Raw genomic sequence first — 72,089 nt, forward strand, 5'->3', positions numbered from 1 at the left:
TTGCGCGAATACCTCCAACAGCCAATTCATTTAATTAGTGTTTAATTTGCCAAATCGAATATTTTGTTAAGCATACAAATGCACAGCGGGTGCCTTTATTGTTATTTGCAACCATCAGTCGTATTGTTTATGTAAACTGAAACGTGAAATGCAGCAGTTAAAACAAATGTAAAGAACACTGTTACATCAATAATATTTTTAAGTATTGTATATATGATTTCTTGGTAATGGTTAAAAATACTGTCAAAATATGTTCGTTTATTAGGGTTTTAATTCATATCATAATAAGAGGCATTTAGAATCAATAATTACAATACATGTTTATGTGTTAATTTAAGAATAGTGAATGCCATTGAATGCAAAATAAAAGGTATAACTAAACTGTAAACACATAAAGTTTTTTACTGTGTATAAACTTTTAATATTTTTTTATCTTTATTCAGCGTAATAGCTGAAAGAATGTCTTCTCTTCTACTTTTTTTCAAAAATCAAAGATGAACAAGCATTTATACACATTTGCAAAAACGGTTCAAAGGATGATCGTAGAGTTGGTGCGACCGTCCTTAGAAATAATTAACAACTACAACGAGATTCCCTGGTGATGCATCATTTTCCTAATTCTTTCATACAATTCACATTATATAGTTGTGTTTGTGGGGTTTAAATTCACTTTCCGTTTTATAATCCATTAAAAATCAGAATTATATAAAATCAAGAAACCCTTGTTGCTTTTCATGATGTTTAAAAATTCTAAGCCAGTCAAATTAATTATTTTGGATGTGAAGCCATGTACCGGTGTTACGGTATCTGTACGGCATCTGTTCGGATTATATACTTGTTTAAGTATTTGCAGAGTTACTTCCCCTTTACTGTTTCCGCCATGATTTGATATTTTCTTGGGCGAATTTGTCGTAATTTTTAATTTTAAATAAATTACTGCGATCGACAAATATTGGGAAATGGAGAGGGAAGGAGGTAAATAAATAACGGATTGCTGTTTTCTGCTATTTTAATTACGATGGAAATGCCAAATAATCCGGATGTAAACAGATGTATTTTATTGCATTTTTCGATTGTTCTCAAAAGCCGCCATTTTACGGCATGATTTATAAGGCAATCGTATGTTGCAATAATATGTCTTGACTTTAAACTTATACATTGTAATAAATTGTTTTGATTTATTTCAGTTTTCATGGAGACTGTTGGACACAATTAAATATTATTCATAATCAAGAAGTCTTCTGTTTGTTGCCTCCACCACCACCAATTTCTGCGAAAACTACAACACAGATGTTGTAATAACCGGTATGAAAATTAGATAATGGAAATTATGTACTTAGCTTAAATATCTTTAATACTTAAATACTAGACTTATTGATTAAAACCTACAATTATTAAACTGTTAACATCTTAATAGAAATTAAATTAGGACAATGCCGTATCGATCTAACATATATTAATACATTTACCCCGTTTATAATGAAACACCACCTCTGCTCGACAGACGATGATGCTCCATTTTGTATATATTGCAAAAATGTGTCAGCGTCAAACATTTCCTTCTTGAATGTCATGGTCATGCATAGGTATGCTTAAAATCATTAACCAACATTTAACATCGGTTTCGTCCAAAATTGTGATCGATTTATTACAGGAAATAAATTAATGTCATTAGTATTAGCTCAGCTCATTTAATTTCTTAGTTTATGATCATCGTAGAGAAAAATATTTTAATCACATAAATTTATTTAAATCTAGATTTTAGAAACATTTAAATGGTGTAAATAAGTATACATAGTGTGTTTCTAAAAATCTTAAAACAAAATTTGCTTTCAAATCACAAATGGATCATTTCCCTGAAGTTTCGAAAGTTATATCCTTTTTGAGCATCGTTCAGTTAATTTTAGATCACATATAAAATGTCTTGTCAAAGCATTTAGTTAAATACAAATAGGTATGTGAAATGACGTCATTGGGGATAATTGATATGGTCAATCTATATATTACATTTTCGTGATACGCTCGTGGTGGGTAGTTAAAACATTTGAGAATTGAATCTATGTAAATATATTGTCACACAATTTTTTTTATAAAATAATTGTGTTTCATATGTAGTTTAAAAAGAAACAAAAATGCAGGTGACCCAATGTTTATTTTGTTGATTATATTTCCTAGAACTTGACCATGTTTATAATTATTTTCAGGATAATTATACTGTATTTTCTGACCTTAAATACAGTGGTGCTTTCTTGTAGAAGTGTATGTCAATTTACAGTGTTCGTTTATTCCGATTCGTAGATATTCACTGTTTAGATAAACTCTATATGCCGTGGTAAAATATCAAATCATAAGTTGAAACAGATTATGGTATTGATGAAGTCTACAGAAGTGTACAGGGATACATGCCGGGAGTGTGTATGACAGAGAATGTTTAGATTGACAATTGATTTATTTAAGGAAATATTTCATTTTTGAACTGGTACTACTTTATTGATTGGAATTATTTTGTATTTTTTCTTTTTAAAGGTGCAATTGAAATTGCTGAAGAAATAATTAGTCTCGTATACTTGAACAAATTGTCATTGAGTTTTAATGTTTAAGTATTTATGGATATTAGTGCTCTGTCCAAGTATGTGCTTGTACCCATGTAACAAAATGCATATAAAAATAAATTTTAACCACAATCATGACGCTAACATTTGACACACGGTATCAATTTGTACAAATCAAACAAAAAAATGAATGGTGACCGATGAATCAATCTTAAACAAAATATCAAAGCTAACGAAACTTAGAAGTCATATAAGTTTTTACACATATATTAAAATCTCATTGACATAATGAATGTAATACTTGTCACGTATTTTAAGCCTTAGCCAATAGGACTAGGTATTTGACCTGATCCAGGACTAATGTAGACGTATTAAATTTATGAAAAAATCTGTAGAAGCCCAAGGGTGCTTTAAAAGCCCGAGCACACACGGCGAGAGATTTAATAAGTCCCCGTGCTTCTGCAGATGTTAATGCACTGAAAAAGGCCATGAACCCTCTATTACTAGATACGGTACAACAAAGTTGAATGCAATGAATATATGATAATATATACAGAAGATTTTACATAAGTTTGGTTATTTCGTACATTAGGGTAACTATGCTTAAATCCATTCAACTCTTACAATATTATAAAATTATTAATGCAACAATATTTTTCGTGTGTATAACGTGTGTGAATGTGAAATATAATGGATATAGATTCGTTGATGTGTTATTAAAAAAAGAATAGGAAAACGGTCGTTGCGTTCTTTGTTACCTTATGATGTGCAAAATGTCGAAAGTTAGAGAAACGCGTTTGTTTTTATTAAAATTGATTTTGAAGATCGTTCAGCACGACATTATTGTTGTGCTTGTGGTATTTTTAGTTTCAACTTTTCGGCATTTTCTAGTTGGGTGGTTCCAATATTCCTACTTGAATAATGTTGAATCACCCTTAGGATATGTTGCCTGCCTTTTAAATTTGTCTTTTGACGTCTTGTCTGTGATACGCAGACTTCATAACCTCTGATCCCCTTTCAAAATTCCATTTTATTTAGTTCCGCCCATTGTTTTCTCGTTTAGGGCACACGCTTTTTATTACTTGGGGACCATACGCCGCTTTTCATGGAATGGCACGAAAGTGTCACATTGAAGGTTGCATGATAACCGCCGTATGAATACATCTGCGGATGTTTCTAAATTCAAAATTTTACTATTTCACGTCTAAATGTTGAATTCTGCTTAAGCCGGTGCTAGGGGGCGTGGACGGTAACTTGCACTTTCCAGTACCGTCCATGAACAGGCTCAATCAAACCGAGCCTGCAACATTTTCAATTTTGCCGTGTTGGGCTTTCTTTAGGGATTCTGTATTTATTTATTTTTTTGTTATAGCTGCAAAGTAAGACAATGCTTATACGATATAGAAAAAATACTGCGACATCATACAAATTATTTGCAAGGTCTTAGTAAAGATACAATTATGAAAACTGTTATCCGGGCTGAATCCATATCCCTTATTATATGTCAAAGTGATCAACTATTTCTGTTCACATGTACTATAATGATGTATGTGTGCATTTATTTAAGTGACTTTAAGGTAATAATAAATAAAGTTTAATTCTTGAGTACCTAAATGCGTTTGACATCTTCAAACGATAACTAAACGTTATAATATTTAATGCAGTATATATGCTATATATATATATATATATATATATATATATATATATATATATATATATATATATATATATAATATATATATATATACAAATTTGTAAAAGTTAATCCTATACATGGCAAACATTAAACGATATTTTGTTCTGTATAATTCTGTATTTGTTGAATCTGAGGGTAGGAGATGTGATATCTCATTTGTAATTATGATGCATTACCTAGTTGACTTAAAAAATAATTCAGATAGTGTCAGTCGTTAATTGCTAGAAAGTTACAGTTTTTTTTTGTAGCGAGAAAATAACAAATTTGATTATTTTGAAATTGTGTTGCTACAAAAACAAAACATATATTTGTGATTTTTAAAAGTAGTCGCATTTAGTTGAATGACCTAAAAATGTAAAAATGTTGGTGTTTAATATTGTGCACCACTCTGATGATAATATTTACAGACTTAGGAATTATTGTTGTCTTTATACCATTTTTATATTTTATGAGGTAACTATTATTGATCCTTATCTAACGTTAGATACATGATCTGATTGAGACTGTTAGTTTTCCTGCATGATTCTTTTTTATACTTTAAGATGACACAAAAGAAATGCAATGTTTTCAAAATGGCTATTTAGGAATAATGTAATCAGTAATTACTTTGGACAGGATCATTTTTTAAAAACAAATCAGCGTTTGAATGTTAGACAACAAAAAAAAAACATGTATTCATGTTAAAATAGATAAATACAGAATCCCTAAAGAAAGCCCAACACGGCTTTCAATATTAAAGCAGACATTGAAATTATTCAAGAACAATCAAATGATCATTATAATGCTGCATTGAAATTACCATGAACTAGAAACATGATTGTTTGTTTGTTTGTTTTGATTTTTACGGCACGTCAACACATAACTGGCCATATCGTGCCGAATGCTATAATGGGCTTAAAATGTTATGATAAACTTTGTAAATGACAATAAAAATCAGATCCTAGAATACAAGTTTATCTCTTTCAAATAATCAATGATGTTTTTTTGATGGAATTGTATTAAAGAGTTCTTTGAGTGAATTTACACAATAAAATCTATTACGGGCCTGTGAAAAATCATGACATTCAAGAAGAAAATGCTTAACAGTAAAATTTTCATTACAAGTTACCCAGAAAGGGGCATTGTAATTCGTGAGGAGATATGAGTGCGTAATTTTAGTGTGTCAAATTCGGCATCGAAGAAGAACTGTTTGATCATGGCGGTTTGACAGAGATAGAGATGGTGACACATCAAGAGATTTGTTTATATCGAGAAGGTCTGTTTAAAGTGTCTGCAAAAACGTATATGTTGATCTCATTAACACGGTATGACTATCTTATTATGTATACATGTTTGTACACTATTTCTCCCCATACACTACAATAAATTGTGCCACAGTAGGCGAAAAGGCGCATGAATGCTACACAACTTTAATTAAATTTATATATATATCTTAACAGAACTCATTACTGTGCATAGAAATTGTGATTTTATTACTGAATGTTATGTTATGTGTGTACGTATGTTAAATCATAATGTTGTATTTTCTTTCTCTTTGTTTAATAATGGTGTCCGGTAACAGGTCGTAAAAATGCGGTATATAGAGGTTATTGACTTCCAATTAATATTGCCTTGGTAAACAGAAGTTACACTTTGCTAGCAGTTTCTTAGAGAAGTGCTTTCTGATTTTATTCCAAATTGCAAAGTCATTGACACTTTAATTAAACAGCGCCTGCAGTTACAGTTATAAGACGAAATGCATCATCATTGGTCTTTATTCATTGTGGATAAAATGATGGAATATTTGCAATAAAGATAAAAGTATTGCAAAATTGATCTACCGAAAACACTTTTAAACACTGGAAAAGGGGTGATCGCTTGGAAGCAACAAAAGAACCAATTGATATAAAAATTGCAAATTCGGTTCGATTGAGTCTGTTTTTGAGAGATAGCATACAAGTGCAAAATCCCTCACACCCCCTGGCACCGACTTAAATGGTATTCAAGCAATCTTCTACACTGCACATGATTCTTAAGATCAGAAAAATATGATAACACTAAAGGTTTGTTTGAGTTTGAATACATGCTATTTTTACTTGAATATATATCGAGAATATCAGTTAGTCTTGTTGTAAGATAACATAATTACACTTCAAAGTTTATCTCTCTTTTATAAAGCATGTTTCGAAATTGGACACTAAGAGTCCATGCACATAACCAGAGAGAGGTTAAAATATGCATAAATACCACTTACAACGTCAGAGACATGGTGCAACAGTCCTAAATCGCGTGTAACATTTAAACTATAACTTGAATGTTGATAATTATTACCTTTCTTGAAGTCGTAGCACATTTACCTCAAGTTTTATTTTTCTTAGAAATAATTTGACTCATCTGGAGCCATGCAGTGATGGGTCTGAGATTTTTATGAATAATAACCGATATGGTCTGGTTGAAATAAACTAATGTTTCTATACTGACAGACTAATTCACAAATCATTGCTCACAAAGTAAAGACAAAGATGCAGTTGGACATTAAGTCTTTTGGCAACAGCATATTCAAAATAAAATGTAATTTTAATCATACAAATGTCACTCAAATGAACATGTCTGGTATCAATAACATGTAAATTTGTTAAATAAGAAAGCGCTTAACCATAACTCATGGCTAGATACCAGATAAAAGGCTTGAACAAGTTGATTGTGGGTTTAGTCGTGGCTGCGAGCTTCAAACGTTCGTTTGTCTTGTTTATCTTTGTTCTCATTTTGATTCTTGGTTGTGATTTAATTGATTTAAAAGAGCTTTAATTTAGATATATATCAACATTTAAAATGGTATATATTCTGTTTGCACGTTTTTAATTGCATTTATTTAATTGGTCGAACTTTATCAATGCGTAAGCTTGTGCTTGAAAATTGACAATTGCATACTAGGTAAATAATGTTATAAAGAAAAATACTATGTTCTGCATCAGATTTCATCTCTCTTTTTATTTATAGGTTAATGGTTAATGGTCTCACATTTAGAAAAAGCAAGCGATTAAAATGAACAAGAGGTAAGAGACAATCGAGTACAATTTAACAACTATGCCTATCTTGCTCATTGTTCAATGCAAAGAACACAATGTATTAAAAAGCAATCACAGAACCGTTAGATAATTCTTACTAGTGAGATATTGATGTAGTTTTAACATCGGCCTTTCTTTTCATTATCATTACCATTATAACATTATTTGTATATTACTAGATATTAAAAAGATTAGACTTCGTAAAGTATTTTCTATTTCTAGCTATATTAAAGAAAAAAATCATTGAAATTATATACAGTATATAAGCATAAATTAGACACATGACATTACAAACAAATGCATTTCCCTTCCAACTCCCTTCTAAACTTGAAGAGAAATTCGTTAGAAAAGTGTATTGTTATTGTAAATGCTTGCATCAAACTATTTAGCTGTGACTCGGAGTGAAACATAAACACTTCTGCAGTCAGTCCAGTCAATTTCTGTTAATATGTTTACAGGTTGCAAATATATCGGTAAATATGTATAGAAAGGAACAATAATTTTCGTTGGTTGGAACGTCCGGTATATCTCTATATTTTCAAACACATATTTTCATGCTAAGTCCCAATTTCGACCGTAGTTATATGTGTCGTCAGTTTATATTTAGGAAGCAGTCACATGTTTAGCAGTTTAACAAGGCAATTTGCTTATGGAGCAATTATAATCTTGATCATTGTTATGTGGAAACAACCTTTTCATTTCGACGAACAAAGATAAAGTATACGAATCATCAGATTTATTTAGTAAAAGCAGCTTTAGAATTGCATTCAGAAACAAATTTTACAAACTGTTTGTGTTTGAAATTATTTTGTGTCCAATAGGACTGCAATATTTCAAATGAATTGTTACACATTTACTTTGGTAAATTGGCCAACAATCAGTCTAGTAAATTGACTGTTTTTAAACATATTTAAACACTTAGCTGGTTAAAATTTTATAAGTACGTTTTTGCAAAATTAAATTCGTCGGGCGGCTATGCCGCGCTTGGCCAATTTCATTATGGAAATACGTACTTAAAAACGTTTACATATACAAAGTGCGTACGTTTGAAACAGTTTGAATACAAGACCATGCTATCTTAAGCTAAAGGCAAAATATAAAAGCCCTGAACATTGTTCCTCACACTTGTTGAACATGCCCTCTGACAATATCCTTTATTAGTCTGGAAGCGTGGTTGAACGTTCCGCATAGTTACAACTAGATAAATTCGCTTGGATAATACGACTTACGAAGCATCGTTAAACTCTGTCTTTTTTAACGATATATAACACAGAAATAAGATTTTTGTCAATTGCGGAACAAAGGGAAATAATGTGAGTTGTTTTTTCTATATACTTTTTTGTGCCCTTATCATTGAAACATATGCATATTAAGTTTTGTACAGTGCTGCAGTAGTAGTATTACCTGCAATAGTTCTTAAATCATCTAGTGGAATAATTTCTATAACAATCATTGCCACACCTGTACTATATTACCTCAAAGTAATGATCATTGCTTAGGATAACCGCACTTAATCACATCTCTTTGCTAGGCAATCCCATAGATAATTTGCAGTTTCTTAACCAAGGCAATCTTATAGTCTTGTAGATTATCACTGCCGATTGTCTAATGTAGAATCATGATATAGGCAGCAATTATAGCTTATTCTTTGTACCATCGTTTTTTTTCCAAGAGAAAAATGAAACAGCACTTATATTTCCCCACGCTTTAATCTTTAATTTTTTCAGTTTGCGCTTTATGTCAAAAATTGCAAACTATGGTGTTTCGAAAGTTTGTCACAATATTACAATTACCCATTATCTTCATCTTCTTACCGTTTTGTCTATAACATCTAACCTGTCTGTCATTTTGTTGCGACTGCAGTGATAAAAATATTTCGTTCTATTCAGAAGTTCAAGTGGTTTTATTTCATGCTGATACCGAAATTTAGAATTATATCAAAATGAAATTTATCTTTTTAATCTTTTCATTTGTGCTCTGATATTACTCTGTAATGACGAACTAGTTGACGAGTATCTTGCCTGAAACAAAAGATATGCATAAAACTTGATGTGCTGTATTTGGTCTGAAAAGATATTTTATGTTTAAAAGACCAGGAATAAAATGCCAAATTTATATTATCCTGTAAGCATAAAAGCTTGTTAAGTGCACATAATAATATTACTGTGTAACTTCAAGCTGCATATCCGTTCATTGTCCATACTATTATCATATTAAGCTTTTAATGTTTAATGACAGATCTTCTCATCCATGAATGCATTTAAAATTCTTTTATCGTTGAGTTACATCTATTTCTATCTCACCTATTTAAGTTTTATCACCCTTATAAAACCCATTTTTATATACATACGAAATTAGATAATGTCATAATTTATATTGCCGTAGAGTTTGAATTTATTATACTTTAAAAAGAAGATGAAACATATTTCTATTGGAGAAAAGGCATAAAATATAGTATACAGAGACAGTTTAAAGAGAAACATAATGTGAAAAGGTATGATTAAGTTTGTTAAATGTTAGACCACTTTAAATCAAAACAAGGTAGTATGTAAGAAGCGTCGCACATGCTTAGTTTATAGACTTATTTATCTCAGAACATTTCCAAAACAATATATAACCTTACTCCTAGAGAGAACTTTCTCTGCCTACACTATAAATGACCAGATATGAGATTGTTCGAGCGTAAAAAATGTGTATTATGGCGTAAACCTGTATGTGTGGATATTGATATTGACACATGTAAAAGGAATAGAGTAACTAAATTTGTTTGACTACAGTGAATATTTGCATTGACATTTAGTATAAAAACAGTTGTCAATACTGCCTAATATCCCAAATTAAATAGCCGTGTACATTGTAAGTTTGCAATGAAGCTTCAGGTTTAGTGATTGATAATTCTCAAAGAAACAATTTGTGATTCATGACTCAAAAAAGCCAATTTAGCTAATGGATTATATTTACTATAGAAAATCAATATGGTATTAATTTTTAATGAAAAAAGGATAGTTCAAATTTTGTTTATCGATATATAAAGGGAATAAATATTGTTACGCTCTAGTAGTTGAGAGTCTCTTTGCACCTGGTCTTCTTTGTTTATCAGTCTGTCTGCATATGGTAATTCTAGGCTAGAAGTTGTCAACTGGAGTTCAGAAGTTTGCTGCCCTCTTGTTGAAACCAGTATATCAAGACAGTATAGTTTTGGTAGCTTCCTAAGGCCTGTTATTTATGGACCAGGTATTACTTATCAGAACTTTGCTAGAGTTCTGGGCTTCACCAAATGTTTGAATTATAATAAGAAAACAAATAAGTCTGTTTAAATTTTGATGTTTCACTTGAATTTATTTATCAAGTATATAGAAATTTAGTAGATTCTATATTTCAACAGTTAATAACTAGACTTGAATAACATTAAATAAATAAATGAGATCAAAACATGTATGCATCAATGTTTGCATTAGCAATAACAGTAAATCAATTCTTACAATCGCTATTATTTCTTTAAAAATGCACGAGATGATACGGTATCCAGAAAGTACACGAGTCTTTAATTTAAGACTGACAGATTCGCTGAATTGAGATACCAGTTGAACAAATATCAAGTACTAGATCTAATTCTTTGTTATATAATAAATAAGAATAAAAACTCTATATAATGTGTAAATTTAACTTTTCTGAACAATTTAGAATGACTGTTGTAAAGTTATTACTTATGAAAAATATTTATCTTCAAAAATCTAGAGCGCACCTTAAGTTTAAAATTCTGACGAAAACGTCCGTAAGTTCGGAGCAAGAAAAAAATGCGTGAAGCCAAGATTATTTGTGAGCAGGGTTTAAATAGTAGCAGAGCTCAAAGCTCACAATGTGTGATGTGGGGCTCACAGTTCACATGTCTGTGATGTGAGACTCACTGCCCACCAGTGTGAGATATGCGGCTCACAGCTCACAACTGTGTATTGTGTGCAAAGTGCAAGGTGCTCTTAAAAATAAAACACATCAATATCTTACTTAAAAATATACGGAAAAATACATAATTCATATATAATTCACTCATTTACCTCAAAGGTTCTCTTTCTTGAATTAAACATCATTCTTCGTAAAAATACGCTAGTTCAAACAATAATAAACAAGATTTCAAATAGCCCGCCTCAGACTGTTGCTAGTAGCAACTGCTCACAGTCAATTCCAAGATGGCGGATCTGCACAATACAGAACGAGGTCAAATATAAAATATTAAAATGTGAAGGATTTTACAAGTTTCTAGAAAAGTTATCTTGCAGAAACATTCATAAACATGGATTAATTTGATATGCAACATAAATAGTGACTTATAAGAGGGATTATTCAAATTACATGGAAAGATAAACAAGTCGTCAAAACACATGGCACAACAGATTCTGGCATGGAAAACATATAGGGATTTAAACTTAACTCACAGACTAGAATAAAATCTGGCATGATACGTGACATTGATCTGATGTCTTGTGAAAATTTACTAAGACACCAGTCAACTAATGTGCTATTGCCAGTAAACGCTTCAAAAACGAAAGTAGGATCAATGAATGACAGAAAGTAAAAATGAACAAATGAAGTAAACAGGTAAACTTTTCTAGGTCATAACATTACCCCCCGTTAACAATTCAGTGATGTGATGCAACACCTTAAGAATTTATTTTTTTTTTACATAAATATTACTATGTGAACATTAACATCATCATAGTCATAAATTTCAAACAAGAGACTAGTAATTACCAAGATAACAATATGAAGTCCTTTTATACATAAAATATTTCAAAAATCTCCTCAGTTTTAACATTACATTGAATACACTTAAAGATAGAGAGTAATGAACCGTAATAATTCTTACTAATGAAATACTTTTGCATCACAAATTGATTCAAATCTTAATATATCTGCATGTCTAAATTCAAAAACATTAAACCTTAAATTTGAAAATTCATCTTAGCGTTTACATTAATTATAAGTACACGTTTAACAAATTAATTTCTGTTGTTCTTTTTCTTGTTGACTACCGACTTCAGAGTGGGAGAGTTCTCTTTGTCCTCTGTGCGGGGCCTTTTCTCCGATCTTGTTGCGCTCTCATCACGTCTGTACCTTCTTGTACTCAACGTACCTTTCTATTGACCTCGAAAGGGTTCTAAGGGATTCGGCCATGGATTCTAAGGTCTGTCCTAAGTGGCGAGTTGCTCTGGTGTTTGAATCCATGGCAAATGTAACCTTTCCCAACGATACCTGGAGCGTATTTTCCAGGTGACCAATAGTTGCAGTTAGGAGGCTGGTACCTCTGGGCTAGTTCTTCCTGATGGGGTTTTGTCTGGGTCGCCTGCTCACGGGTGGTCTGTATCATGGGGTTCTCTGCCTCTGTGACAGATGCCGCTCCTACAGGAGAGAACGTCATGGGAGTGCTGGTACCCAGTATTTGATCAAGGACGTTCTCCTCCCTGTTGGACTTGGTGTTGCGCCTGTGTGTTGAGGTCATACTCGTCATTACGCAGCACTGGTGTGTGAAGAGGTGTCCGCTTTGGCTACAGAAAGGGTACTGCTCTGCGGCGTAGGGACATACATACACACTACTGGATAACTGGGTGTGAGACTGTCGAGATGTTGGCATGCTGAGAAGGTCGTCAAAATCATTGGAGTCCTGGTCTCAAAGGATCATACCTTGGGGAGCTCTGAGGTGGGCGCTGGCACTCCTACCTTAGTGACAGTGGATGGGGCCTTAGGCGTCATGGGAGAGGTCAGTGTGGCCAGGACGTCTGGTGTCACTCTAACTGTAATCAGATCCTGGGATTTGGGCACACTGAGCGACTGGGTTGGAGTCTCCTCAAATTGGTCAACGTGTTCAAACTGCTGACCCACTTGATCTTCTAGGTTAGCCAGTCTGTAATCTACGCCCTCTGTTATCTTACGGGGACTTGGATTCGCCACCAAGTATCTTCTTTGGTCACCAATGCCAGGTGTATTGGCCATCATCACATGACGCTTGTAGCCTGTCAGATGTTTCTCTAATTGGTCTCTGGTGAGGCATCTGAACATGCAGAGGTTACAATAAAAGGCCGCCTGGTCTAATGCAAGGTGATGCTTCTGGATATGATCTATAACACTGTTAACTCTCGGGGGCGGGACCCCCCACCACTTAACCCCCCCCACTTTTTAATGCGTACCCCCCTCTCGGCTACCCTCCCCCCCAGATATGGGGGGGGGGGGGGGGGGGGGGGGGGGCGGGGGGGCGGGGGGGGGGGGCGGGGGGGGGGGGGGGCCCCCCCCCCCCCCCCCCCCCCCCCCCCCCCCGCCCCCCACTCCACCTTAAAAAAAACAAAAAAAAAATTTTTTTTTTGCCCCCAGGGGCAAAAAATACAATGCAGAAAGGGTGGTGCGGGCCCGCCAGTACAATCTACCTCTCCTTTGTTGAGCCTCCATCATCTGAAAATATACAAAAGGGGTATCCCTTTTTACTTTACAGCTACTTGTATCATATAGTTCACTTGGTATCTCGCCAGCGCAGAACTACGATGTTCTTGCACAAAACGTTCGACCGCTGTTACTGCGTTTCTTCGGTTTCTTTGTGTTCGAAAACGTTCCGCCAATGAAGGAGAAAAGCACATAAAACTGAGTAAAGTTTTAATAATAAAAATAGACATCAGATACAAAAAATATGCGATCAATATACATAATGCTATTGAGATGCTTATAATAACAGATTAATTATTGCTGGATTTAATATCTTTCAGCAACAACTTTTGAGCTCTTTTTAACCAGTCTGGTATTTCGCAACCTAGATATTTCTTCAATTTGTCATGATGAGCGACTCTCTTGGTTCCTTGTCGATCAAGCTGCAATACATAGGTAACTGGTGACATCTTTTTCTGAATCATAAATGGTCCATCAAATTTATGTTCCAGCTTCGGTGTAACACCAACTTTTCTGCTTTCATGCAAAGCCCATACAAAATCACCTACATTATACACTGAAAATTCTAGGTTTGAATCATATCGCTCTTTACTTCTTTTTGCGGAAGTTTTAAGATAGCGTCGAGCAACATCATGCGCATTCATCATCCTTTGTCTTATGACTTCTACATGTTCTGAAGGAGAGACAACTTGCTCTTCACAAACATAGCCGAAAACTAGATCTGCTGGCATTCGAATCTCTCTACCAAGGCACATCATATTTGGTGTAAGCTTCGTCGCTTCATGCGGAGAAGACCGATACGCTGCAGCAATACAGCCTAAATGGAGGTCCCATTCATCTTGTTCGACAATGTATGCCTTGATCATACGCAACAAGGTTCTGATATATTGCTCAGTCTGTCCGTTACCCTTTGAGTTCTTTGGGCTTGCACGCGTTTTCCTAACTTCAAAAATATTGCAGAGCTCTCTAAAGAGCTTGCTTTCAAAAGCAGCTCCTTGGTCGCTGTGTATTGAAAGGGGTGCGCCCCACCGACATAATAAAAAAAAAATAAAAAAATAAAAAAATTACATCTTAATTGCGATATTGCGTTGCGCAGCTCTTCTGCTAACGCTTTTTACAGGTATAACCTCAACATTATTTAGTTAAAGTGCGTTCAGTGAGAACTAGGAATGTTGTTATTACCCATTTTCGGTTTTAGGAAGCGGACCAAGATAGTCGATAGCAAGAGTGTCCCATGGCGCACCACTGGCGAGGTGACCTAGGGGTGTTTTAGGTGTTTTCTTGGGTATCTTGTCCTCAGCACAAGTATGACATGACTGTACATACAGACGGACACTGTCTTTTAATTCAAACCAGTAATAATGCTGTAACACTTTCCTTATAGTCTTCTTGGTACATAAATGTCCTGACAATCGAACATTATGTGACTGATAAAGTATATCATTTTTTAAACATTCAGGAACAATCATTTGAAGCCTAGCATCTCATTCATTTTATTTATTGCAAATAAATAATCCAGAATAACAAAAAAAATATAAAAACACCAAGTTCCAATTTTACCACATTGATTGTTTTCTTACCGTACTTAAAATGCAATAAAACAGTTTACACATCATTTCGTATCTCTTTATTACAAAATTCTTGTCACGTACCATAAAACATAGTTTTAAACAAATGTACGGAAATGAGAAAATTATCAACAGGAAATAAATTCTCAAAATTGTCTTGGCGCAACAATATAAAAATGGTAAGACATAGCCAGAAGAAATATACTCTACATCTACAGTGAATTATTAGAAACACACGCAGTCATTTGTTATAGTGTATATATAATATATAATATCAAGCTTACTAAACTTGATGTTGTTGTTTCGATGTTCTTAACATTTCGAGGTTTATAAATGCTCAGATTATTTTATTCTTTATTACAAAGATCGATGGAGTAAATTTAAAATTAAAAATTACAATAATACCTCCCCCTATAGTCAACTGCTATTCAAAGGCATTTTTGTGTGTGGGTTTGTTTGTTTGTTTGTTTGAATTTTTGTTTTTGTTGTTCTGTGACAGAAAAAAACGATTAAACATCTGAAAACAAAGTGACCTCTCGCAACAAAATAACATGAAAATTGTGGACTCGGTTTATTTGAGTCTGACCATAAGGGATAATGAAAAAGTGCCACATCCCTCACGCCCCGAAGCATCGGCTTGAGTGGTACTCAATTCTCGAAACTTAATAGTGCTGCTAACAATGATCCCGAAGGACGAGCAAAATATAACAGCACTGAAGAGAAGTACGACAAAATAACATGCAAATTGCCGACTCGGTTTTATTTAGGCTATTCATGATGGATCATGAATGAGTGCAATATACTTCACGCCCCTAGCATCTTGATTAAAGTGCATTTATATTAACATCCATTTGTACAAAATTTTGCAATTAATAATATGATGTATTATGAACATTTTTCTTACCGCCATATGAACCCATCTGCGGATGTTGCTTAATTCATAATTTTGCCATTTCATGTGTAAATGTTGAATTCTAGGTGCTATGGGCGTGGGCGGTTGTTTGCAATGGACAGTTCCGTCCATGAACATGCTCAATTAAACCGAGCCTGCAACATTTTCAATTTTGCCGTTTTGGACTTTCTTTAGAGATTCTTATTTTCTCTATTTTAATATTCATTTGTTATTATTATTATTATTATTATTATGACTTGTTATCCATTTTAGTTTTTAAGATAATAAAATAGCGTCTTTAGACGTCTAGACGTTTTCCAGGAATCAAACTGTCCATATGTGGAACAGAAACTCATTGAAATAAATTTATTACCAACACACATCCATTTTTCATCTGATAAGTGTTCTCTGCTCTCTTGATTGAATACTACGCGAAAACCTTTGTTATTTGTTTATTCTCTCAGACACAATGAACTTTGTCTTTTAGTTCTGAAACTCCTATTATTTTATCGGGCGACGGTGAACTAAAGTTTCATATTTTGATCTTTCTTTTGTTTCTCTTTAATTTATAAAAGACAGGAAATATTTCTGAATTTCTGAATATATTTTTAACATTTTCTTTTTTTAAATGTGTAACCGTTTTAAGATACAAATCGAAACTATTTTACGTGCGGTTAAATATGTTATCTGCGTAAATAACATTGATTTGAACTAGAAAATGCAGCATTTGGTTCCTTATGTCACAATTTATATGCAGACATGCAAAAGTTAATCTATCATACATAAATGGGGAGACAAATTCAATGTCATTTCTACATGATTTAACGTACTTATGCATTATATTTGCATTAATAATGTAACACTCATTATTTACAATGCTATTGTTAAATGAAGAATTTATTGACTGATACTTTATATGCAGCTAATACCACAGAGATAGAGGACATTGTTAAAATCGAAGGGTTGATCAATTATGTATATTCCGTTCATATAGCAATGAGAATTTTTTAACTTTATTTAAACAATAACTATTTTGCCTCGTACACATCCTAGACATGTGAGCATTTACAATCAAACATTCAAACTTTTTTTTTTTTTTTGAGGCCCTTAAATGGTAACCCCGTTTATTTTGAACACAGATAAATACATACATACAAACATACATACATACAAAGACATACATATATATAAACAAACAAAACAAACACACAATGTACATTAAAAAAATAGAAGCCTGTGATTAATTTATAATCTCACTTAACTTTTCAATATATAGTTTTGTAGCCTGTAGTCTAATGAATAAAACTGTTTCTAGTCATATTGTGTTTAAAATAATAATAACACATAATCAATAACACAATGTCCACACTCACATACTAATCATGGTATGAAGAAATGAAAATATATTTCAAACTGTCCCACTTTTTGTCAAAAAAATCTACTTTGTTAATATTTTTTTGTGTTTCTCTCTCAATTTGGTATTGGTACTTAATATAATGCTTAGCAGCCTCTATAGTCGGTCTTTTAAAATTCATTTTACAAAAATATATATACTTCTTGACAAATAAAAGCAAAAGATTAGTTTCATTATCAACATTTTGTATTCCTAAAAGAAATTCTATTCTTGTCAAATGTAAATGAGTATTTTCAAAAAGACCATGAATCATATCAAAAACAACTTCACAGTCCCAAAAAAGGTGTTCCAAGCTTTCAGAAAATTTGTTGCAAAAACTGCAGTTTGGATTATCTTTGTATTGTATCTTATACAAAAGTTCGTTTGTGCCAAGTATTCTGTGTACAATTCTGTATTAAAACCATTGTAAATTCGTGTTTTTAGTGGTTTCAAAAATAAGTGAAAAAAAATGTATTCCATTCTTTATCTTCAAAATTAGTATTAAGTTTTTGTTCCCATTTAAGTTTACAAACAGCTGTACTGTTATGTGATTTTAAAGGTACTCCACTGAGGTTTGGCCAAAAGTGCGAAAAAAAAGTAAATTTTCACAAAGCGATATTTTTTAATTACCTACGTGTAAGAGGCATTGAAACAAAATCAGTGATGCATGAATATGTGTTTTATCCCTTGACAATATGTTTGAAACCTAAATTTTCTTCAATATTATGGGAAAAGCGTTTAAACGCCTTTCATTAGCAAATCTCAATGTTCCGTCTTAAAATAACGATCACGTGATATAGCACGCGGCATGTGCGCATGCGCAACGGATATCAGTTGAATTAAAGACGTAAACAAGCAGCCATGCCTCGACGAAGAAAAACGGCAAGTGAGAAGAAACGCACTGCACAGGCTCGCCAGCAACGTTTTTGGTCTAAACAAATTAGCCTAGATGAGCAAATCGATCGGTGGAAAGAAATGAAAACCATAATTGGAGTTCCAACAGACGATGAACTGGCAAAACACCTGATTGATTGGTGAGTTAGGGGAAATCTCAAAACACTTTTTATCTATTCATGTAATAAGTACTTGTACGGAAAATTAGTTATTTCATCAAGAACAAGTATTATAGCGATTGTTTTTTGTTTGATAATAAAACATAGTGTGTACAGATCTGTACATAGCAATTAAAAAAAAATGTACAGGTCAAGTTTAGGCGTTTTATCTAGAATATTCGTAAACAGGTAACGATTTTGAAGCAGTATACAAGATGGGCAATCCCGGGGTATAATCCAGGATATAGCCACAAGATGTAGATATTCATCATCCATGAATATACGCTACCAAATATTATAAACAGATAAATTTACTGGCAATATAAATTATATATCAATATAATTGGACATACACACTTGAAATTTTGAAAATGAAAATTATGCCTTTATAAGAAATGTATGCACATTGTTGTATACAATATTCTAAAATTCAATTGTACCAAAGTTCTACTGTCACAGCATCTAAGCCTCCTGGGTTTAACATAATGCACATGTGTTGTTGGTTTGAACATGGTTTGACATAAATGTAAGATAGTCTTTAAACAGGGTTCTCGGGGACGCTTATTTCGGCGTCCCGGTACGCATGTTTATTACAGCTGGACGCAAATATTTCAGAGCAAGGATTCCACGTACGCTTAATTTTGCCTGAGGACGCATAAACATTACCGATTGTTTACAACCACAAATACACAAATGCGTCAGCGCGTGTCAGTCTATAGGTTGGCGGTCCTATGCACATCGACCCGTGAAGGGATAAGCCAATCAGCGATAACCCTTACGATCATTATCACGCAATAGTGATCAGACTAATGTATACACGCACTGAACAGTACATAATTGTAACAGAGGTGATAATTTTATATCTTTGATCAACATTTGATTGGAAATTAGCAAGTTTTACCGACAAAAGGATAAAATTATTGACTATTTACACAGCAAATTTTTCCTATGAATGAATATTTAATTTTGTTTCAGTTATTTGGAGAAGCGTGCAGGCCCAACACTTGCAGGGGTCGGAATACTGCCCAGTCAACAGCCAACACCTACACGTTCCATGTCGACTCCAAAGGGGAGCAGCCTGCATGTGGCAATTGCAATGGAGTCTGAGCTGTCCTCAGTAACAGAGGGTAGTGAATCAGGTGGAGAGCTGATGTAATTATGTTTTATGAATAATTTACCTCGTGTACCTTTAACTTATAGCCACATCTGTCTATGATTAATGAATAATACTTAAACAACAATTTTCTAGAAATACTGGAAATTATCTTCTTTTTCTACATTCTGTAGTTGTATCAATGCAATGGCATAGTCATTTGAGCCATTTTTAACAAATGCAATGTTGTTGCATTTCTCTTATCTTATCTTTATTTTATGAATATGTAAATTCATGTCAAATAAGTTATGAAAATTAAAATGTTTCAGGTCAAAGAAGCTTGGCTTGAACCTAAGGTCATCTGGTCAAGGGAAAAGGGCGCAACCAGGGTCGTCGGTACCAAAAGGGAAACAAGGAATAAAAGTTGCAGATTCTAAAGGAGCCGAGGGAGGTGTGCCAACACCAAAACATAGGAAAATCAGGTATAAAGATTTTGTGTGGCTTCTTTTTTTTTAACCTGGAATTTTTCATAGAAAATGTGTTAGCTTTTGCTGCAGTCAGTGTGTTTGATCTGGTTTAGGTCCACAAACTTGACCTTGATCATAATGATTTCATTCTGAATGAGATGAGATACCTTCATACTTAGGCACCATCTGTTTGAAGAAGATTTCATAATTGAGCAGTTGCAAAAATTTCATGATATGTAACTTAGTTTGATCTTGACATCAAACCATGGTCAAGTTGTTATATGTTGCTAAATTGCCTTTTTTTGTTATGAATTATAATGGACAGTAATGATAAATGCTGGGGCAAAGCAACACTTATGATATCACATATGTGTTAATTATCAAATGATAACACATTTGTGTTTAATTATCAAAGGACAACCCTGATCTGTTAATTAATTGGTCTGTCGCGTTCAGATGTGAATTTTTAGAGAAACACTTTAATTATCTTCTGTATTTTAGTCAGAAATAAGAAAAATAAGTGATCCTTACTTGGACTCCTTGGAGTGGCTTTTGTTTAAAGCTCCTTTCACACACGTTGTATTTTGGACGTTTTTGAAATAAAATGTCATTAAAAGATAAAATTTCACTGCAGCTCGTACATTTGTATGAAACTAGATGATACATACATGTCCTTTTTTCAAATAAAAAAAAAAATAAAAGTTAGGTTTTGCTGTGTTTGTTATGCGTGTAATTTTAAAAAGTTGCAACGTTTTACTTTGTAAATATCGACATAAATTCTACACACACATTTTTAACTGGTCGCAAGTAGATCCATTCTATGGCTGCAGGTAGAACATTTGTGCTATTGGAAATGTTTTTATCATGCAATCGATGCTGCACAATATGTCATTGAAAATTTACTCCATAAAAAGGAATAAAAGAAGGAATTGTTGGTAATCAGATTATTTGGTAAAAACTAACCTTTGAGCCACGTCGCGACAAAACCAACAAAGTGGGTTTGCGACCAGCATGGATTCAGACCAGCCTGCGCATCCGCACAGTCTGATCAGGATCCATGCTGTTCGCTATCAGATCTTCTACTTGTTATAGGGTTGGTAAGCGAACAGCATGGATCCTGATCAGACTGCGCGGATGCACAGGCTGGTCTGGATCCATGCTGGTCGCAAACGCATTACATTGGTTTTGTCATGACGCGGCTCATTTATATAGTAAGTTCTACCTGCATCAATTTGTCCTACTCACAACATGTTCATGGGGTGATAAAAGAGTTGTTTATATCTGACACATGACAACAGTTAGGTCAGGGTTATTCGTAAAAGTGCAAATTTTACTTCTTAGGTTCTTTGTATATTTATAGCTGTAAACATACATGTTCATGTTTTTAGACCCATTTTGTGTGGGGGTCTGGGAGAGTAGCATTAAATGATTTTACTAGTGCCATTTGGAAAATGCCTTAAAATGAATAATAATCCGTTTAGAAATTAAAAAACAATTCTTTGTATGACTCCCATACATTTTCTGCATATTTTATGTCAAGGGATTATCTTTATTTAAAGTTATTTTTCTTTTAAAGGATTGAATGTTCCCTGTCAGAAAGTGAGCTGGAGAGTTTAATGGATCCAGACTTTGACCCTGATGATCCAACATACGAACCAGAAAAATGGAACATTTCAATTATGTAAGTAATATAAAGAATTCTTATATTTTAATAGATTTTTGTCAAGCAAACTTCTAGAGAGCTCAACATAGATGTGATGAGGACGATTTAGTGAATGTATGTGTGTCCATCCGGGCTATTTAAGAGAAGTAGGGGGCCATCTAACTGTAAACAGAACAAAAGAGAACAATAGAATTCATTCCGTAACAATAGAATAAGGGGTCATGGCCCTCTATTAAACAAAGAAATTGCCCCTTAGTCAATTTAAGTGTTACGTCCGTCCAAATTATGCTTGTCCGGGCCGTAACTGTGCACAAATATCCCAACAGTTCACAATGAGACAGTGTCATGTGGAAGATTTATGTGGCTGGGTCAAAGGTCAAGATCATATTCAAGATTCCTTGGCTTGTTTTTGTCTTGTATAAAACAGACAAAAAGTAAGTAGCATTTCTGTAGTAAACTACTGCATTTATATATCTGGAAACAAAGTCCCAAAAAGGTCAGTTCAACAGCTACTGCAAAAACAAAATTATGTGTCAAGTATTGACTAGAGCTTTCATTAAGTTTCAATATTTGGAAGTCAGAACAGGGCTTTTTTTCTTTCTATAACAGGGGCTGATATAAGGCTCCTTCACAATTCAAAATTGCACAATTTTTTTAACAAAGCGGCAGAAAAAATTCACAATTTCAAGAGAGACTTCACAAAATATTGGCACTTTAACTTTGAAATGCATTGTTTACCTTCCAATAAAACTTGATTTACGCCGATTGCAATAATACAGAACTAGTTTTAATCAAGTTTAATGGTTTTTGCGCATGTTAACAGGGTTAATGTACTGATTTGAAGCAGATTTTACCCAGGTCAGAAATTATAATCAACTGTTTCCAATTTCAAAATGTAGGGAAATGCCAAGTAACATGTCTTTTGTTTTTCTTTACAATTTTATGACATATCGCGCTTTTTTCGCAAAATGAACAGGCCCAGGAACACAATTTTGACAAAAAATGCCCTGCAGAAACTGCAAATATCTCTGAAATTGAAGTCACATTATAAAGGTTATAAAGGAAAAGCATTATAAACTGAAAGTCACAAGCCAGAATCAAGGAGTAAATGACTCCAAAACTTCAGTTGTCTTCCCTGATTGACTATAAATTATTTTAATGAAATGCATGCACGAAAGATCAAATTTGTAAGACAGATTACATAGCCTAGATATGTTCACTTTGTATTATCATTGTAATATTTCAGTGAGTCTGACTCAGAGAGTGATGTAAAGATGGATGATTTAGAAGAGGAAGGTGTTGAAGACAATGTATTTGACATCCAGACTGAGATTGATGAAGATGAACCAACAGTGTTTGATGTGAAGACAGAGGTAGAGGAAATAAGCGCTACACCAACTTCAACATACATGGCAACCAAAATGAAGCATGTGACTAAAGACCATGTTTTAGAAGAAAAATACATAACCACACAGCCAATGATTGAGAAGCTTTTAGACATGGTTCCAGTGCTACCTTGTTCCTCATGCCAAAACCCAGTAAAGAAGATTGTGAAAACAATTGGATGCACTATTGAATGTAAATGGGTATGTTTGAAAATTTCTGTAGAATCAAAGAATCATTTTGAAGATTCCCTATGTTCCAAAATAATAAAGTTAATTAACATCAAACATTTAAAGCAGCACACATCCAGATTCGTGCAAATTTTCATGAAAATTTAAAATGTTTTTAACAGTATAATATTGTAAAGTTACCAAAAGAATGCAATTTATACATTATTAATGGCACTTACAACCAATGTAAATTGCTATAAAGAGGTCAAAATCTGTCAAAATAGGCCTTACTGTGTAAGTAACACAGTAGAATTAGAAAATACGTGGTTGATGTCGGGATAGAGGTTTATCCAGTGAGCGAGAAAGTGTATCTTGGTGAGCTTTAGTGAGCCAAGATTCACATTCGCAGCGAACCGGATAAACCCTCTCCATCAAAACATCAACCATGTACATGTATTTGATTTATTCTGCTTTTTATCATGTCTTTCGCATAATTAAATGGTTTCATTCTTCTTTTTCCGCGATAAAATAGCATCTATATGCAGTTTTGTTTTGCTTCTAAACATGTGACGTCATCATGTGACGTAATGACTGGAGATAGTGAGTTTATCCAGCAAGCCTATATCCAGCTGATAATTAAGACAGTAGCAGGATAAATAAAGATATAAATACTGAAAAATTCAGTCATTAATCGCACATAACATTATATTTATTACTTGAATTTTGAATCTTTATAACCTTCCTAAAGTCTTAGTACATTTTTCTCAGGTTGGATATTATCGATAATTTTGCTTATCTGAAGGAGTGCAGCTTTAAAGTAGGCATGGTGTCTATTTCCTTTGCACAAAATCAAGAATAGGTTAAACAAATGTTACTCAATTAATTGTCTACACAGGAACATTAGCACTTTTTGTATTTCAGGTTATTGAAATTTGCCCTTGTTATTGTGATAATCACATAATTTACTTTTGCTAAACCGTTTTTTAACAAACACATAAATATATATATATTATACAGGGTGTATGTTTGACCCTTGAAATGACTTTTTGACCCTTCAAATTTCCAAAAGGCCTGATGTGACCCTCAGGGTTTTAACTGGAGGGTAAAATTTTCTTCAAATCATAGGGATTTATCCTTGTAGTTGTGTAAACTTAGTCCATACTGGTCAAAATGACCCTCAGGATTTCATGGCTAGTGAACACCATGTATATATATATATAATATAATATATACCTTGCATTTTGTATATATATATAGGTTACTTTATTTTCAGTTATGCTCTAACAGCCATGTTCAGAGGACTTGGAGCAGCTCTGCTCTACTACAGACAGGGATGTACAGTACAAACTTCCAAGCAATGTCTACTATTATCCTGTCAGGCAACAGCTACCAGAAAATTGCTCTTTGGGCAAAGTTTCTTGGGTTAAAATTTCCGGGCAGAACATCATTTTACACTATCCAAACAAAATGTGTTGTTCCTGAGGTGGAGAGTTTCTGGATCTGCATGCGAGATTCTTACCTAGAAGAACTAAGAGGGACAAAAATTGTTTTAGCGGGTAAGAAAGATATCAACATCAATTATTTACTGTGACCTTTTCTGCACATCTTTTTCTTTTTCATAATAGTCACTCATAAGGGTCATTGTTAAAGAAAGGTTTATATGTTGATTATTCATATGATGTATATTTTGAAAGAAAAAATACACAACGACATTCTCTTAAACCCCCCACCCCCCTTGCCCCAATGAATCTGCACATAATATAGTATAAAGTGCATTTTGATGTTGATGTTGATTTGTAATATGTTTTCAGGAGATGCGCGAATGGATTCACCTGGCTTTTGTGCAAATAGTTGCACATATACTCAAATAAACCAAGCTGACAAGACCATTCTAACCTTGGAAACTGTTGACAAAAGAGAGACTATGTTAAAGTCAACCTTGATGGAAGCCAAAGGGTTCCAGAAGGCAATGGGCACTCTCATTGCATCAGGGATTGTCATTGAGGAGGTGGTTACAGATGCACATCCCCAGATTGGAAAGATAATGAGTAAGTTTTGGCATGAACAATATGTGATTATTTATATTTATAAAAGAAACCCTTACTATAAGACAAGTTTTTTAAAGAATGGAGTTTCCTGTTCTTTATTTCAATTGTTACTAATGTTGAATTAAGACCAATCTCTTATCGACTATTAGACCATCAATTTTAGTCCCAATTCTTTGTTTAATTCTTTATTTGACCCCACTATGAAGACCATTGACACATAAACCGCGGCGCAGGAGTGTAATAAAGCAATTTAATAAAAACGATATTACACTGGTGTAATGTTTGATGTGACATCATTTGTGCTATATAGAAACAAAGTGTTAAAGAGCGCTAATGATAGGGTTACATTATGGGCACATCATTGAAAAATTACTCATGTTAACAGTTCACTGTTCTACGAAATTCCAACTGAGTTTGTCTAATTTGAATAAATGAATAAGCCTATTACAGGAAAAGAAAAGCTTGTCTTTTCTAGAAAAAAAGACTGCCAGATTTTGATGTGTCAAAAATGTTATGATTGGTTTATTATAATATACAATATGCTTTTCACAATCCTCAATTCTGTTTTAGAGAACCAGTACCCACACATAAGGCATAGCTTAGACATGTGGCTTGGTGGTAAAAGTCTTGGAAAAAGGGTTGCTAAGGTAATTAAAAAGGATTTAACTCATTACAGGATTAGATGCTTGCACAATTCATAATCACAAAATAGACAAATGTCGTATTTTTTCATCGATTATTATATTTTTCATTCATTACTATACATAAATTGGTGTAAAAAGATGAATTAGACCCTTTAAAGTTCATTCTGTTGCATAAAAGACAAGATTTTAGCATTTTATCATTCAGGCGCATTGTCCTGTATATACGGGAATAGGGTATTTAGTGTGGTGCTCTGGTCCTTTTTTTAGTCTCAATTTAAATTGATATGGCATATTCTATCTTGTTTTTGTGGTAAATATGGTAAGTCAAGCATTGTCACACCAGCAATTCACTGAACACTTCAACAGCATGTGTTAGGATTATTGCACTTTTTTGGACAATATAGCACCTAAGAAGAAAAAATTTGCAATTTTGGTAGATATAGTTATTATCTTTATAACTTAGTCTTATAGTTGAATGCATTGAAACTGTAAGAAAATACTATGATTAGCCTCTTCAGGTTGCAAGCATCAAAGGAAATGAAGCACTTATCCCTTGGGCAAAGGACATTGTCAACCATTTCTACCATAGTGCAGAAAATAGCAGATGCAATGTAACGGACATGAAGGTATAATATCTGATTATTTTTTAGAGTTTTTAATAACAGGTGATTACCTTTACTGTAAGTTCTACATGATAACACAAATTCTGCTGTATATAAATTGCCATGTGATGTTCATACAATTTCATATTGATAATATTTCTATAATTTGGTTGCTTTATAGACTAAATGGGTGTCTATACTCCAACATACAGTCAACAACTACTCCTGGAGGCTTGGAGAATGTGATCATGGCCCAATTGAAGACAGAGAAAATAAGCCTTGGCTCATTTCAGGATCCAAAATTCATACTGAGCTGCGCAAGCTCGTCTTTGACAAGAGATTCCTGAGGAAGTTTGATAAATTTGTCACATGCCAGTAAGTTACCATACTTTATCTTTTTTTTTCAAAAAATGGTTATTTCCTTTAAAGCAAAGACAATAAGAAAATGAGGATGCTTTTTCTTGTTATTCACTTTACACTTTGTTGACTTTGATAATTTTGATTTAAGCATGCTAAAGATCTAAAGCATGTGTATTTCATTTATCCAAATAATACTATGATGAACATAAATTTCTATAATGAATACATTTAACTGGATTGATTTATAAAGTTAATATAAATGTTTTGCTTTCTTTTTATAGAACAACATCTGAGTTGGAGTCTTTCAACAATCACATCCTTATGTATGCACCAAAAAGAAATGCATTCAGGTATTTACCATTTTCATATGTCTATCATTTAATTCATTAGGCCTCCTTCAGTTAGTGATAATTGTAGAAAATTTTGTTATTTTTTTGTTCTTCTGTCCTTTTGGGGATCAATTTTACACATTTAGAGTTTTGTAAAATCCATGCTGTTTCATTTATATTTTCAAAATGGTAACTGATGCAAGAAGTTCCTGGCTTAAATAACTTATTTTTAAGACCCTGAGTAACCTCTGGAGCAGGAAACTGTCCGCATGAACAAAAAGTGTTCTTTTTGTTCATTCATAGCTCATAAAGGTTTTTTTCCACTATTTTATGATTTACATATAACATTTTATATTATTTCCAGCTACCTTGTGTACCGGTGCCGCTGCCAACTGGCAGCAATTGATTACAACAAACACTTACATCGCCAACAGAAAACAGACAAGGAAGGAAAACCTAGGTTTGTTTGTAGTTTAGTTTAACATTTGAAAATGTGTAAAATTTCACTGAGATAGGATAGTGGCATGTGATGTTATGTCACACGAGTCATTAAGATATAATAATTCCTTTCTGCTATGCAATTGAATGCTTTAGTAAATACCATATTTGTGAAAATATATTTTCATAATTAGTCAGTTATCATAAATAGGTGATTTTCTGGTCATTGAGTACAATGTTCCCATAAAACATGCAAATCTAATGTAATGTAGTGTAGTCATGATTCAGTTTGCTACATTGTTGGCTCAACATATTTATATATTATATTTATAGTATTTACATAACAATGACAGTTAAAAGAACTTAAAATCATGTTTTTCGTATTTTTACAGATGGAAACGAGTGTATTCCAAAGCATCAAAGAACTGGTCTGTGCAACCAATCAAAGAGTCGAAGGACTATTTATATATTTCTGAACTACAGGTTGCCATTATGGAGCGTTACCTCCGCAGGGAATACCCATTATCTTCTAAGGTTAGGTTATCTGTAGATCACCCGAAAAGAATATCTATTCATAGCGCGCCAGTTGAGCCATTACCTACAGCAGAGCTTGCAGAACGACAGATCAAAAGAATTAAAACAAAATGAAGAAAAAAAACATGGACAAAGAAAATGAGTAGATATGCTAAAGATAATGAATGAAAGGATATGTGTCTCACTTAAAAGCTAAGTTGCCATATGTGACACTGTTATTTGGTAATTTCATTGTGTTTATATGATAAGCAAGATAAATTTTCTTGTGAAAATGTAAAATAATTATCATCATTGGTGTGGAATTAACTAAATATTTTGGTTTGGTAAAATGAACAGCATTACACTTTTTGATGGACAATGGTGTATTTGTGGGGTGTGATTCCAGATGGACAAAATGTGTATATAAGTAATGTAAACATTCATAAACTATGCAAAGGCACTCATGAGATGGTAATGGAATGTTGCATGTTATTAAAAGTATTTTGAATTTGTTGACCAAAATCCATTGAGATACAAAATTGTTTACTTCTTTCAGACCACACTAAATTTGGTTCTACTATTTTGCAAAATCCCTTTTGTCTTAACCAGTCCTGAGCCACTGTTAAATGATGTTATTTGAATAAAAAGAACATGTTCAATTGAAATAACTTTAATTGATTAAAAACAGAGAAAAATACATGGTTGTTATCATACACAAGAGAGCATTTTCAATTTGACATTTATTTTTGACATTAAACCAAAACTTTGAATTTGATAATCAATTAAAGTAAATAGACAAATTCTCTCATTTTACTCTAGTTACCCACTTTTTTAATGATTGTAATGAATCATTTTTGAAATAATAAAAGATAATGCTGAAAATATGGTATTCTAAGCAAAAACAAGAGTGTCATATATTACTATGTGGCTGAATGTTAGCTGGCCACCCTTTATTAAACACCAAAATATCCATAAAAAATATTGCTAATAATAGAATGAGGTCAATTTTTAGGATCAAACCTAATGACCTGGTGTTTATTTTGGCCATACGAAACCTTTATTTTATTTTTTTGTATGTCAATAAAATGACAATTTGGCAGTAAGTTACTTACAATATCTTCAACAAAGTTATAACTATAAAATAAAACATAACTACATTAACAATTTAGGAAACTGGTTCAGTCATTATTGACAGAAGTATATAAATAATGAAATTGTGAAACAAATATCAATATTGACATTTACAGTATAAAAGCTTGTAATTCTTTTTAATGGCACAAGATACCTCAGAAATCCACATGGTTTTAATTTTTTTAGAATTGCCAAACATGTGCTTAATAAAGTTTCAACAATAATTTAGAGTATGTTACATGTTTAGGTACTCAAGCAAGTAGCATTGAACGAGCAGTAATGTGTTGTAAAGGTAGCAAAATGTGAACAAAGTAGTATTTTGACATCCATACATTATTCTTATTCTCTATGATTCTACCAATTGCTGACACAGCAAAAGCAAAAGACAGTTCATGAATATTGAAAATTGGTATAATTTTGAAAACTGTATTATATACAGAAAGTAAAGAGTTTTTGAGAAATAAAATGATTAGCATATCTGAGGCATAATGGGCCTTTAAATGATGAAACATGTTACATTTAGGTCATATTGGCTATATACATGTAATTGAGGTTTACATGCCAATACCACCTTGTCAAAACCCTTTGTATTCACCACTTGGGCTTGGGTATTTGTCTCTAATCATTCGAACACAACAGGCAGGTATTTTCCTTCTATCTTCTTGCGCCAACTGCCCATGTACCCACAAAACATATTGCCTGTAAGCGGCATGACGAAAGGATTTATTGGCATCGGACTCATTAGCTGCATTTAATGCAAGCATGTCGTCACGAAAATACTGTTGAAGTCTCAGTGTCAATTCATCCAAGACGATCAATCCCATTTCCTGAAATACAAAATTTATTATTTATGATTTAATATTTTTCATTATTTAAATAATTATATGTAAATAAAGTGAACTGGATGTGAGACCAATATTTCCCAATCAATATTAGTTTATAAAAATTTATTTCAGCTTGATTGCGTCGAAAGCCATAAACTTATGATATTGAAACTCTCTCTTATCAATGTTCAGTTAAGTGAAGGTCCACATGGCTATGTTACATGCATTTTTGGTCTATAGTATCCTAGTTTCGCACACACTAATATTTATTTCTATATATACGTATTGCTGATATTTAACACCTTTCAGTCGCAAGTTGTGAAAACATTTCAAACCCAAGAAAGCCCTTAAAATATTATCATCATTTAGACAATAAAATGATATGACTGGTCAGTACTCACAGGTTAAGATGGCCATTAGATTACTCATTATCACAAGAATTCATTTATTGCTATATGCAGGTATGAATGTTACATGTATACCTATTGAATGTATTAATGTTTACTTACTGGCCTCAGACTATTGCAGTGTGTGGGAGCCATCATGCAACATGACCTGTCTTCCTCTCTGGGTATATCAGGACAGTGGCTGCAAACACACCAGCTTGGCCCAACCCCTGGCTGGTCTGGTTCTGGCTCTGGTGGTTGTCCCTCAAGTGATAAAATTCTGTGAGCATCCAGGATTAGACCTGGATCTCGCACAACAACAGATAGGAGCAACTCCTTCCTCTGCTCATCAGTGAGCTCTTCCACTATTTCCTGCATAAAGGATATAGATTTTGAGACAGTTTTATTATGTATCTATGCAGGTGTTAAATATATAAAAATTAGCTTGCCCAGGGTCATGTATTATCCTTACATGTGTATACATGTAGCAAAAACTTTTTAAAAAAAATCTCGTAATTGATTTAGACTAAAGCTTCTAGATGTTTATTATGAATTATTTTCTAGTGGACCTGTACCAAGTTTGTCCAGATTAGCCCTGGTGTCTATATTGACCCCACATAGATGGGTCATCAATTTCTTATTTTTGTAAATAGTTAAACTCTAACCAAATTAAAGAACTATTTTTTAATGCTACAAATATGAACTTTGGACATTTATAGATGTAAAATTAAACTTGGTTGACTTTGACATTACTTGACCAAGACAATAACCCAATGACCTCTTTTGTTTTGGAAAAGTAGCTATAAGGTTTTTTTTTTACTGTAAACATGAAATCTTGTGTTAATCTGAACTTTGATATTAGTTGACCTGGATTTTGTCACAATGCTGGGCTTTCATCCATAGCAATCACTATTAGTCCTTGTTACTTTGAGTCTTTATACTCTGGGTGAGCCATATAGGGCTATCATGGACCTCTTGTTTTTGAAATCTTAGCTTATTCCTTTTGAGCAGACATTGTAGACTAATGGACACATGGACAAATGCCATACCAAAATACCATATAAGTTACCTTTAGGATCATAGACAAATAGGAATGTTGTTCTTTCTCATGCAGTAAACAGTGAGCAAATTCATTATTGATATTCTAAAAAAGGACTCATGAATATCATTGATACACTTACATTGGCTTTTTCTGTCCTTTCCTGATGCAATCTTTGTAGCCTTTCTACCTCTCCTTCATCAAACACTGTCCCATGAAACTTGTGTTTTCCCCGCTTTGTACTCTTCTTCCCCACAGACTGCTTTGTTGCCTTTCCTTTCCCTTTCTGCTTTCCCCTAGGTTCTGGCTCCCAGTCTTCTTCTATTTGTTCTTCCTCAGAAGATTCCTGGAAATGATGACATTTTTTTCAAAAGTGGAAGAAAAAACTTGGAGAATTTTTCTTTTGGGAAACAGCCCTATATTTACAGCCCCTGCTATATAGAAGGAAACTATTTAAAAGTAAATTAATGTGAAGTTACCAAAAGGAAGCAATATTTAAATATCAATGGCATATACAACCCACATTTATTTCCAAAGAGAGGTCAAAATAATGCAAGAATATCTATGTTAGAAATGCAGTAGCCATATAGTTATTCATACTGAAAAAAGTGATTCATTGCATATTGCATGTATGTTATTACTTGAATTTTGAATCTAAACACTTTTCCTAAAATCTTATTAAATGTTCTCAATTTTGATTTTATTGAAATATTTTTGCTCATCTTAAGGCATGCTGCTTTCAATGTCTCAAGTGATTATCTTGGATGTTTTTTGAGAAATTTAATATAGCATCTGCACAAGTGATGTAACACATACATTCATAACAAGTTTGAAGTGCATAGCTTTTATAGCTTTAGAGAAAATGGACCATAGCATATTACATATTACAGGTCTCAGTGACCTTGCCTTTTTACCTGAAAAGGGGAGTGGGAGGTAAAACTTATCAATATGCACCCACATACATAATGTATGAAGTTTTAATGTAAAAATTTCTTAGTATTGAAGTAAATGACCATAAAAAGTTAGCCAGCACCAATGACTGGGTTATGGCAATATAAACTTGAAAAAACTTGTCAAAGGACGAATAATGAAAAATCCATTACACATATTCAGCACATAAGAGAAAAAAAACAATCTTTAAAAAAAGCTATGAAAGAAAACGAGAAACACTGACTTGATAATTATGTAAACGCAATTATGAAATTAAATCAAATATAAACATCTTAATATACCCATATTTATATAAAAATTGTGACTTCTGATAGGTACATGTACTTAACAAAAATGTACTATAGATACATGAACTCAACACTGCCATATCATGTATGACAAATTTGAAAAAAAAATGTATACAATGAATACAAATTATGTCCACTTGGATCATTTAAGGTTGTTGATTTTACTCATTATCATGACTATTTATACAAAAAAAATTTTAGCCCTTCCTTTATTTCTGTTCATTTGAGAATAATATGCTGAAAGTCTGTCTGGGCTAACCTAAAGAAAGGTCATGAAAACCGCTCTGCTGTTTATAATTATTGGAAAGAAACAGCAAAATATTATGCTCACCGAATCGGGGTCTTTGCTAGCCAAAAACTCTAAAGATTGTCTGGCACGACTCTGGAGACGTGATGACCTCCGTTGTCTTTTGGAAGGTGATGATCTCTGCAATTATTGAAGAAAATAAATAAACCCTTCGACCATCAATAATGTTTTGAGACTTTGGGCAAATTTGCTCACAGCTTACACAAACATATTTCATGACAATACTTATGATGTGCAATTATAACATTTCCCTAACATTATAACAAGTCTCATGCTTAAACCAGGTACATGTTAGTAAAATTATGAAAAAACTATATAACTTAAATGTGTATTTTTCACATTTATATAAGAATTGAGGACCAAGATTATGATAGTCAATCCATATTTTCAACACTTTCTATCTGATTAACAATTTCAGAAACTGTTGTTCTGGGTGGTGTTTCGAGTTGCATGGAAGGCTTAGCAGTCTAAATGAAACAGTCTTGCTAATTTTATAGAGCCCCATTGGCCATGTAACCAGGGTCAGCTCGACCCTAAAACTAAATCAGCTCTCAAGTTATCTCGGCCATATACAAACTCAGCACAGGTCAACACAGCCACCATTATATTACCAGTTATATGCACTTTGTGTTATAGTTTTCCTTAATTTTCTACAAGGCTTATTTGCTACTGCAAAAATGGTATTAGAAGTTTTGTCAAGTAACACAATGAGTACAGATTAATCAGGTGATAGGTATGGTTGAATCACAAGCTAAAATTACTGACCATCCTTCAAGAAACTTATCAGGTACAATAAATTTTAACACCTTATATATAGATCTATCATCAATTTACACCATAACATGAATAATCAATTTTGTTGAAAAAAATGACTGGTTATTTATTTCATCACATTTAAGTATGCATAGTCAAGCATCTTTGTCTTGATAATACTTTATTCATGGGTCAAGTTGACCCAAGCTGAGACCCAATGGCAATTATTATCAAGGGAAGTCATGTATTTAGACAAAATCTATTATTTATAAATATAAACAATAAATAAAAACAACGCCATCTTTAAATAAATAAACATGTATACACAACAACAGCATGATATTTCATGCAAACTATGCATTTGGAAACAAATTGCAAACATTTATATAATTTTTGGCAGAAATCAAAATTTTGAGACGGCCCCTACATTACCTAATTATTCGGTAATCGTGATTATCGTCATTTACTAACAAAATGGCATACTTTTATAACAAACCAGACTTATAAACAAGTAGATGTAAATTTTCATGATATATCTGAGGTAAATATTTAAATGTAAAATACTAAATACAGGTTTAAATTGTTAAAAAGTAACTCACTTCCTCATCTGATGATGTTTGCGTCGCCATGTTGGATTTGGTTTATGAAGCATTGTGGGTAATAATGTACACACTGCGGGGAAAACCAATTTCTATTTTTATAACTGCCCTCCTTGACGAGACCGAAAATTGCTCGGGTAAAAATACATTTTCTAGCGTTATGGCTGTTATATGGTTGGTGATATGATGTATTATTGATATTTTGGCTGAGAGAAAGTTATTTTTGGTGAAAATTTGATAAAAGTGTTTTGGGTTCCATTTTACCGTATGGACCTCAGTGGCGTCCCTTTAAAGAAATGGAGACTGAAGCATCTTCATTATTCAAATCGCGCAAAAATCACTAGCTCTAATTTTTTACAATTATAGTTGTTGTTGTTGTTGTTTTTTCAATACAGAACAGATGTAGTATCAATATTTGAAGCAAAACTATAATATTTTTTTTGTTATAAATGGTCAAAGAAACCGGATATCTTAAAACTTACCTTTGCGCAAAAAATGATAAAAAGCACTAGTTTTGTTTGTTCGCCATATTTTGTTTTTCTTTAATTTTAAACTATTTTTTTCTATAATTTTATTGTTTTACTAATCTTCATATGTTCATCTGAAATGTTATTGTTTCAAAAAAGTAAAATTACCATTGACTAAATGTAAAACAACTTATGACTTTGTTAGTTTTTTTTTAAAACGACTTATCCTCGCTTAAGTGTATGAGAAACATTTTGGTTTGATATTCTTAAGTAAAGGAATTCATCAACCGACATGTGTTTGATTATTTACAAGTAGTGGTCAATGACCTCAATTTTACACAAAAGCTCAAAGAATAGTAATGAACAAATTCTTTATTAAACTATGTAAGAATACTACAGAAACTGTAAAAATTATTCTCAAATATACATAATAAAGCTCTAAAGTTACAAGGTCTTGTACAAGTTCAATGTTTGAAAATGACAGTTTCCTCGCTATGAGCCTAATTGATGTAAGAATATGAAACAGTAATAAAATTTGTATTTATGTTCTGGCCCTTTATATTAAATATACTGAGTAAAGCTTTCAAACTATATTCTTTCTAAATGGCATTATTTGAGGGAAAAATATCATTTCATATACGATTAATAAATGAAAATATCAGAAATATGAAAAAGAATTATTATAACATATTGATATCTGCAAAATACCACGAACACATATGTTGTTAAATTGATTTGGAAAAAATGGCAAAATTTCTTCTCTGATGTTCAATTAGGCGAGGCTTCATTTCAATCAAAGTAATCCGGTGCAATTCTTTGGAGGATCCCTGGCTTGCAGCAGCATGTTACATTCTCACTTACTTTGTGAAACTCACAACCTGAAGAAAGTATCTTAGACAAGGTTATGTCAGGTTCTTTATTCTTCCTCCAATTGAAGAGCGCTTATTGGAGGCTCTGCAAATATTAGGAAAATTATAATGTGTTTTCTTTCCATATATTCTAAACTAAATGTTATAAGAAAGAATATGAAAATAAATAAATTATAGCAATAAAAGTGAAAAAGTCTACATGAAAAAACGGCACAACATCAAAACTTAATTAATATAATGCATATCAGGAATTTGGAACAGCATACATGATAAAAACAATATTTTATCAATATAAATGGTTAAATAAAAGGACAATAGTTTTCGTTTGAAAGCCATTTTAAATAGATTCTTATTGCAATGATATGAAAACAAGTTTACAGGAAAACTATCAAAAATGTTGATTGATATATGATTTTGCGACAACAAATTCCTCGCATTGTCCAAAAACAGGCTTGTAGTTAGTTATTACACGCTTGCAACACTTTCAATTTTGTCTACTGGTTGCATTTGGAACAGTTAAAATGCTACATACAGTTCAATGTCTTTTAAGTAAGTTATCGGTTTTCAATTTTATCTGATTCATAAGTTCAAACAGTCAAGTAAACTGGATGAATCTTATTCCAATGATATCATTAATCAGTTGTTAATTTTCGCTTGTGTTTATCCCGAATTAAACACATTTGGTCATTATCGCACGTTTACCATACCGGCTTTCGGCAGTAATTTATCAGTAATTACCAGTTAAGTTTTGCCGGTAGGTACTAAAACACTTTGCTAAAACAAGCTGTTATATGTGCTGTATATCATACAATTGAAACAAGACATAACCATTCTTAATGATGTGGAAAATTCCGTAGTTATCATACTTTCATAAAATGTTTTTGTTGTTGTTATTTTGTTTGTTGTTTGTTTTTAATAAACAATAGCGGAACATTATTTTGCTAAAATAAATGTGTATAACATTAAAATGTTTAGTAATATTTATTTGAATTCAGAATTGTTTAACCTACGTATAAAATAACTGTCAGTCATAAGGAAATACTTTCATTACAAATATATCACTTGTCAGCGACTCTCTCTTATTCTTTTTTCTGATTAAAATTCATTAAGACATTCGCTCATATCACAATATGTTAATTACAATTTCATATGGTTAAAAGTTCTCAAACAGGTACACACAACGTTCAAATAATTGTGCACATAGCTGATTGATTCGTTACCCTGTTTTCTTTTTTATTATGACATATGCATTTAGAAAGAAAACCTAGCTTCTTGCATGCTACAATGCATTTTTTGCCTTTTTCTTCCTCTGATAAACAAAATCAGGGTTTAAAAACATATATCGTGATATGACTGGAAGTACAACAGTAATATGTAGTTTTATTATAGTTTGGGAACCTTCATGTCGAAAATGTACCAAGATAAATCGTATACATGCACAGTACATTAACTGGAGTGCAGGTTTTAGTTATCCGCACTCCAGAGCATGCCCATTGATTGGCTCAGTTTTGCTGGGGTTAACTCGTTGTGACGGCAGAGAAAGGGAAAGCGACAGAAATATCATATTCGGGTTAATTTTTTCTAGGGTTTCATATTGTGACAACAGCGAACGTACTTGTAATGTGCTTGACTATGACACAAAAGAGAAAGAACACTCGGCAATCTGATAAATACTCGGGGTCTAACCCCCCCCCCCCCTCGATCGTACAAATCCGATAGCCTCGTGTTTCGATGCTCTTTTATTACTAAATGAGTACTAGTATTATATTTCGGTCAATTTTGTTTCAGATTAACACAGTCACAATCAGAATATATCATTTTGTTATGAACGTTAAGTTCTCCCCTAAACAACGGCATACATAAGAACTTGTAGGGACACCCATCAACAATGTTATGAATATTTTTTAAACAAGACCTGTAAAAAAAATTAATAACCGTCAAATGTTAAGCCCTGCTAATTTAAAGAGTACAAGCTATCTTTGATGTTTGATAAGAAAAGTAACACAATCGTTAACATTGTTATCAAAATGATTTTAGAGAGGGAATTTTTTGTCAATGTGGAACGTTAGAGATTAAACATGTTTTTGTTTTGCTTCTTCGTGCGAAGTCCGTCTGAGATTGGTTTGAATTCATGTTAAATTTACTGGGGAGTACTGAATATTAGAAGGATTTTAATTGGTCAATTTCAAATTAGAAAATGTAACACCGGGAATCTCATAGGTCATTCTAAAACTAATATAATAATGTACAGGACCTTTTTGAAACTTATACACGTCCAATTATAAAATAATCTTAAGGAAACAAACTTTTCAAATATATTTCTCGGATTTTTGAAATATGTGATCTTCCTCCCAATAAACATTTTACACTGCTTTAAAAAAAATCCTTATTTCTCTCAGGAATATTACTTATTCAACTTATTCAATTTACCGAGTTAGAAATGATATTCTAAAATGACAAGATGGCAAGTAACGTCCACGATCCCGAAAAAAGCAGGTGCATACCGAAATCATTATGCAAGTAAAATCAGTTTTACCTCGTCCGAGTATCTTTTTATAGATACTTCTTGTTTAATTATCACAACAATAATCTAAATGTCATTCACATTTCCAACAATCTTGAGTCAAAGTCTTTCATCATGTCTAGCGGAAAGTATACGCTCGCATACTTTAAAGTCTGTTTCGAACGGATGAGTATTTTTAAATCGTGTTAAAAGACATCAATTTCAAATATACATAAGGGCCCTGCATACTGTTGACAATCCTTATATAACTTAACGACTTATCCCGGGGAAACAAAAATTGGACATTTTTATTTTCGTTCCTCGACCTCCAAGGCCTAATTCAGATATGATACGCAGCGTCAAAATAATGTATAAACTAAAATCAATGTGAGAATTTATGTATACCAATCAGCATTTTTATAAAGAACTATCATTGTAAAGCCTCTTAAACATACGAGCTCATAATTTATTAAGTTTAATACATATCCACAATATTATTGAATGAAAATGAAAGCAGTCTCCTGAACGCTCCGTTTAAAATGAAATTACACAATGCATCTAGTAAAATGTCGATGGCATTTGATTATTGTATGTTTTAATGTTCATTCAAGCTGTGAGGTGTTATTGTAATTAGATAGGAGAATGCATTTTAAGTTATACTTTTGTTTCATAGTGCCAAAGAATCTCCCGAGTCTACTTTATTCCATAAATAGTTGTTTATCAAGATCAGATGCATATTTTTATTTAATTAGTGATGCACCGATGCTTTCATTCAATTATTCTGTTCTTTGATGATTTTTATTTGGATACTGCGTTATGTGTTTTAACAATCTGAAATAATTGTTAAAATACATAAAAAAGTAATCATGCATTATTATCAAGCTTTCTAAATTCCCGATGATATTGTTTATTGCGAAAATGTATTTTTATACAGTCATTAAACATGAGAGGGCAAGAGAGTGTTGCATTTTAATATGGAATATTCTGACTTATTTCATAGTGCTAATGCAATCCAATTATACTTAATAATTTATATACATTTGAAGTGGTTTGTCATGTTTTGAAATATTCATTGTTATACAATGTATAACAAAAGGTATAAAATCAAGTACAGAAGTACAGATCGAAAACCAAAACCTTTATTTAAACTATCCATTCAAATGTTCTTGATTAGAACCCTATTTAAGGTTGCCCATATTTGTTGAAGTATGTGCATATAAGCAGTTAGGTGCTCGAGGGTACTTCATTTGACGATATGAGGAGAAATAGGAGAATTCTTTACAATTGAACTTCCAACAAAGCGTTAAATTTATATACTTTTATAACTAAAATTCTTGATCAATATACATTCGGTATACTTCATGGATTATGTTACAATTTACAGACCACATGCATGGTTCTGCCACTGTTTTCCATTTGTTATCCAGAGTTAAATGCATTCATACGTATGCTCTTTTCAAATCGTGTTTTCTTTATAATTACAGATGGTAAACACTTCGCTGGCACGTAAACAAAATATTCCAATATTTGTTCTCATACTTTGATTGATCTGCTGCCTGTTATCATTTCTCAAAATAATGTTTTTGTAAAGAGAAAAATTAAAAACAGTTATTTTTTGGCATTGTACAATTAATATTGGGTTTTTGTTATCTTACTTTGCTTCCTCGGAATAACAAAAACAAACTCTGTTTTAGACAATAATTTGACAACTCAATCAATTTCATGATAACAGTTTAATTGACATAAGTAATGTGTTATATTGCCTGTCATACTCAAATTTGTACATGGTTTTATCTTATTTTTTTGTGAAACCAAAGATAATTATTGATTACCTTTAATTTACTATATATCTTAGTCATTTAATTAGCTTATATTGTAACTTCGAAGAAATATATCTAATTGATCGACGAGCATAGGACACGTCTATCAAAAAATATCTAACGCCGAGCGTTTTATCCATGTAATTTTAGAGAATCGTGACATTTATAAGTTATTAGTGTCAATTTTATAATAAAACAGAACCCTACGGTTAGACTGAACGTTTTTATAAACATCTATACGACAGTTTAAGTACTTGATATTTATACATCACGGGCATATTGGTCTTCGTAAAAGGTAGCGAAATAATTAGTTTTGTTGCAGGCAAATGAATGAAGGGTTTAAAAAAATCTAACTAGGTTGTTTTTCTGAATTGGTATTTTCCATCAGAGTTAATTGTCATAAACTTGCTTCTGATTTAGTAAATCGTTTTAAAGTCGCATGATGATGCTTCAGTTAAAACTTCAATATCATTTTCCGAAATGTTTGTGTTAACGATTTAATGATTATTATTCGTTATTTCAAAAATATTACAAAATTGAACAATAGTTGGTATATTTACATCGTAAATTCCTTTGTAGTTGAAGTTCTGTTGTCTTGTTGAATACCTATAATGTCTATGTCATCAATAGACAGATGCTCTGTAGCATCGTTGATATGAAACTGAATATATACTGCTTTATCTTCAGCAAGTTAATTGTTGGTAATGTTAGGTTAATATACGATCCAGAGTGAACAAGTGATTTACACTTATTGACGTTATTGAAGTTGTTTCAAGTAAATACGAATAAGCACGTACAGCTGACTTATTTACGAGTGAAAGCATCGTCTTAATGATATTTGCCAAAACAAATAGAATTATTTTAGTTAGTAAGTACCTATTAAAATAAGTTGAAAGTTAAGCATTTTAGTTCTGTCTATAATGGACAAAAACGAGAAGATAATTTTGATATTATTTATTCACTGACTGTTAATTATTAATTGATTAAAGCATGGAAAATAAAATACATAATAAGATACTTTTAATTAACTAATGCCACTTAATTTGATCTGTTGCAAATGATAATAATGTCTAATAAAAGCAAAACTGTAAATTATCGCCTTCTCCGTTGTTTCCTCTAGTAAATACGTTAGTACTTATAGCATATCCATGTATAATATTGTTCTGCAATTATTTTGTTATTGTATGAGCGGGTTAGTGGATTACTCCGTTTTATACTTTGAATTGTTTTTATTGTGAGTAGTTTCCAAGATTTTACTGCATATTTAAAAACAATGACGGCCGTAATGGTCATTGATCAACTGTTAAAATATGCTTAGGATAAAATTTAATTCTGCATAAAATACAGAAGGACTGTCCCACCTTTTTATTAATTGAAAGAAACAGGTACTTTCGATGGATATTTACAGAACTGTCCTTGGGCTACGTGAGTTATTGATTGATCATGAAATTAAACGAAATCATGGCAAAATGTAAACATTTTTTGACTTTCACCTGTTTACTCACTTTATGTCGTTAGGTGGATAAAATGGCATTTTGAAGATATTGCTATAATCATAGGAGCACATTTGTAAGAGTATTTTAAACTGAGATAATTATAGTAAACTTTAAGTATAAAGCCATGGACAAAATGTAAGGCCGTTGATCAGCAGAAGCAAACCAAGGCAACAAGTCAATTCCAAATACAACAAAAAGTGAGCAAGTGAAGCTTCAAGATGCATGTACAACGTAATGGCAGAACCAGAGCAAAACTTCCACTGATAATGTAAATAGGAAACAATAGTATCTCAAATGTTTATAGCGGTTTTATACGTGCATGGACAATAAAGTTTAGTACTTAGATAAGACATATTATCCTATTACTATTAATTGTAAGGACAGTATTAAGGCTTTGAAACAGGTGAAATAAAAATCAGGTAATGAAGTGTATAAAAAAAGATCAAACCTACAACTTAATCTTATTACCAAGACTTGTATGTTTCTTTTCTAAGTAATGTATGAGTCACGAAAACTTTAACACAGTAAAACTGTTCAACGTTAATCTTATAGCCTGAAAATTTTAGCTTTATTACTTACATTGTAAGTGCGAAGTAGTTTAAATAATCCTGATAATATTATTTAAGATGGCGTTGATTATTACATTGAACATTTACATGTATTACTCTCGAGTATCTTACCTTGTACTTTGCAAATTATGTTTATCTGTAAAGATAACTCATAAGTGACGTTTTTCCCCGAAACATAATCACCCAGTTTTATATATTTTAATAATTTTAAACTTTATTTCGATATAAAAAATAAGATTAAAAATAGTTTGCAGTATGTATTAGATAAGGGTTTTCAATAATTATTTATGTTTAAGCTGCGTGGACTAAACGAACTTTACCTGACTTCTCCTACCGCTCCATTAATGTATTTTGGAACTTTGAAAACAACATCATTAAACCTTGTTGTTTCGAATTTCGCTTTGCACTACAATAAAACAACATTTTCCAAAGTTTTAGTAGAATATAAAAGTGTCACGTGAAAACGAGTGAGTACACTGAATCTCATCGTCTACTTGAAATTTGGATGAAATGAGGCAATAAACAGATGATTATTTGAGTGTTTTAACTGCATACACCTCATATTATGTCATAACAGTGACAGTATTTTCCGAAAGAGTAGTATTAATGGTTACGGGTTTAATTTTTTGTTTTAGTAGATATTAATAAGTGATTCATAAATATTTATTCTGTTTATTATCGATTTAAAGTTCATACTGTTTACTTAGAACTAACATTGTTGAAATTATGTGCTTATCTATAATAAGAATATATTTTTAAGGTATCCAAATCTGAACTGTAAAACGAGCGCAACCTGATTTGAAGGATTGAAGTATGATATAACTAGGCATGTGCATAAAAATAATTTCTCAAGTCACTATCTGAAAATCAAACGAAGCAAAACGGTATTGTAAGTTTCATTTAATATGTTTCATAGCTTAAACTCGCCAATATAATTTAACTGTGTAGCTAAATATAGGGTATATACGAGCATTTTAAATATCCTATTACGAGTCACTTTTCGGTTGATTATCATTGGTCGGCCGGTTGACACGCAATTTTGTGATAAATACTAGTATAGTTCTACTGTAACAGTAAAAATCATTTTACTATTGAACGGACCGCTATCTTCATTGTAAAATCAAGATTCTGAAAAGACTCAACAACACTTCTACGTGTGGCACAGGATCAAATGAAAAATCAGATAAGTTAAAATAACATATATTGTCACTTAGCGACATACAATGTCTTCTTTCCGACCTTAAACAGAATTATCAAGACCTAACATTCACAGCTTTTAAATAGACCGGTAAGAATTAAATTATTTGCATCGTACGATCAGTATGCTCTATTGCTGGGAGGGAAGAATATATAAAGTGATTAATTTCTCTGATGTTCAGCCAGTTGCCAAATTCATCACCTACGAATTAATCAAGCAGAAAAGCAGAATACTGAAAAAAACATATTTTCTCTTGCTTTCTTTTAAAGTCAACTAACTATATGCACATTTTACAGGATTTCTTAAGGATTTTAAGGTCATTGTGCACGTATGGTCAAACAATATATTACAACAATTTTTCTCGGATAGCTCCAACAAAAAAAGAGAAGAAAACAAAACAGTTATGTTTACTGACGTCAAAAACTAAGCATACTTCAGTAAATAGTTGGGGCATCCTTGGCGTGGTTAAGGTCGTTGACCTCAAATCAGTTAACGCTTGCCGCTGTGGATTCGAATCCCAACTAGGTCGTGGATTTTTGTTCAGGTGATGAAGCCTACTTGCGGAGCATCAATTGTTCTACTCAGGTGCCGCTGTGGGGTTCGAATCCCGACTAGGTCTTGGATTTTTGTTCAGGTGATGAAGCTTACTTGCGGAGCATCAATGGTTTTACTCAGGTGCCCGTTCGTTCCTAAAGTGCACTTGAGTTCATTTTTCCAATCAAATTAAAATCACCTCTAAATAATTATCCACTTTGAGATCTTACAGTGGCCAATTACGAAGTTATTTCTGGTGATCTTTCACATAGCCAATCATCGGCGAGTTTTCATTATTTTGAAAGAAATGCGGTTTCTAATTTTAACCTGGGAACACCAATACTTGAAAGGGAATTGTCACGATTTCCATATAGCCGAAATGTAAAATGGCAAAACAATCTTGCCACTATTATTTCAAGTTCATTTGTTACACTTCTTCAAACATATTTTTCTAACAAAACTAAACAATTTGTCACTTTCCACGGATAACGGTATTTTTATACTTTTTCTAATGGCCTATGCAAAAATCGGTTTAAATGCAGGGCTAAAATAGCTTTCTCGGGAAATCCGAATGATAAAGAAGGCGAAACATATACGGTAGTAATCAGATCTAAATAATAGAAATGGGTAGATCTGAACTTTAGTCAGATTGGGTATTTTTCCAACAGTAAATCTGGAATGTCGCCATATGACTATATTATGTTTCGTAATAATAAGCTTTTTAAATAACAGATACCAAAAAACAATATTTTTCCTTACTTGTAAAACTATAGGAGGTAAAAATAATAAACGTTATATTTATCAAAGCTACTTTAGAAACTTGCGTTTGTGTGAACGTAAACGGTTCATATTAAATGTATGTTTCAACTTATAAAAAAAATAATTAATTTTAGACAGAACCATTTTTACGTGCCAATAAGTTGATATAGAGTAATGGATTAAACAGCTTATTTGTTAAGTTTTTTTCTTGATTATGCAAAATATTAGATATTAAAAACCACTTGTTAATCTTAAGTTATTTTTGTTCTCAGTATTTGAACTCCAGAGAGATCTCTCAATGAGACACAACTCTTTTATCGAAATAAATAAACATCTATTGCAGATGGAAACAGATTGTGGCAGGTTATCATTAACATCACAATCTTTGTTAAGATAGATGATTTAATAGATTTGCTATGTGTTTTCAGCTGACACCCAATGGGATTTCAATGTATACTCTATGTGCAGTTAAATTCGCAGAACCAAATTTTCGCGGAAGGATCAATTTGTTTTGTGCTTATATTAGCGGTGGTTTCTTGAATGCGCGGAAACATGAAATTAAATATGATTAGTTCGCGCAAGACCTAATGGTTCTGTTGCTATCATCTTTTATTGGTTTCATCCAAATTCAGCAAATAAATAAGGAACATTTAAGAACTACTTGTTCAGTTATTAAATAACAATCCTTTTTTTAATTAGTATGATCTACATTTATATTTCGGAGGCTATCTAAAATCAAGTATATAATCAATATTCAAGCAAAAAATAAATAATTTATATTGAAAGGAGTAGAAGCAAATGATATCTGATTATTCCCATCAGATTATTGACACATTTCCGATAAATAGATAAAAATAAGAACCCCTAAAGAAAGCCGAAAATGAATTTGAATATGTTGCAGGCTCTGTTTGATTTAACCTGTTACCGTCCACTCCTCCTAACAACGGCTTAAGCAGAATTCAACAAATAAAAATTAAATGGATAAATTTTGTATTAAGAAACATCTGCAGATGTGTTCAGACGACAGTCATCACGGAACCTTCAATGTGACACGTTAGTGCATTCCATGAAAAGCTAAATAAAATCAAATATATCATTAATATTCAGGCAAAAAATAACACTTTTAAATAATATGTTATTAAGATATGTATTCTGCGATTAAAATATTTCACTTACTTGAGCGTCGTTTTAAAATTTATTTTAAAATGTCTACAACAACATAGATATTAGTTTGTAACGTATGTTATGTAACATAATTAATTGAAATATGCAAAATGAATGTATTATGTAAAAAGGAAATGTAAATAAACGGGCCTTAAACGTGGTTCCAAAAAAAAAAAAAAAAAAAAAAAAAAAAAAAAAAAAAACTTGAGCGTCGTTGTAAAAAGATGTGTCGGCCTTTCATATGTAGTCAATTTCACTAATCATTCTAAAGCAAAAAAAAAAATATTTTGTTATCTTGAATTGAGTTATTCGATGTATCTAAATGTATAATTTACTTGCAACCGAAGCAATGCTCAAAACTCAATTTTGCTCAGTGATAACGGTATCAACGGCATTAAAATAAATTATACGGTATTCTTAAAATCAAACAAAATCAAAATAGTGTATGATTTTATCAGCAGGCTTTTATGCAAAACCGACCTAACATAGTGGGATAAATCTATTTTGTAGAGAAATGCATTGTCAGATTTTGTCAAACTAACGAGGTTCCAGTAACAGTTCATTGTATAAGTGAATTGAAAATAATTATGATCATCTTTAAAAGAAATGATGACTGAAGCATCTTTATTATTCAAATTGCGCATAAATCACTAGCTCTTATATTTTACAATAGTTGTTTATTTGTTGTTGTTTTTTTTTTCAATAAAAACAGATGTAGTATCAACATTTGAAGCAAAACTATAATATTTTTGTGTTATAAATTGTCAAAGAAACCGGATATCTTAAAACTTACATTTGCGTAAAAGAATGATAAAAAGCACTGGTTTTGTTTGTTTGTCTTACTTGTTTTCTTTTATTTTTTTCTTTAGTTTTATTGTTTTACTAATCTTGGTATGTTCATCTGAAATATTATTGTTTTAAAAGAGATAAATTACCATTGACTATTATACAACTTATGATTGTGTTATTTTTTTTAAACGACTCATCATCGCTTTTAAATTAGTATATGAGAAACATTTTGGTTTGATATTCTTAAGTAAAAGAATTCATCAACCGACATGTGTTTGATTATTTACAAGCAGTGGTCAATGACCTCAATTTTACACAAAAGCTTAAAGAATAGTAATGAACAAATTCTTTATTAAACTTTGTAAGAATACTACAGAAACTGTAAAAAACACACACTCATATATACATAATAAAGTTCTAAAGTTAAAAGGTCTTGTACAAATTCAAGTTCGAAAATGACAGATTCCTCGCTTGTTCTAAATATGAGCCTAAATGATGCAAAAATGTGCAACAATCAGTATATTTTTATTTATGTTCTGGCCCTTTATATTAAATGTACTGAGTAGAGTTTTGAAAATATGTTCTTTCTAAATGACATCATTTGAGGAAAAAATATCATTTCTTGTACGATAAATGAAAATATCAGAAATATGAAAAAGAGTTATTAAAACATATTGATATCTCCAAATTACCACGAACGCAAAATTTTAATGTGGTTAAATTGATTTGGATAAGAGGACATAATTTCTTCTCTTATGTTCAATTAGGCGATGCTTCATTTTAATTAAAGTAGTCCGGTACAATTATAGGAGAATCTCTGGCTTGCAGCAGCATGTTTCATTCTCACTTACTTTGTGAAACTCACGCCGTGTAGACACATCTCTGACAAGTTAATAACAGGTATTTTACTCTTCCTCAAATTAAAGAGCGCTTCTTAGAGGTTCTGCAGGTATTAGGAAAAAAATATAGGTTTATTCGTATGCGTGTGAATATAGAAATAAAACAATTAATGTTATATTTTCGATCCTTGAAGATTGTTCAACACGACATTATTTTGAGATATTTTTATTTTCTTCTAGGTGGCCTATTTCAACTTTGGTGGTTCCAGTATTCCTACTTGATTACCGTATAATCACTCTAAGGATATGTTGTCTGCTTTTAAAATGTGTCTTATCTGTAATATGCAGGCTTCATAACCTCAAAAGAACATGTAATTTAGTTCCGCCCATTGTTTGCTCGTTTAGGGCACACTATTTTTGATGTGTTGTTGATTTAACAGTTATTACCAGTTTTGTCGTAAGTAAATAAAAACACTTAAAGCAGGTTGTAATATGTATTGTATCGAATGTATTTTAAATGAAACAAATCCTTCAATAATCATGTAAAAATTTGGTAAACATACGTTAATATTTTATAATTAACAGTAGCAGACTATTCTTTTGACTTTGCGTTATTGATACCAGTAAACGTAAACGTAATACTATGTATATAAATTCACGGCTGTTTAACTAACTCAGTCCTTAGGAAATACTTTTTATTAAAGACCACTTGCAAGCCACTCTCTTTGTATTTTTTTTTTTGTTTCTGAAAAAAAATGCATTAAGACATACATCTACGTACGTTCATAATTATCAAAACAATTACAGATTATAAACGCAATGTTCAAATATTTGTACACTTATTTTGATTGATCTGTTACCTGTTTTCTTTTATTATGGCACATGCACTTACAAAAATAGCTTCTTGATCGCTAAAATGCATTTCTGGATATCCGTGTCTTACATTTTGGATACAAGTACTTCCTCTGATAAACTAAATCAGGTTAAAAATAGTTTGCGTGACATTACTGGACAGTAAAACCTTAATATGTAGATATACAATACTCATATTTGGTTCAACTAAATTAGATTAAAATAGTCCCAGATACAAAAAGGCATTTTGTAACTCGACAATTTTCCCCTTTAAACAATGACAAACGTAAAAACTAGTAGGGACACAACCACACAATTGTTTTTCAGTCAGTGACATAAATGAAACTGATGCTAACATTGTGTCTTGATAAATAATTAAGCACATCTTTTCCAAACAAGACGAAGTAAAGTCAAATAATCTACATATGTAATTTTTCCTAATTTAAAGAGAAAAACTATTTCTGGTGTGTAATAAAAACCATAAGACAAGCGTTTGCCTTGTTTAAAGAGGGAAATAATTTCTAATTCACGAAAAGTTTGAAATAACATTTTATTTATTGTTTTTTATTGTAACAACGAAAGTACCATTTATGTTTTAGCAATCTAAAGGACAAGTCTATTATCTTGACTGTGTAATTGTAAAATAGATAAATACACACTTACATTAAAACTGTAAAATCTGTTTCGAACGGATACATCATATCGCTTTTTATTATTTAAAAGGAAATCAAATACACAAAAAGCTCCATAGTCCCTATTTTTTGTTTTGAAATTGAACATTTATGATATTAAAATAGAGAAAATAAGAATCCCTAAAGAAAGCCCAACACGGCAAAATTGAAATTGTTGCAGGCTCGGTGTGATTGAGTCTGTTCATGGACGGTACTGTCAAGTGCAAACAACCGTCCACGCCCCCTCGCACCGGCGTAAGCAGAACTCAACATTTAAGATGAACAGGTACAATTTAAAATTTGGAAAACATCCGCAGATGTGTTCATATGGGGGTTATTAACCTTCAATGTGACACGTAATTGCCATTCCATGAAAAGCGGCATATGGTCCCCAAGAAAAACAATCCGTGTGCCCTAAACAAGAAAACAATGGGCGAAAATAAATAAAATGTAATTTTGAAAGGGGATCTGAGGTTAGCATATCACAGATAAAACGTCAAAAGACAAATTTAAATATTAGGCCACATAACCTAAGGGTGATTCAACAGTATTCAAGTCAGGAATTCTAGAATCACCCAACTAGAAAATAGCAGAAAAGAAAGAACTAAATGACCACAAGCACAGCAATAATGTCGTGCTGAACAATCTTTAAGGATTGGAAATATAACATCTCTGACTGAATGTACGGGGCGGCGTTTTACAGCCTCCACAAAAGATGTAAAGATGTTCCTGTAAACCATCGTTTACATGAACGACTTATCCCGGGGAAAAAGAAAATAGGCCTATTTATTTTCTTTCCACGACCTTGAAATTAAAAACAAATCATTAATCTGAGAGCATTCTATTTAAATTGAATTATCTAAAATGTCGATGACATTTGATTATTGTACGTTTCGAAGGTTAACTGTAATTAACTAGGAGAATGCATTTCATGTCTAGAAGCTATACTTTCGTTTTATTATGCCAAAGAATCTCCAAAGTCTACTTTTTTCAGATAAGATCAGATGCATATTATTAATCTTATAGTGATGCACCGATATTTTCATTTAATCATTCTATTCTTTGACAATTTTATTTGGATGCTGCATTATGTGTCTTGAACAATCTGAAATGATTGTTGAAATACATAAAAATATAAACAGGCATTATTATTAAGCTTTCTAAATTCCTTGTCAAGTTATTTATTGCAAAAAGACATTAGATAGCATGTTGCGTTTTAATACGGAATATTCTGACACATTTCATTGTGCTTATGTCATCTAATTGAACTTAATTAACAGGTGATGTACATATTTAGTGACTTGTTATGTTTTGAAATATTCATGTTAATAGAACAAAAGTTTAAAATTTCAGAACAGAAGTACAGATCGGAAACCCAAGTCCATTATTTGAATCTATCAGTTCAAACATTCCCGATGATAAGATTTTATTAAGTTGTGCATACTCAATTGTGGTATTTACACATATTTAGTATTGTTTTAATAAAGACATAGATTTACTTAAGTAAACAATATGAGGAGAAAAAGGTAAAATGATTTAAAATTGACAATCCAACAAAGCGTTTAAAATACTTATATCTATTATAATAATGAAATTTTTTAATCAATAAACATTCCGTATACTTCATGGATTATTTTACTTTCACATTTTCATAATTAATAGACCACATGCCTGGTTTTGACACTGTTTTCCATTTGTTATCTTGAGTATAATGCATTTATACATATGATCTTATCAGATCGCGTTTTTTATTTTTACAGAATGGTAAAACATCACTGGCAGGTAAACAAAATATTCAAATATATGTGCTCATACTTTGATTGATCGGCTGCCTGCAATCATTTATTTTTTTGTTAAGGAAGAAATTGAGAAACATCTATTTCTTGCATTGTACATTGAACAGTCGTTTTTTATCTCACTTTGCTTCCTCTTTAAACAACAACAAAAATGTAGACATTAATGTCACAACTCAATCAATTTATGATAACAGTTTTATTGACATAAGTAATTTTTTATCAAGTACACCATGTTGCCTGCCATTCTCCAATTTGTACTTGCTTTTATCTTTGTTTTATGTGTCAAACAAAAGATAAGCATTGATTAATTTTAATATATATCTTAGTCTGATATTGTAACTTCAAAGAAAGGTATCTTATTGAGTTACAAATATGGGGCACGTTTATTAGAAAAACAACTAACGCCGGGCGTTTAAAAAATGACATGATACAGAACTTGACATTTATATGACAGTTATAAATTCGATTTTCAAAATACAAGTTTATCTCACGGTTAGACTAAAGGTTTTATAACAATTATTGTCACATATAATTAAAAATCTTCAAATATTGACCACTAGATAAATTGTCTTTAACAAACATATAAGTCTTTGTACCAAAATTCCAATATTTTATTTCATATTGATGTTCTTCAATGCAAAAGTAACCATTTCATTCAACAGTATGGCTTCGCTTTTATGAACAAATATTTCAATAAGACAATCTCAAACTTAACATTGTGATCTTATCAAAAAGTAGCTGACATAATAGGTTCTGGTTATTTTATATATTACGTAGTTTCTCTTACGGCCAAAATATAAGATAGATTTGATTATCAATTATCAAAGATGCTGGTAAAATATTATTGAAATTCAAATAATGATCACAAAGTGCAGCAACATCATTTACCCCTTTGCGATTCATGGAAACGTTAGATAAAACAGATAACTTTAAGATGCATTTATTATATCAGTAAACAATGGATATAATGTTTTCTTGGTAATATTCTAAAGATATTATTATTATTATATTTCAATCAGAAAAAGAAAATCGTTTTTTAATATTGATGCGTTTGTTTAATTTTGTTTTTAAAGCAACAAAAAGGGAAAATAAATTAGCTGAATGAGAAAGGTATTGTCAATTTCACATGCACTTGGACGTAATGATTTGCTTTATTTCAGGCGTACGCGTAAAATACGTTGAAAATTCAAAACTTGTTAATTATCTAAATTGATCATTACCATGTAATCTTGTTTTCATAAATAACATTTATACTAAGAAAAGCTACAAAAATTGTATGATTATGCTTCGATTAAAACTAACTATCGTGATCATTTTTTTTTCTCCTTTAAACATATAATCAATATTTCATTCAATATTTAAAAAAATATATATTAAGATTGTACAATTATACTTGTTACCGGAACAATCTATAAATTATGTTGTCGTGATGAAAACGATTAATGCCTATGCTATAACTGCGGATGTAACATCATTGATACGAAACTGTGTTCTGCCTCTTCTTCAGCAACTCAAATGTCGATAATATGAGGTTAATGTACGACACGGAGTGAGCAGTTGATTTACACTTATTGACTTACTGACATTACTTCAAGTTGAATGGGTTTGAACTTACAGGTGTACTTATTTATAAGTGGAAGCATCGTCCTAATGGTACAAGTGTTTGCCAAAAAAATAAAACGTTTTCATAAAGTTAGTACCTATGCAATTAGATTTAAATTAAAGCATTTAAATACTGTCCCAAATGGTAAAATTCCAGACTAAGTGATACATTTTATTTTAATTTCCTGACTGTTTATCATTTCTTAAGAATGGGCAATTAAAAACATATTGAGGTAATTCAAAAAATCTCACTAAATTGGAGCTCTTTCAAATGAAACAAATGTTATGATAAAATAAAGTCGTAAAAATGTAGCCTTGATTTGCAGACAATCTTTGGTTTTCCTGTGCTACAATATTCAAGATCTTTATTTTTATGAACTGTCCTTTTTGTGGGTATTATTTCAGCTTCATCACTTGATGTATTAAATGTTTTAAATTTATCGTCAAATATTTTATAAATGCTTCGTCGTTTTGCGACTGTATGCTACCTCAAATGCATATTTAGAACACAGCATGCATAGTAGAACTTAATTATCTGTGCCCACGACATAGTTACTCACATTCACTTCACATTTTGCAATAATTGTGTTGAATTTTATTTTTACTATGCAAAACTTTGACCCACTGAAATGTCTATAAATATCGATCGGAAAGTATCGGTAACTTTCAATTGTGGGGCAATCTTTTGTATAAGGAATGTAGATTTTATTTTTTATTTTATCCTAAAGTGTTTGTCGCGATGAAATTATTATAGTCTTGCATAGTTATATTTGAACTTATTTTCTTCTAAAGTTGTTAAAATTAACAAAATAAATTTCATCGATCACCATATTTATGGAAATGTTAAAGGTGAGTGCAAGGTAAAAGTAAAAAATTACTTCACATGTTGACATAATTGTCTTGAATTTTATTTTTACTATGCAAAACTTGACCCACTGAAATGTCTATTAACCTCTTACCCCATGTGCATATTGTGAAAAATGGCCGTTTCTATTGAAAAGCCTCCTGTTACAAGTTCCAACTGCTATAGAACTATGAAAAATGCTTCAATACTGATGACACTTTGCACATATGTTGACTAAACCATAACCTCTGTAACAACATACTCAATCTTAAATTTCCTGTTACCATGGCAACGGGAGGCCGTCTCAAATTTGCGAAAAACCACTATTTTGCATTTTTTTTTCATCAAAACTGATTTAAAAGTGCTGCAACTTCTCAATGCAATGATATAGAGTAAAAGACTTTTGCGCGTTGGTTACACGTCACCTTAAGATTGACCTGAAGCCATTTTTAGCCTGTCACATGTCCAAAATTTTCTTGGCAATGAGGGAGACTACCGCCCCCTTCAAACCCCACAAAGAGAAGGGGGCACATCCCCCTTCTGGCAACCCCTGATGTATCATTTTGATGGGGCCCGCGCCGAAAAATTGGTCACTCTTTTAACAACATTTCTCAAACGAAAAACAGTGTTTGGGACCTAAAGAGGGCATTTATGCACTGTTTGAGGCCTCAAAAAAAAGGGGGGGGGCGACAAAAAGCCATCAAAACACGTCTATATAAAGGGAAAAGGTTAAATATTGTTCGGAAAGTATCGGTAACTTTCAATTGTTGGGCAATCTTTTTTATAAGTTATATTACATATATTTTTAATGACTTCATAAAGGATGAATTAGTTATTAGTATTTCAGTGACTGTATAACTGACTGTACGACTTAACTCGGTATTTGAGGTTCCTTGGACCTTTGACCTTGGACGTTAATCGTATATTATTTAATACAATATGAATACTTACATACGAGGTAAAATCAACGTGCATTGTTAAATATTTCCATGTATTGAATTATGTATTTCAAAGAGAAATTAACACAGCAATTCAATTAAGTTGTTTCTTTTATGGCGCACGCAAATTATTATTAAATGCAAATATTGTTCTCATTATAATGATAATAAAGCAGAAAGCAATTGATTTAACGTTAAGTAGTTTGAATTACAAGGCCAATAATCAACTTCAAAAGAAAACAACATTTCTAAACAGTTCTTTAAGTACTAGATACACGAACATTAATATTTTCAACATTATGTTATAGTTAATTTTCAAGACATGAATGGTAAGGAAAAGTTAAATATTAATAATAATAATAAAAGTTATTTTGCTAAAATTCAAATTTATCAAAATTCTTATACGACAATTAATATATTAAGTGTTTCTGTTTGAATACATTTGAAATACCTGAATATATCATCACAAAGACTGTTCCTCATAAAATGTATGGAATGATGAAAACATGTATGTATCTACCAATCGTGACCGTTGAAAATGGCATTTTCTAAAGATGAGACGTGTAAACAATTATCGCAATTGACATTAAATCACGCTATTTGTAACGATGAAATGTAAAAAGCAATTGACTCGCGAATCAAGTTTAGAGAACAAAGCATTCCCTCGAACGGTAGGGTTATGAAATCCACATTAATGATCATTAAAAATGTTAACTTAACAATAACAATCATAGATATACAGGGAAACTTAGTTAGGCAAATGGGCTTTTAATGATAATCGACATATAAAAGACTGCACTTACACTTGTTAAAATAAGAAGCGCATGTTAAAATCAGATATTATTATTACCTGAAATGTTTATGTTGTTTGGATTAATGTTAATGTAAATTGATTTGTACCAGCTGACATATAAGAAATATTTTCATCGACTTTTTTCTCCCAGCTTTAATATCAAGAAACTTAGCATTAAGTACCCTAGGTCACATGAAAGAAAATGAATTGCTCCTGATGGTATTTACTAATTTCAAAATGTATTTTGTAATGGTTCTATTGATTTAAAAATTTTAATATCATAAAAGTTTGGAAAATGTGCTAACAATAAATATATCATTTTGTTTGGATATTACAACCTCAAAAGCGGATTACTAGATGATATACCGCTTAAAAAATAATGTTTACTTTTCACTTATGTTTAATCGTCGGCATTATGTACATAATCAAGGTAAATGTAATCCGAAGAAATTACCTAAATTGTCGGAAATAATTAATGAAAGCCCTCCTCATTTCTAGAAACACAATGGTAAAACATCTGTTCATTTTTTAGTTTATGCTACTCAATTTCTGAACAGACTCTTTAATATTCTTATCATTTATGATTACAAAATTATTAAAATATAACCAACACTATTGCTTTCAATTCGTTTATACTTGTTTGGTTTACTTATGTTGACAGCCATGTAAATGGTTTGGCCTTTTGACTATACAGAGGATATTTGTTTGTGTGTGAGATGAAATTTTATTTCATCGAGTGGGCTTTAAAAACGGTATTCTCACGAGTGGCGTAGCCACGATTGATAATACTGTTTTTAAAGTTCACGAGATGAAATAAAATTACATCTTACACAACAAACAAACAAACTTTCTTTTTATTTTATGCTAAAAAGCAAGTTAAAACGAAATTTCAATAATATTTACGTAAATATTAAAATCTGTTTTCCCCATTGAGAGCCCCATTTAGTCGGAATTTCTCATTACAAACAAGAAATCTTGAGCTCAAACATAAGTCCGACAATCAACGTTAAATGACAGTGATATTATTTATTTTATTAAAAAAATATGAATGATCGCTTGTTTTAATAATTAAAACAAACAATTCTTGTAGAAGAAAAAGTCCAACCATCCATCCATAGTTCTGTTACTTACTGCGAATTTATATTACACCTGGCTTTAATAAATGTAAGTGGCAGCCATTTTTTAAAGTTAAATAATTGTGTTTGATTCAGATGGATATCATTTAGATTTGTTATTTATACACCTTTTTAATAGAAAGAAAACATATTTGAGGATTGTAACAGACAAAAAATAAGTGTTGACAGATGTGAAAACATTCAAAAAAGCAGCTAGGAAAATGGAAAACTTGGAACTTGCTCAGGAACGCTGGGTGGTTTACTTGTTCTACGAGCTGATGGCTGTAATTGCTTTTCAATTTTTCATAAAGCATACGGCAGTTATTTCTCGTAGGATATTTTAATATGCCCAAATATCATCAAGAGCAGTTTTTGCATGTGGAAGGAATGTATTTGTCAGACTGTAAAAATGAAACAAAAAATTTAGAGACGAAATTTAGTGATTGGAATTTGAATGAATAGAAGTAAGATTTTTTCTTTTTATTACTTTTGACATTTAAGTTATTTATCAATTTCAGCTTTGCTTTTTCTTTAAACAGCCGGACATTGTCAGAATTGTTAGCAAAAATAAAATTGAGGAACCACATTGGATAAATCTAAAAAAGGTAGTTTCATCATTGAAAAGTGTGAAATTATATTTTGATAATTTTCACTGTGAATTTATCAAATATAATTTTTACGGATAAATCAATAATCCACTGAAAAGCATAAAATAAATACATTAAGTATTTTGTGAATAAACGAGTATTTCATTGCCTGATTTTACATTGTAAATGTGTATCATCTAGCTATGTATGCTATAATTCAGCAACAAAGCTATTTTGACATTTTGCAAACATCGCTATCAGCTCGTTTCATGTCTTAAATGATACAAGAGTGCCTATCAATCAAGACTCAGCCAACATTATATAATATGTTACTTGTGGCCGGGTCGGTGGATTAAAGTTCAATGTGACAAGTATGATATGAAGACTTCTGCATCAAAATGATAATATTTTAATGTCTGGTTTAACGGCTGGTTTGATTCTATACTTTTGACATAAGCATTTATTTGAGATTCAATCACTTAATTATCTTACAATCATAAGTAATGATTATCATGAGTTTTCTTGAGTGACAAACATTTATTTTATAATTTTGGAAATATTTTGAAGCCGATATATTTTCCGTTATTTCTAAGATTATTTAAGAAGCAAATGTTCAAAAACTGCAAAACATTTTATATGTATCAATCTAAAATGTTTAACTATTGTAATGTCTAAAAGAACAAATATCAAGTTAAATGATGAAGACAGATTACATCCTATTTCCGGTAGATATCCTCTTTGATACTTTCTTTTGTAAAGCTATTTTGACTTTGCTATTTAGTCTAGGAAACATATTTTGAACAAGGTGTAAACAAATTATCAAAAGGTTTATCTTCCCTCTCTAGTGAACACATTACTAAGTTTATGATAAATGATGTATTCAATACTATCCTGTATGTATTCTCAAATAGATTTGTTGAAATGAGCTTGAGAGAGGAGCGTGTCTGGGATGATGCATGGGAATGAGTATTCGGAAATCCCTTAGTGATACAGAACATTATAATATCAGCTTAGCTAAAATACATAATTCAAACAATATAATTAGTCAATCAACCAACCAATCAATCAATCAATCGATCAATCAATCAATCAAGCTTCCTTCAAGTTTTATCCCCGGCACAATTAATGCAATAAAAAGAGCATGGTACAACGTATAAGTTATTCAGAGATCGCTGATTCGACAGTCGGACGTACCATGTATTTTCTTTATGGCAAATGATCACTGAAAATGAGTCTAAATGTCCCTTTTCTGCCGATGCTGAGTCTGTTATTATATTGGATAGGTACTATGTCACTTGCTGAAATTTGGTTATTACTGATACTTGATCCGGTAAAGTCAGTTAGATGGATCAACAACCTATATAGATAAATATTAAAAACACAAACAAGATTAGAACGTATGATACCTTAACAGATTCGTGCGTTCATCAGGATCTAACATTTAGGTTGTAAAATATGAATTATGAAATGCGTTTGTTAAGTTTGCGTGCATTTTGTATATGTTTTAAGCTGTGAATGATATACAGTTAGCGCCAATATTCTATATTTACAGTTAAATATTTGGAATATTCTCCGTGTCACATTATACTGACATGCTTGAGATAATGTAAAGCCCATTAATTTTAGCTAATTTTCTTGTTGTAAAATAACTAACTCACAAGAATATCAACTGAATGACATTTTCAACATTTATACATGTAACAAAGTTCGAATCCCAAAACGATACACCAAAGTGTTTTCTTTTTCAGCGTCTTTATCGTATGTTTTATCGTAAATAGTAGTATAAGTTTTTGGACATGAAGGCAAACTTGATTTTATTTGCATTATCATCATTTTGTGTGAAAAAAAATCCTTCTGTTATGTTATTCTTTTTTCAAATAATTATAACGAGTACTTAATCATTGTTCACTTTCTGTTTCATTAATGAAACCAATTAAGGGTCAGATGATCATTCACTATTGATTGTTCAATTTACATTTATGAAGTTACGCAAGGTATCTAAAATGCCGACGGCCTTTGATTAGTGTACGTGTCAATGTTCATTCAAGCTGCGAGGTGTGATTGTAATTGAATAGGTGAATGCATTTTAAGTTATTCTTGTATTTTTATAGTACCAAAGAATCTCCTGAGTCTACTTTATTCCATAAATAGTTATTTATAAAGATCAGATGCATATTATTAATCAATCAGTGATGCACCGATGCTTCATTTAATCATTCTGTTCTTTGATGATTTTAATTTGGATGCTGCGTTATGTGTTTTAACAATCTAAAATAATTGTTGAAATACATTAAAAATATAATCAGCCATTACTCGTATTATTAAGTTTTCTAAATTACTGATGATATCATTTATTGCAAAAATGTGATTTGATAAAAACATGAAACATGAGAGTGCATGAGCGTGTTGCATTTTAATATAAAATATTCTGACTCATTTTATAGTGCTAGTGCCATCTAATTATACTTTAATAACTTATATACATTTGAAGTGGTTTGTCATGTTTTGAAATATTAATTGTTATATTACAAATGTGTTTTGTTTGTTTGTTTTGTTTGATTGGGTTTTACGTCACATCGTCAAAGTATAGGTCATATCGCGACGTTCCAGCTTTTCTGGTGGAGGAAGACCTCAGGTGCCCTTCCGTGCATTATTTCAGGCATGAACGGGCACCTGAGTAGAACCACCGACGGTCCGTAAGCTAGCTGGATAGATTACTCACATGAAATAATCCAAAGTCCCGGGATTCGAACCTACAGCGGTGAGGGGCAAGTGGTTTGAAGTCAACATCCTTAACCACTCGGCCACGAGGTTGTCCATACTTGTTGAAGTATGTGCATATAAGCAGGTAGGTGCTCGAGGGTACTTCAGTAGACGATATGAGAAGAAATAGGAAAATTCTCTACAATTGAACATCCAACAAAGCGTTTAAATAATTATACTTTTATAACTAAGGTTCTGGATCAATATACATTCTGTATACTTCATGAATTATTTTACAATTTACAGATCACATGACTGGTTCTGACACTGTTTTCCATTTGTTATCCAGAGTATAATGCATTTATACATATGCTCTTATCAGATAGTGCATTTTTATAATTACAGATGGTAAACACTTCACTTGCAGGTAAACAGAATTGTCAAATATTTGTGCTCATCCTTTGATTGATCGGCCGCCAGTAATCATTTATTATTATATTTTTTTGTTAAAGACGTTTTCGGTAGTTTTCTGTGCGCATTGTTATGCGCATCCAAGAAAGATAATCACGGATAATTACTCTTCAAATGAAGGTCAATTTGAATAGTGTTCGGATTAAGTGTTTAAATTTCGGCTATAAGCAAATAATGAGTAAATAATACAAAATAGATATTTCTAAATGTTCAAAAGGAGATCGGTTCAAAAAAATAAGAGGTCGTTTAGACAACATCACATAAAGGATTTCTCCAAGCATTAGTACGACAGCATTGATGATAATTCTGCGCGCGATACCCCACCCACTTGTGGTATAGTGACGAAAGTGCGTCGCGACTTGATTACTGTCAGACATCTGGGCAAAGAAGTTTAAAATGATATATTTTAAAAGTGTTGAATAAAAAAACAAAATTAATATCTAAGAAATATTCCGAATTTCATTATTTTCTTTGTAAATTTCTGAATACTTGCTTACTGTTCGGGTATGTTAGTCGAGTGAAAAAAATAATATGGCCCTAGATATGTTTTAAAAAGATATTCAGTATCATTTACTTAATATAACATCAAAAGAAAAAGAAATTTTTATTACATGTTTTTGTTGTATATTTGACAATACATTTAGTATAACACTGATATTTCTTAAGAAAGCGTGGTAATTTTGACAGTTGGCATATGCGGTAACCATGGAAACAGCCCGTTTACAAAAAAACTAACACGTCAACATATATATTTTATTTCTATTTTTGAATCCACCATCAAATGTTACTTGATATATCAATAATGTAGAAAATTCTATGAAAGAAATTTCTTGATAGCTTTAATTTTTTACAGAATTCATGTTTATTTTTCTCATTTTTTGTTTAGTTAAAAAGCATGAAAACCTATTTTTTAAAGAAATATGTTCCAATTATCGTTTGTTTTATACAGAACCCTAAGATAAAGCAAGCTTTGTATAAAATTATGTTTATTGTGAGTGTAATAAGCTATTTTATACATTATTATAACACAGTTTGGCTATTTTGACAATTTTGAGATATACGGTTACCATGGAAACTGCCATTTTTCAAAAAATCCAACACGCCAACATATATTTTTCTTTTTCTTTTTGAATTTGTCATTAAATTTTACACAACATATAAAAAAATTAGAAAATCCTATGAAACACTTTTTTCAATATCTCTAATTATTCTCAGAATTCATGTTTATTTTTCTCCTTTTTTGTTCGGTTGAGGAACATGGAAAACTCATTTTTTAAAGAAATATGTTCAGATTATCATTTGTTTCATACAGAATCATTAGATAAGATTATCTTTGCATAAAACAATGCTCGTTGTGTGTTTTAAGCTATCTTATACATTTTCTATTCGTTATAACACAGTTATGCTATTTTGACAGTTTTTAGATATACGGTTACCATGGAAACTGCCATTTTACAAGAAATCCAACTTGTCAACATATATTTTTCTTTTTATTTTTAAATTCGTCATTAAATTTTACTCATCATACAAAAAATTTAGAAAATTCTATGAAAGGATTAATTTTTCATAAAACTGTAGAAAATGTCTTTAAGAGAGAAAATTAAGAAAAATCTCTTTCTTGCATTGCACAATGAACATTCGGTGTTAAATCCTACTTTGCTTCCTCGGTCTAAAAAACAAACTCATTGTAGACATTCATGTGACAACTAAATCAATTTCATGATAACAGTTGTATTAAGGTCACAACAGACACTTTCTGTGGTACTCTCATAAATGTCATTTAAACCAAGTTATTTTAGTAATAATTGTTATTTATTTAATCTTTGTGCATTAAATGTCGTTGATCATCATAAAAAATAACATATTTGAAAAAAATGCCTTTGTAAATGATTGATTTTGAATAAAAATCCTAAAATTTTAAATCGTCATATCAAAGTCATTTTTTTATTATTTTGTCATCAAACTTTTGGAAAATAACCATACTTATATTATCTGGGGAACCGTATCTCAAATTTTTTCTATCTTTTCTCAAAAAATAATACGTAACGTCAAACATTTTATGCGACTTTTTTCACCATACATATTACGTAATTAAAGATAATTAAGTCGCTGATTGAGCAAACAAAAATCCCTGACACGGTTCCCTCCGTAAATGAATTTCCTTTCATGTGCTTTAAACCGCATGTTAATTGCTTGATTATTAAAAAGGTTATGCCAATTCAAAGTTAGTCCGACCCGCATCAAACGAAGTGTCATAAATCGGCTGTTCTCTCTCGGACCCCTACGTTTCACGCTAAATAATTGCATAATACACAGATATCGCACCAGAGAGGGTCACAAGTTGCGGTAACATACTCTAACAACATTTTATGACCCAGTGAAATCTGACCAATTAAAAAGCTGCTGATTAATATCAGTTTATAGCCGAAATTTCTTCAATTCTTAACGTGATTTACTGTTCGTCTGGTATCTGTCGCACATGTCACGTGACTATCGGTAAAATTTGAGGCACTCAGTGGGGGGAAATGGAACGCATTTGCGCACCGCTAGCGGGATATTTAACTGTTTCCTTTTTGAAGTTTATTATTATTATCATCAGCATTATTATTGTATTATACCAGTGTCACTCTGCCTGTGTATTCGTGTATAAATTCCATTAAAATATAAAATAAAATAACAAAAAACTGAGCTTCTGACAGTCTTTTAAAGTCCATGGTAGATGTACAAATAAGAACGGGATACCACCAAATTGATAATGCTTCACATATTTTAATAGAAATAAAAGGTATTACTCGATCATTATGATCTGGCCTTCTTGACTTCTATTATGAATATCATCTATGCACGGCATAGAGATCCAGTTTCTACCGGGATAGACAATAAATTTCATACTTTGTCCCAGATTTATTAGTACTGTGTCCGATTTACTGGCGAACAATTTATTTTCACTGAGAATATATTTTAATATCTTTTTTTATTCATAGAGAAATAATCATCCTTAGACAATCTAAAATGGTTTAGAATTTTGTCAGGGACACCTTACCACAAGTCATATAGGCGTTCACATAAAAAAATGTTGTCTGTTTTTGTTGTTGTTTTACTTGACATTGTTAGAAAACGAGGTTGAATGTAAAGTAAGCCCTTGAATCCGTACAAAAGTCTATCAACTCAATGTAATATCTATCAGATTAACGGGACAGACACATTATTTTCACACATTTTGGATATTTTAGCAACCACATTTTTAATCAACCCCGTGGTCGTGTGATTTGCCGCTATGCTTAATTATTTATGTTTCATACATTATGTTACGTACATTGGCCGACAATTTCTTAATTTATAAAAAAGGCTAAATGTTGAGATATTCATAAAAGATGTACGGTAGTTGTACGATACATGTATTACGAGAAGTATGGACCAGTATGGACCTGTAATTCACGGATATATGGAACTACCGATTTCCCTCATTGATGCCTCAACAGAAGGCGGATCGTTATCGATAATCGACAGGTTACGCGAATAGCAGATACAAATAGTATAGGTACCGTTTTAAAACGTTTAAAAACACAATTTTTGGACTAACTGCTTCCAAAATTAAATCACGAATGTGTTCAGAAAAGGTTGATAAATCTACTTGGCAAAACATCTCATTTTAGGTATTTTCAGTGATAATTGACTCCGTTGTCACCTTAACATAAATAATTTGTTATAAAACACATCATGTTGCCTGCCATTCTCCAATTTGTACATCCGTTTATCTTTGTTTTAATGTGTGCAACAAAAGATAAGTATTTATTAATTTTAATATATAGCCTAGCCTGATATTGTAACTTCAAAGAAAGGTTTTAAGGAATAATTCAAATTAATGTACATAATTTCAAGGAGATATCAACAACAGTCTTAATGATACATGTAGGTGTTGACAGAATGACAACACCGGTGTTATATGCCTTTATACGGCTGAAGTTGTATACATTATCAATTATAAAAGATGCTGGTAAAATGTTATTGAAATTCATATAATGATCACAAAATGCACAAAGCGTAATTCAGGCGTACGCGTAAAATTCGTTGAAAAATCAAAACTTGTTGATTATCTGAATTTCTCATTACCATGTCCTTAAGTTTTCAAAAATTACATTTATACTAAGGAAAGCTACAAAAATTATATGATGATCCTTCGATTAAACATATCTAAAGTTATTCATTTTTTCCGTTAAACACATTATCAATATTTCATTCATTTTTTAGAAAAAATATATTAGATTGTACAATAGTTGTTGCCTAAATACCTTAAAAATCTTATAGATACACAAGGCCCAATCACATATAAAGTTTGAGTGTTGCTGTTTAGTCCTATCTGTTAAGTAGTTTTATTTTTTTTATGAACTGTCCTTTTTGAGGGTACTTTTCCAGAATTCGTGTAACTTCATCAGTAGATGTATTAAATGTACTGAATTTTTATCATCACATATTTTAAATTGCTTCATCGTTTTGCAACTGTATTCTACATCAATTTTTTTCTGGTTGAACAAATAATTTAAGCGGATGATTCTAAACGCCCGCGCAACGTTTGCAATTTTTACAAATAGTTTAATCAGTTTACCTTGTTCAATTGATTCAGTATGGAACCTACACTGATTTAATAACCTCCATGTGGTACATGGAAGCGAATCATGTTTTCATTTTTCTTTTGGCATAGGGAGCATTGAGTTATGAAAATATTTAATCCAGTTTTATAGAATGCTGATTAGAATATACACTGACGGCATGTCACCAACATTGTGAAATAAAAAATATAAGCCGTCTGCGTTTTTGTTATCTAAGGCAAACGAATTTGATAAATAACAGCATCTCACGATATCTAGGTTGGTGAAAGCATTTTTCCCGTGATGATTGTATTGTAGTGTTGTAAAGTAATATAAGAAGATAAGTGCTTGAACTTTTATTTATAAATCTGTTAAAATTTACAAAATATATTTTAGCGATGACATTATGTCTATGCAAATAAAAATTGTGAGTGCACAGGTTAAAGTCAAAGTTACTACACATTTATTCAATTGTATTTTTATTAATATGCAAAACTAATAAATAATCCTGGTGACCAATGAAAATGTTTATAAAAGTGTTCGTAATACATCGATAAACTGTCATTTGTGGGGCATTTTTTTTTAATTGTTGGGCATTTTTATTTAAAGTTAAGTAGATTTTATATTTTTTCCTTAACATTTTTCTTGATATATATCTCAAACTGCATCGGAACATCAAGTACCGGGTTAAATTATAAATTATAATAATTATTCAGCCACTGACATACTTATAACTAATTCACAGGTATGAAGTCATTTAAGATATGATAACGTTTTCAAATAACTTGTCGAATATGTTAAATATTGTTTAGTATTACACAATTTTGTTAACTTAAAGTCATTTGTTTAATCAGAACCACTTGCAGCCATGTTTCTTTTTTTTCAGACTGGTAAACTTATCATCAAAAAATGAATAAACACATACTAGGCTCTTATCTCAGTATGTAATACTATGTTTTTAATTTTCAGATGGGACCGTTAAAAATGATATATTATATGTATGTATAATGATAGTATTTTCTATTTTTTACAGTATTAGACATTGTGTATCATTTTCTTGATTGCAGTAGATCAATCAAAGTGTCACCTGTAGCAATCGTAACATGTTAAGAAACTCTCTTTTGGAAAATTTTGTAGAGGTGTTTTATATACTCGGTCTACATTCATCTAAATGTAATGACAAAATTATAGAAATTTATTGTCAAATTATTCGATGTAACTTGGTTTAAAAACAATGACTAGACATACACGTAGTATAACTAATATCACAGTATGAAGTCATTTAAGCATATATCGAAAACAATGATTTCTCTCTCTTGAGATATAAAGCGATTAGTTGAATATTGTTACAACTACTTTTGTTTGTACGCGGCTATTTAAAATTGGAAACATCACATATCCTCTCTGTTATACTTTTGTGGTTATATGTAATGTGGCGCAACATATGGTATAGCTAATGATACCTATAATGAAACCATAACTTGCAGCACGTATAGTTATCTATGCGTATAATTTTTTCTAGTACTGCTGAAATAAAACACTATATTCAATACAAAGATAGTGAACATAAACACATGATACTAGGACAAACTTTTATTTATAGTCAGCTTATGGTTAAACGTCATTCATAAACATCAGTATGTAATACTATGTTTTACAGACTTTAATTATGCTGTATGGTGAAATCCGCACATAGCTGTATCGCTCTGAACGATAAATCAATATGAGTGATTATAGAATATACGATAATAAAATGTTTATCGACATTTGAGCTCTGAAAATTCTCTCGCGTGAGTATTTCTTTGCGATTATACTCAAGTGATAAGTATTATCTATTTATATCACGTCGCGCATATGGGTAATAGCTTATTATGCAATAATATTATCAGTGTGCTTATCAGTTGCGATTTACGTGTTACTAGAGGACTGACTCAGTTACGGCAAAAAAAAGGGTGATTAGATCAACAAATTATTAGTTGTCTATGACTGTGTTTACTTGGACTGTACACCCATTGTCTATATTTACACTAAATAGATAGACACGTCAGGAAGCCTAGACAAGTAGAAGAGCACATATTAGCCAACAGTGAATGGTCAATATTGGCCTGTTGGTTTGTAACAATGAGCATATTCTAAGTTTTGTTTAGACTAAACTGTGTAAATGTATCATTATTTTCTAATATAAGGCTACGATTATAACTCTCTTTCAGACGATACTCTATTTTTTGTTATCTTATTATAAAGATAGCACAGAATGACAGGGATTGATCATGTTAGAATGTTTGCACCATCTAGGGATAGACACACTCAGATGATTTGGGATAAGTGTTTACTAATATAATCACAATTGCTTAAATAAATGTCTAGATATAGTTAATATATTAGAGTCTAAACGACACACATATTTGAACGCAGATAAGAGCCAGGCATATGGGTAAGTACTGAATAGCTACTCAGAATATGAGATATTGTATAATAGTAAACCAGATGCGTATTCCTGGTGAGAAGTCTTCCGCGATCATTGCAATTAATTATCATTTAATTCATTAATTAACTAAGTAAAGTATAATCATGATAGCGACTGTGACCAAACAAGACGCATAAAGCATATAGAGGGCAAAGAATGCGGACCAGCCAAATGAGTATCCAGACTGTCTTTAGACTGTGCAGCTGTAATAATTAAAAATTATTGATTTAATGCATATGGGCCGCGCACGATCTGATTCAGAGATCACTACAAAGATATGTGCACTTTGCTTTACAAACCCTATTAACAAGTAGGGAAACCTGATCAGTGTAAAATAAGGAGACTAGGGACATGTGGCCGATGACTAACATCTGCATTTGGAACAGACTAGTTGAGCATGTATTATGTACAGGCTGAGTCTTGGCATTCCTAATGCTGATGGATCGGCTCACAACCACATCAGTATTGGTTTTGTCAAAGTATACGATAAACTTTAGCTCAGAGTAATATCTATTATTACGACTATATATAAGGTAATTTGAATATCATGAAACATAGTACATCAAACAGAAAAAGGTACACTTGATTAGAGGCAATTTCTATATTAGTGAGACGCTTGATTCAGCTAAAAAAGTTATAGAGCCACGCTTAAATGTTAAATATTAAGATGCAAATATTGTTTTCATATAATATTAATATTAATAAAGCAGGAAAAGAATTACACTTGTAAAAAATGACAGTTTACAGTTAAGGTATAGGACATCCTACTCTATAACGCAATGCAATATGAAATCAGAGGACTATCTACACGTAGAATACAGCACTTAAAGGAAAATCTAGGTCTTCATATATATTGTAGGGCTGTAAATCGTTGTAATAGTAGGCCGAATACACGTAACATAAAATATTTTCTGAGCAAAAGACATGTTTATAGAATAATTTTAAGTAATCTCACGGAAATGGTTAAGTTTAACGACAATTACAAGCTGCCACAATTAGATGCATAAAAAGATGTGATTTTCTTATTTTCTAATTTCATAACTATCTAAAAAGATATATCACGCGCATTGTGACAAGGTTCATGAGTTAAGGAGGCTGTACTTACTAAGGTTGTTGACTCAGATTTATCTGCTAGTTGATGTTGATCTTTGCCTAGCTTTGAGTAAGTCTATATGTTAAGAAATACCATTATTCGCATCATAAGATCGTCTTTGCGTAATCATGGTCTATGGTAGCACAGATTGGTATAATAAGATGCAATTCTCATTAACAGCTCTCAATAGAGGTTTTTCTGTCTTCAAGTTGTATTATTATTATATTATATTTGATATTAAATATAGCTAGGCAAAATTAATGATTGGTGTGGCACGCTCGCACAGAGGCATCATCTTGATTACCAAGTACATTGTGTGGGATCTTTCAGGCATAGTTAGCTAACGACCTAGCAAGTGTAGTAGACTCAGGATTAGTAAGCTATTAATTATTTAACGTGATAAGATGGTCTGCATCTCAATCATAGAGATCATATTGTGACCTCGAATAATTAAAACCTGTTCAGATTTACCAATTGTGACTGTGAAAATGACATTTTCTAAAGATGAGGCGTGTAAACAATTTCGGGCTATTGTCATTCATCACGCTATTGTGTAAAGATATAAAGTTAAAAAGCAATTGAACTCGCGAATCACGTTCAGAGAACAAAGCATTCTCTCTGGCGGTAAGGGTTAATGATTCCATGTTAATGATCATTAATATGTTCACTTAACAATAACAATCATCGATATCACAGGGAAACTTAGTTAAACAAATGGGCTTTAATGATAATCGGAAAACGGAAGACTGATTTACACTTGTTAAATGATAAGCGCATGTTATAGCAAATATTATAATATCTGAAATGTTTATGTGTTTGGATTAATGTAAATGTCATTGATTTTCGTAGCCAGCTGACTATAAGAAATATTTCATCGATATTTCTTCCTAGCTTTTAATAATCAAGAATTAGCTTTTAAGTATCCTAGGTCACATGAAAGAAAATGATTGCTCGTGTGTATTTACTAATGTCAAAATGTATTTTGTATGGTTCCGTTGATTTCCGTCAATATGAAATGTTAAGAATATATAAGTTTGAACAGGTGCTACAATAAATATATTTTTTCAAAGGGATATTACAACTACTAAAGCGGGTTCCAGATGATATAACGTCAGGGAAATGTTTAACTTTTCACTTATTTTAAATCGTGGCATTAAGTAACTAATCCAAGTTAATGATCCGACAGAAATGACTTAATGTTGTGAAATAATTAACGGACAGCTCCTCATTTCTAAAGAACTCAATGTAAACAATTTGTTCATTGTTAGGTTTATACTACTCCATTCTGACAGGCACTTGAATATGTATGCTGTATGATTATCACCATTTAAATATAATCAACTACAGCGTTAACTTAGCTTGCCCTTGTTTGGTTTATTTATGTAGACAGCCGTGTACTTATTTGACTTTTGAAATATATGGGCTTACGTCAATATTGTGACCAAGATTATTGCAATTGCTGATTCCTAAATTTCTCTTTTAAATGTAACTATTAATTTGTAATGATCTAATGAATCAGCACAGAACTATTTGGAATTTTGGAAAATTGCTATCAGCTCATAACTATGTTAAATGAAGCTAAAATGTCAATCAGATTTTATTTTGTACGTCTGGTTAAGCGGTCTGCCTGGTTTTTATTTGACAGAAGCATTAAATTTTAATCATTTGATTTTCTTGCAATCATAATTAAATACAAATACAATAACATTTTATGACACACATTCACTTAATAATTTTGCAAATGTTTTGTTACCAATATTTTTTTTTCAGTTACTTTCAGTCTATTGAGTATTAGGAGAGGACCTGTATAAAAATGCAAAGAATAGTGCTCAATAATTTTAAGATGATTAAAGGGGAATGTTGAGCTATTTGTACATATTCTAAAGAACACATATCCTAGTTAAATGATCTAAGTTTAACGCCCTTTATATATTTTTATTCATATTTTATTAGCCTATGAATTAACAAGAGTCTCATCATTCAGATTAAGCATTCTGTGAATTATATTCATGTTTGACCAGGCGCTGATTAAGCTCGAGCTGTTCAAGTTGATATGAAAGACTGATAATATTTTACATTAATTTTTTGGTGTTAGGCTGGGCATGGTTCAAATACGTTTTGATATAGCATTTGATTTTATAGATTTCAATCATGTCATAATCTAGCAATCTAAGTAAATAATAATACCATTTTGCACACGGTGTTTATTTTTGTAAGAAATATTGTTTTCAGTTTATTTCCAAGAGTCTTACATATTAATATATATGAGTTAATGTAACAAAACGGGAACTATAAGTTGCTAATATTTTTCCAGAGAGGTTTAAGCTAACATGCTAAACTATTGTAATATAAGAACTACATCTGTTAAATGATCTAGATAGAATAACCCTTTATCGGTAAACATTCTTTTTTATTTTACTTCATTTTTTTTATTGTAATTCTATTTCAATTTGCTTTTAGTTTGGGAAAATATTAGGAACATTAAAATTTAAATCAAACGGTTTACTTCCTTTTTTAGTGAACACATTATAATTTATGTAATGATGTATTCATCCACCCCTGAAAAGTTTTTAAAAATAGTTTTTGTTAAATGAGTTAAGAGAGGAGCGTGTTGGGATGATGCATGGGAATGGTATTGGGAAAAGCATAGTAATAAGAACTTTAAAATATCAGCAAAACAACCCATATTAATTAATAAAATAATTAAACCAAACAAATTTAAACAATAATCATTTATCCTTCAAGTTTTTCCCCCCAAATTTGGTCAAAAAAAAAGATCGTATAAAGTAAAAATTATTCGAGGGGCTGGGGTTGGCGCGCGGCGTAGCATTCCTTTTCCCCATGATATTTGCTCTCCGACATTAAGTCTTATTGTTCTTCCTCCCAATTCTGATTCAGTTATTATATTAGATAAGCAGTCCGTCACATGTGGACAATTTTTTATTACTGGGATTAATCTTTTAAAAAATTGGTAAAATGTTCAAAAACCAGGAATAAATGTTTCATGGGAAAAAAACAAAAAATTTAATTAAAAGATTTGTAAGTTCAACATTATAATCTGACATTTTTGGTGATATTGATGAAGCTGTGAATAAAAAACAGTTAGCTTCCATATATTGTATTTATTTTAAAGTTTATTTAGAAAATTCTCAGCGTCACATTATACTTACATGTTTGAGACAATATAAAGCCGATTTGTGTAAGCTGGTTTTCCTGTTCTAAATTTACTAATTCAGGAGGACAATTATCAGTTGAATGACATTTCACATCTACATGATCATTTTATATCTTAAATTTAATTTCGTAAAAACAAATTTAGGATGCTAAAAACCTTTTAAACCCGAGTGTGCATATATTTTGCATTATGGAATGACATACAATGAACTTCAAAATAACAAAGAAACCCACTCCCTGGCAAACATTGGTTCCCTGTTCAAAAAATCACGCCGTGTTCGCCTTTTTGTAAATTTTGAAACCCAAAGGGCTCGATCAAACCCAAAGTGTGCAACCACTTCAACCCTGCCCCTGTTTATGTCATGTGTGCTAAAAAAAAAAGACATGAGTTGCGGGCTGAAATACATTTTTATTTCATTGTAAAATGACATGGATACTGAAGAAATTTTTAAAATGCGACGGAAATCAAAAAAAAATATTTTTCGCTTGGTATTGAAACCTTTTATTCAATACTTCTTTTTTCACGTATTGTAAAAATGGGTTTTTTAAGGTTATTGACATGTATTGTTTTTCCTTAAAAACGTACATATAAACGGACTGAACCAGTAAGTCTTACGGCAGTAAAATTTTACATGTATATGTCTTTTCTTCCCTTATTGTTATATATATATCATCATTAACGGAGGTTATTCTATAAGTATGTATGAATACAGTTTTGATTAAATTAACATTGTGATTAACTAACAAGGGTAAAACAAATAATTAGTA

At 31.7% G+C, this 72,089-nt stretch overlaps 2 protein-coding genes across 2 annotated transcripts; one reads left to right on the plus strand and one right to left on the minus strand.

Moving 5' to 3' along the window:
• The first annotated feature begins 18,139 nt into the window (after nt 1-18,139).
• Nucleotides 18,140-29,037, plus strand: LOC132753993 (uncharacterized). Its single transcript, XM_060744576.1, has 13 exons — nt 18,140-18,614; nt 19,608-19,784; nt 20,055-20,207; nt 21,769-21,873; nt 23,102-23,441; nt 24,682-24,964; nt 25,220-25,456; nt 26,027-26,103; nt 26,619-26,726; nt 26,884-27,077; nt 27,344-27,412; nt 27,756-27,851; nt 28,222-29,037. The coding sequence occupies exons 1-13, from the start codon at nt 18,442-18,444 to the stop codon at nt 28,475-28,477; spliced, it is 2,268 nt and encodes a 755-aa protein (XP_060600559.1). The 5' UTR covers nt 18,140-18,441; the 3' UTR covers nt 28,478-29,037.
• On the minus strand, nt 28,997-34,786 carry LOC132753994 (P2X purinoceptor 7-like). Its single transcript, XM_060744577.1, has 5 exons — nt 34,620-34,786; nt 33,292-33,387; nt 31,865-32,068; nt 30,807-31,055; nt 28,997-30,300 (listed from the first exon to the last, which is right to left on the minus strand). Exons 1-5 carry the CDS (start codon nt 34,647-34,649, stop codon nt 30,049-30,051), a joined length of 831 nt encoding a protein of 276 aa, XP_060600560.1. The 5' UTR covers nt 34,650-34,786; the 3' UTR covers nt 28,997-30,048.
• Between the last annotated feature and the right edge of the window lie 37,303 nt (nt 34,787-72,089).

Source organism: Ruditapes philippinarum, unplaced genomic scaffold (assembly GCF_026571515.1).
Source record: "Ruditapes philippinarum isolate M1 unplaced genomic scaffold, ASM2657151v2 ctg10340_1_1_1_1, whole genome shotgun sequence".
NCBI classification, from domain to species: domain Eukaryota; kingdom Metazoa; phylum Mollusca; class Bivalvia; order Venerida; family Veneridae; genus Ruditapes; species Ruditapes philippinarum.

Excerpts from the sequence above, each read along its gene's own strand:
- LOC132753994 (XM_060744577.1), bottom strand. The coding sequence starts at position 34,649 with ATGGCGACGCAAACATCATCAGATGAGGAA. Across the intron at positions 31,056-31,864 it reads AAAGGACAGAAAAAGCCAAT|GAAATAGTGGAAGAGCTCAC; the intron begins GTAAGTGTATCA and ends TCCTTTATGCAG. Across the intron at positions 30,301-30,806 it reads ACTGCAATAGTCTGAGGCCA|GAAATGGGATTGATCGTCTT; the intron begins GTAAGTAAACAT and ends TTTGTATTTCAG.
- LOC132753993 (XM_060744576.1), top strand. The coding sequence starts at position 18,442 with ATGCCTCGACGAAGAAAAACGGCAAGTGAGAAGAAACGCACTGCACAG. Across the intron at positions 21,874-23,101 it reads AAATGGAACATTTCAATTAT|TGAGTCTGACTCAGAGAGTG; the intron begins GTAAGTAATATA and ends GTAATATTTCAG. Across the intron at positions 26,727-26,883 it reads GCAATGTAACGGACATGAAG|ACTAAATGGGTGTCTATACT; the intron begins GTATAATATCTG and ends GTTGCTTTATAG.